Below are 72,089 nucleotides of genomic sequence, written 5' to 3'. Positions count from 1 at the left end.
ATGCTGTCGAATTTGACCCTGAACATCTGCCTGTTTATTAGACTTATGGCGAAGTTAGTTTATATTATGATATGGCATATTATAATTAATTATGTATGTTTACTTTTATTAACATGTATATATAACGGGCATACATGTATAGGTCTTGAGCGTAAAAAACTTTAACTTATACTATCAACCTCGAAAGGCGTCATGTTGATTTAGGACCTACTGTTAAGTATACGTTATTGATTTTAAGTACCAGTTAGATGGCATGAAGTTATATCTAAATGATTAAGAATGGACGGAGTGAGGGTAGCGTTAGTGTTTAATACATTCTAGTTAAAAAATATATGCCTTTGTATGTAATGCTATAACTAGTAGTCCGCGAATAATAATGTTGCCTGCCTGGAACGCCCCTTTTTAAATGAAAAGTAGTGTAGTTGTAGTACTTATATAACTTCATTAATATATTTTATAATTAATCAGTTTCATTCTATAAATATTTTTTGCAATGTTGTTCTTTATTAAATACAAAGTATCCGAACAATAATAGTAATAATAATAATAATAATAATAATAATAATAATAATAATAATAATAATAATAATAATAATGATAATGCTGATGATAATAATAATAATAATAATAATAATAATAATAATAATAATAATAATAATAATAATAATAATAAAAATAATAATATTAATAATAATAGTAATAATATAATTAATAATATAGATCCTATAACTCAAATTATCTTATATATTCTATTGTCAAATTTAGCTTTTCATATTGTATCAAATTTTATTTGATTTAATGTATGCTTCTTAATTATATTTCTGATATTTGTTTATGTACGTTTGTGTCTTGGTCATATCACTATTTATTATATTTGTTAATGGCCAAAGGCAAGATGCCGATTTGCCAATTAAACTTGTTAAAAATTTGTAAATTAAAAACAGTTAATATATCATATCTATAAACAGAGTAACCATATTTGGTCCGGAATGGAAACGAACTGCATTAGTTTAAGAGGAACACCCACTTGCTATTCCAATACCCATTGTGACCTGCATTAGTTTAAGAGGAACACCCGCTTGCTATTCCAATACCCATTGTGACCAAAGTTGATAAAGATTAAATAACAAATGCTTAAGCTAGAGCGAAATGAATTATGTGATGCCGCGGATAACAAAAACGCAAGTTAACATGATCCCTTTGTGTCTGTGAAGCTACACAGGCGACATTTTCATGATGAAAATACACTTTTAACAGAATCTCACATTAAAATGAAACAGAAGCTGCCTGGAAAACATTTATCCAGACATGAGAGATAATGTATTTAAAAAAGCTAAACAATCGTTATGTGATTTCCATCCATGAATGGTTGTTTTGAAAGTTCTGATAGTAAACAATGTACAGTCAAACCCGTTGGTTCGAACTCGCTTGGCTCGATCTCCTCGTTGGCTCGAACTGGATGTTGAGGGTAGAATTATTTATTTTTAAGGTAAGCATTCCCGCTTGACTCGTATTTCCCAAGGCTCGAGTTATTTTTCCATGTAACTGAGAGTTCAAGCCAACGGGGATCGACGGTATGTGGTTTTAACGATTTCATAACTTAATAGTTCACAAACATTTATCACCAATTCATTTTGATGTTATTAGTGTACATGTTTATAGAACGAGGTCACCTTTTATTTGATTTGTACATGTCTTATATTGACACGTTCAGTCGAAACCGATGGCTCGAACTCCCAGTGACCGGCGAGAGTACTTTTAGCCTCGGGGTGTTCGAGCAAAGCGGGTATGCCTACCTTTAGCATAAAGAACTTGGTCCTTTACATCCAGTTCGAGTCATCGAGGACATCGAGCCAAGCGAGTTTGAGCAAACGGGTTTTGACTGATTTTAGAATTTAATAATAATAATCCTTACACCAATTTACATTATAGGCATTATTTCCCTTTCCGAATGTGGATGGAAAGGTTGTTATCACCACTTTCTTTGTCCGCTGTGAAGTCCATAGTTCAAGTCATTCGGGAAAGATGAATATAATTATGTGATTCTTCAAAAGAATACCGCTAAAGTCTATTCTAGGACTCGTAATTAACATATGTATATGTATGTTGTGCCTCCAAAGGATCATACTTTTAATTATTACTGTTTTAGTGTTATGATCAGTATGGGTTTATGACACTTTAAACTTGAACAGATGTTTGATACACAAAATAAATCTAAAGCATTTATGTTAAGTAAAAATATATTGCAAGCAATTAAGATTCGATCTACTTTAGTAATGAACCTAAAAACCATAAAAAAATTGCATTAATATTTTGAATAATTAGGTCAAGTTTTAATGTTATGTAATGATATGATAAATCTAGGTTATTTATCATGTAAGTAAGTCATTTATTGAAAATGATTGTTCCAACATGTATAAACAGCATGCGAATCAAGTTTGCAAATCCGGATTTTTTGCAAACTTAATTTCTTTGTTTTTCACCCAATATTTTTTTTTTTTTGTATTATTGAAACGGGTTTGGTAATACAAATAAGAGATATTTTTTATTCCTGATATTTGATTTAGAAATATGTCTTTTTGGCATTTAAAGTCAACTTTTCCAATGGGAATCCCATTAATGAAATCAAATGATATTGTACTAACATTGACGGGTTGCAATAGAACTATTTTCAGTTCATCCTTGATATTTCAATAAAATAATTCGCTCACTGCATATCATGTTTGCAACGTTCATATATTTATATGTGAATATGACACAAAAAACCTGTAAAGTTTACGTGGAAATTAATAGTTATGTTTTGTTCTCTGTAAAACACATTAAGACATGTGTTGTGTTAACTGGTATTTAATGCAAATTATCAAAAATAGTTTTAACCATGTTTGTTACACATTGTAGAGCCGGCCAATAATGTTCATGACGTTAAAGACTCCTTGTAATGAAACAGTAAGCAGAGAAAAGTTGTTATGGACATCTGCCATGCAATGTAATCCCGTGTTTGTATAAATACAGATACCGTGAAGTCATTATCCGGGCAAATGGTTTACATATTAATTAAAACCTTCTTCATAAATACCAGCTCGTCTGTTTATCCCGCTGTTCTGATCATTTCTCATCATCTATAAGCGCATTATATTACACACAATAGTATACCGGAAAACAGCAAATAGCAACCTCGCAGTTTTCCTAGTGCTATTCTTAAAGGAAACTTTTCTCTCTCGTGAAATGAAAGCAATTATGTTCTAAATGATTCTTTATTTAATGTCACTTAAAATAGGTTCGCTTACGCCGCTATATGTACATAAACACAGCAGCTGGCGTCACAGGCGCTAGGATTATTTATGCTGTCGCGGCGTCCTACTTTTATTATTATCCTGTATTCCCAGAGAGGTCGGTTATAAGAGGCTTTTGCATATCTATTCTTCCCACTGTTACGTGGTTACGGTTATGTCAAAAGTTCGGACCCCGCAGCAAAGCAAGAGCTATTCAAGTACATTGCTCTTGTTTATTAAGTACAGCCAGTTGGGGTCAAAAGTCACTTTGTATTACGGTATCTGTCCCGTTCCATCATATGATGTTTATTTTCTAAATGAAAAAACGGATGCATTATTTAATGAGTTGTTTTTTGACAACTTCTTTTTTCTTATGTCTAATTGAGATTGTTGACGTCAAAGCTAATTGAAACAATTATGTTAAGCGTGAAGCCGTCTTGTTCACTCTTCTTAATTGTTGCATTGCAAAACCTTGCGCACGTGCATGTGTTGCAAAGGGTTCCTCGCGTCAGCATAAACATGTTTTTCGATGTTGGTTTTTCAAATTTTAAGACAATGCATTTATATTTAAATGATGTGTGCAATTCACTTGTCATATCTAGATACTGGCTCTTAACCGATCACAAACTAGATGGATGTTACTTTTTATGATTTGTCCATTATGTATTTGTGATAATTTATGCACGGAGCGCACGACGTGCTGAAACAACAAATGTGATTCATCAAACAATGCACACCCATCAATACAGCTGTTGGTAGTGAAGTTAGTTAATAATTTCTGGTCCTCCTGTGTCAGGGTATACTTTAAAATAAAATACCACTTAAACAAATGAAAGTGTAGTTAATCTATATGGTCATGTTGTTCTGTGTGAAGGCAATCTTAGAACAGAAGCACATTTAAACCGATGATAGGGTATTTAATTTATATGGTCGGGTTATTCTGTGTGAAGGAAATCTTAGAATAGAAAACCATTGTAACCGATGATAGTGTAGCTTATTTATATCATGACTTTTATCTGTGTGAAGGCAATCTTTGAACAGAAAACCATATAAAACCTATGATAGTGTAGCTTATTTATATCATGACTTTTATCTGTGTGAAGGCAATCTTTGAACAGAAAACCATATAAAACCTATGATAGTGTAGCTTATTTATATCATGACTTTTATCTGTGTGAAGGCAATCTTTGAACAGAAAACCATATAAAACCTATGATAGTGTAGCTAATTTATATGGTGTGTTTCATTTGTGTGAATGCAATCTTCGAACAGAAAAGAAAACAATTTAAAACGATGTTACAGTAGCTAATTTATATGGTGTGTTTCATTTGTGTGAAGGCAATCTTTGAACAGAAAACCATATAAAACCTATGATAGTGTAGCTAATTTATATCATGACTTTTATCTGTGTGAAGGCAATCTTTGAACAGAAAACCATATAAAACCTATGATAGTGTAGCTTATTTATATCATGACTTTTATCTGTGTGAATGCAATCTTCGAACAGAAAACAATTTAAAACGATGTTACAGTAGCTAATTTATATGGTGTGTTTCATTTGTGTGAATGCAATCTTCGAACAGAAAACAATTTAAAACGATGATAGTGTAGCTACTTTATATGGTGTGTTTTATCTGTGTGAAGGCAAGCTTAGAACAGAAAAACATTTTAAACGATGATAGTGTAGCTACTTTATATGGTGTGTTTCATCTGTGTGAAGGCAATCTTAGAACAGAAAATCATGTAAAACGATGAAAGTATAGTTAATTTATATGGTCTTTTTCATCTGTGTGAAGGCAACCTTAGAATAGAATACCATTCAAACCGATTACAGTGATATTTATTTATATGGTTTGGCCTTTCTGTGCCAATGCATAAAATCATATATCATTTCTGTAAACGAAACGACTCAACAACACCAAGACTTGTTTTTATACTTTGAATTTGGTCATTTGCTTATTATTACATTTGATCCCAAGATAAATATGAGACATCGGTGATCAATGTAAGCATATTACTAAATATCGTACCCTCATTCTCAAAGGAGGAAGAAATACAACAGAACCAATTGCTTCGGTATGCAAATGAAAATGATACATATGACCCAAAAATGGCGTGCAAATTAAATGGGCAGCCATGTTAGTCAGAAATTTGTATCAGAAACAGTTTTATTTATATCCAATTAAAATAAAAAATATGTTGCTATTAAAGAAATTTTAAAATTAGCGTTTGCAAGGACTATGGTTGCAAGGGTTATTTAGCTACTTATGTCTCTAGAATTTAAAAATCCATCAATCATTCAAAATATTTTGCAACGACAATGAAATTACAAATAAATATTCTAGCTTTATATAAGCAGTGCTATCGTGACTTCAACGATTAAATCACGCTAAGAACCGCTGGTTTGAATATTTATGTATAAGTTATCGTTCATATATTGAACATATTACATTACAAGCCAGCATAGCTAGTGCCGTGATTTGTTCCATAAATTTCAAAATATGACCGATAACAATTAAGACTTTGTACTTTTTTGTCAAAAATGCAATTGAGTTCGAACATGTAGACGGCATATTGACTTATTTTCTCCATAACAATGCATCTGGTCATTTTATAAGACATATTTGCAAAAATTGCAAACGCATTAAGCGATTTCATTTGCAAACAAAGAACAGGTAAACTGTAAAAATATGTCAATAACAAATATTACCTGGAAGTAAGCTTAACAAATCCAATACTGTAGTTGAAAGAATGACGATATAATGTCACCTTGGTTTGAAAATTGGCTTTATTGTGACGACCTTGTCCAATTATATCCTAACTGTTGTGACGAAGGCATTGTTTTGTTCCTTAGTTTATTTGTATCATGGTCTCATTTTTGTTTAAATCTAAATAAGTTATAATTTAAGGCGTAGAGAAAGGATTACGTGTGTTAATTATATATATTCCTAGACATACTGTCGAAAAAATCATTCCTTTACATGTTTACATTGTTTTCCAGCAATACTTATTAAGTGGACATATTGGCTGAACTATTTCCTCTAACATGTTAACTTTTTTCTAGCAATAATTATTTCGAGAACATATTAACTGAAATTACTTTCTCTGACATGTTTACATTGTTCTGAAGGAAGAACGAAATGTCTCAACGAAATTAGATAAACATATCACACTTAAGATGTCGTTTTTCATATTTCTTGTTATTGAAGCAATATGTTCTATACAAAACGACCTATTTGTTCTTGGTGTTATTTGTGTGGTAATAAAATGAAATATCTAGAGTGTGGTAATAAAACTGCTTGCTTTAACGACAGGAGATGATTGATTTTGGGTTATTGCAGATAAACGCAAGACGAGGGCTGATTATGTATACAATAGCGAGCCTCTGCAAGAAAGTTCACTGTATTGCGATAAGCCATGTATTGGTAAACATTGGCAATCATTTAAATAGCGTTCCTTCGTGATCATGTGATATGTCTTGATGACCTTGTACATTGATAACCGCTGAAGACATTGCTATGGAACGTTGGCTAATTTTGTATGCTTATCTCTGTTAATGAACAGTTTCAATCAAGCAAAATTCATAACACATCTTATGTCATTTCTGAACTTATGTTGATTTCCTAAAATGCTCATGGTCAATTTTAAAAAAAAGTTACTAGCTCTCTTCAACAACCATTTTTTATCAATGATATATTGTTCAAACAGCATATTTCGTTATTATATTCACCTGTTCTCAAATCCTTAGTATTTTTCAGATATTCTAGTAAGATTTCTACAATCAAATGTTTCTTTTTCCTGTTTATCTATGCAAAACAATTGGTTTAAATGTTTCCCCGGCCTAGACTCTTTTACTAGGTGGCTTGTGGAGACTGTAATAGTTTGTTTATCTGAGCTAAGCATATAGGGATCGCAATATACCTGATGTTTCCTTAGAAAACTCCCCGCGTCTCGCAAAAGAACTATATTATTGAGGTATGGATTAAAATATTTAAGCGGCATTTTGACCTTTTAACAATTTTTAAATTTGTGAATACGTAGCTATCAGTACAAATAAAAGCATTAATTTTATAAAGGCTTTTTTCAATCAGTACGTAATTCAGATGAATTGTTTGCTTATGAAGCGTATAACTGTCTTATTTATGCTGTCGAATTTGACCTGGAACATATGCCGGTTTATTAGACTTCTGGCGAAGTTCGTTGATATTATGATATGGCATATTATAATTAAGTATGTAATGTTTACTTCTATCAACATGTATATATAACGGGTATACATGTATAGGTCTTGAGCGTAAATAACTAATACAATCAACCTCGAAAGGCGTCATGTTGATTTAGGGCCTACTGCTAAGTATACGTAATTGATTCTTAAGTACCACTAATATGGCATGAAGTAATATCTAAATGATTAAGAAAGAAGTGTAGCGTTCGTGTTAAATACATACTAGTTAAACAGATATTCCTTTGTTATGCAATAATATAATTAGAAGTCCGTGAATAATAATGTTGCCTGCATTGAAAGCCCCTTTTTAAAATTAAAAATAGTGTATTAGTAGTACTAATGAAACTAGATCAATATATTTTACAACTGAGTTGGATGATGGTGATGAAATATATATGGAGATGGCCCTATAAACAATTTATTCAATTCTGGTAAGTATTGAATACAAAATGACCGAATAAAGTGAATTTAGTTAGGTGAGTTGGGTAAAATATATTTAGCATTTAAGGGCTGAAACATTTGAATAAAGAGTGAGTAAATGTTGCTTACTGATGGCTGCTCTTAATTTAACTTAAAATGAAAAAAAAAAAAATAATAATAATAATAATAATATAAATCATGTAATTCTCAAATTATTTATACTATATATTTCAATTTTAATTCTATTTCGAATAGGTGTTTATTAACGTTTGTGTCTTGGCCATATCAATATTTATTATATTTGTAAACGGCCAAAGCAAGATGCCGATTTGCCAATTAAAACTTTTAAAAATGTGTAAATTAAAAAAAGTTCATATGTCATATCTATAAACAGTGTAACCACGTTTGGTCAGGAATGGATACGAACTGCTTAGTTTAAGAGGAACACACGCGTGCTATTTCAATACCCATTGTGACCAAAGTTGGTATGGATTGGGTAACAAACGCTTAAGTTAAAAGCGAAAGTAAGTATGTGATGCCGCGGACAATGACAACGCAAGTTAACATGATCGCTTTGTGTCTATCAAGCTACACAGGCGACATTTTCATGATGGAAATACATTAATAAAAGAATCTCAAATTCAAATGAACCATAAGCTCCCTTGAAAATATTTCTCCCTACGATAGAGATAGTGTATTTAATGATTTCCATCCATGAATGGTTGTTTTGAAAGCGTTTTTGATTGTAAACAATGGACAGTCAAACTCTTTTGGCTCGAACTCGCTTGGCTCGATTTCCTCATTGGCTCGAACTTGGCCGATTGCTTCCTACTAAAGGTGAGCAATCCTGCTTAGCTCATATTTCCCTAAACTCGCGGTATTTTTGCCGGTCTGTGGAGATTCGAGCGAACGTGGTTCGGCTGTGTGTGGTTTGACGAATTCGCGACTTTATATTTCACAGACCTTTATTATCAATTCACAGGCATGTTATTAGTGTACACGTATTAAGATTGGGGTAACCTTTTATCTAGTTTCAATGTGTATTAGTTGGGTATGGCTTTTATTGACATATACAGTCGAACTCCGTTGGCTCCTACTCTCAGGGACCAGCGAACATACTTCGAGCGAAAATATTTACCTTCAGTATAAAGAAATTTGTCCTTTAATTACATTCAGTTCGAGTCAACGCGGTAATCGAGCCAAGCGAATTCGAGCCGACGAGGCTCGACTACGGTAAAACATACAATTACAATCATTCAGCCAATTTGCTTTATACTCAGTTTATAGGTGTCATTTCCCTTTACAAATGTGGAACAACAGGGATGTAACAGCCCCTTATACTTTGTCCACTATGAAGTTAAAATTCCAAGTCATTCGGGATGTGACTAGTATTATGTGATTCTTCAGAAAATACCACAAAAGGTTATAGGTTAGGGTTCACAATACTAGTAAACATATTAAACATGTGTATAATTTATGTATTTTACGCCTCCGAAGTTATTACTGTTTAAGCATTAGTATAAGAATGGACTAAGATCACTTTAACTCGTACAGCTGTTTCATACACAAAATAAATTATAAGCATTCATGTTAGGTAAGTATATATTGGAAGCTTTTAAGATTCGTAATGCTTTATAAATTAATTACTATATATAAACTCGAGTATTAAGGCAAATCGTAATAAGTTGTTTTTACGTCAACATTTAGAATATTTAAGTCATATTTTGTCGTTATGTTCAGATATTTATACATGTCCTTGTCATGTTAGTAAGTCATATATTGAAAATGATTGTTCCAACATGTATACTGAACTCAAATGATATTGTACTAACATTGATGAGTTACAATAAAACTTTTTTCAGTTCATTCTTTATATTTCAATAAAATAAGTCGCTCACTGCATATCATAGTTGCAATGTTCATATAATTATATGTAAATAAAACACAAAAAAATGTTAAGTTTACGTGTAATATAATATTTTACTTTCTGTTCTCTGTATAACACTATAAGAAATGTGTTGTGTTTTGTTAACTGGTATCTATTGCGAACTATAAAAAATAGTTTTAACCATAATTATTTTGTTACACATTCAAGACCCAACAAGAATGTTCATGACGTTATAAATTCCTTGTTATGAAACAGTAAGCAGAGAAAAGTTGTTATGGACATCTGCGCATGCAATGTAATCCCGTGTTTGTGTAAATACAGATACCGTTAAGTCATTATCCGGGCAAACGGTTTACATATTAATTAAAACCTTCATAAATACCAGCTCGTCTGTTTATCCCGCTGTTCTGATCAATTCTCATCATCTATAAGCGCATTATATTACACCCAAAAGTATACAGAAACACATCAAGAGCCACCTCGATGTGTTCCTAGTGCTATTCCTTAAGAATAAGTTTTCTTTCTCGTGGAATGAAAGCAATTATGCTCTAACTGATTCTTTATTTAATGTCACTTAAAATAGGTTCGCTTACGCCGCTATATGTACATAAACACAGCAGCTGGCGTCACAGGCGCTAGGATTATTTATGCTGTCGCGGCGTCCCACTTTTATTATTATCCTGTATTCCCAGAGAGGTCGGTTATAAGAGACATCTGCATATCTATTCTACCCTCTGTTACGTGGTTACGGTTATGCCAATAGTTCAGAGCCCGCAACATAGCAAGAGCTATTCAAGTACATTGCTCTTGTGAAATAAGTACTTCCTTTTGGGGTCAAAAGTCTTATTTTACCGTCATTGGATAAGTGACAAAAATTGAGTTTGGCATCAAAATTGGCGTACGACTCTTGACCCTGATAGTACATCATAGCGAATGTACGCTTTGTCACATATATATGTTTATCAGGGAAAAAAAGACACAAATACATTTTACGGCTTCAACTGAGATGTAATATCAGCGGAAAATGCAAATTACGTCCGGACCTGTTTGTGTCTTTTTCTAACATATATTTTGATTAAGGCCGAATCAAGGGGTTGAACTTGTAAACAACAAAGCGAAGACTTGTGTTACGGGCTAACTGGATTAGCCGGAGAGTAATCGAACAGATAGGGGAAGGACTCCAGCGGGACGCTGTCGCTTTCTGACAACAGTTAATTAATCTTGTTCATCGCTAGATAAAGACACGTCCTCTATCTTGTGTTAGGAACAGCAATTAAACATTTGCACTGGGGAACGGAGATTTCTGGTCTAGCGGACAGTGCTTATACTTCGTATTGACTTTCTGTCGAGTCCGATAATGTTAACTCTGTCTCCTAGTTTCTGATTATCTCCTGTCACAGCAAAGCAAACTGTCAGGACATATTCTTAGAGACGATGTTGAAAAATGACAGGTTGAATTTCAAGAGCTTCTAACGTATTTTACACGTTTTATCAACACGAGGGAATATCGATGTTCGCGATGAATTGAAATTTAGTGTAAAATTAACCATTTTAAATTGTACACAGAAGTAAAGTTCATCCAATATCTTTGATCATTTTCCCTTTACAGAGGAAATATGATGTTAAAGGAACGCCTACGTGTGAGCTACAGCATGCCAAATAAAGTGCTAAGCATATTCCAACATAGAATATTTGTTCAAGTGTTTCTGAAACTTCTTGTAATAATTGAAATGATGATGATGATGATTGTGGTGGTGTTGGCAGTGGTGGTAATTGAACCGATGGTGCTTTTGCTGCTGCAAATTTAATTGCTATCAGCAGCGGTAGTAGCAGCAGATGTGGTGATGATGATGATGATGATGATGATGAAGATGATGATGATGACGGCGACGACGACGACGACGACAACGACGATGACGAAGACGATGGCGATGATGATGATGATGATGATGATGATGATGGTGGTAGTGGTGGCGATGGTGTAGGTGGTGGTTATGGTGGTGGTTTTGGTGGTGGTGGTGATGATGATGATGATCATGGTGCTGCTGCTGCTGCTGCTGCTGCTGCTGCTGCTGCTGATGATGATGATGATGATGATGATGATGATGATGATGATGGTGATGATGATGATGATGATGATGACGACGATGATGATTATTATAATGATTATGATGATTACAATGATGATGAAGCTGTCAATGCTGCACGAGACAAATAAATAATAATACTGTTGATTATGCCATTTACAATAGCACACAATAATCTACCACCAGAGGTCATCTTAACCATTATAATACATCAAACTCGGTAGTCTTGCATGTGTTGTTGCCATGTAAATTCGCAGTTTTCAAGACACCGGTGACAAATTATGTATTGGTTGTTAGGATGGAACCTCACATTAGCGATTCAAGGCGAGTATGGAACATTGGACTGGCGCTCAGAACAGAGAACGCTGATCATTGGAACGCACAGGCAGGAGCGCGGGACGCTTGGGGATACCTCTTGGGAACATCGCTACAGAGCGGCAGTGAACGTTACACGGGAATACAAGGCAGGATTCTGCCATAGTGAAACTACTCGTGCATTGAACAGTCGGGAAGAATTAAATGGAATTAAACATCATCTGAGGTAAATGATTAAGTGTTTACTTTACATGCGAGCTGAGAAGAAAATAATTAAGAAAGTGGATTTTGGAATTAAATTTTCTGGAATGAGTTATAAAAATACGCTTAGCATGAAGGTTGTTTTTGTTTTAATGAAATAAAATAATACAATTTCTTGACAAGACACCTGTGCCATTCTCATGTTACCTAAGGAATTTTGCCATTGCATTAAATAACATGAGTTAATTAATTTGAGCAGAAAAGGGTTATAAATAGGTTTGATAGAGTCTTTTTAAAAACAATACGAGTAAAATATTTTTGCTGAATTTGTCGTCTGTATAACAACCCGGTAATACTTTAAATTAACTAAGATATTGCATTTTGATATTAATTTTCTGGAATAAGTAATAAAAAACGCTCTGCAAAATTAAGGTTGTCAATATTTGTAGAAAATAAAATAATACAATTTCTGGACAAGACACATGTGCCATCCTCATATAACCGTAGGCATTTTCCAATTCTAATAAATAACACGAGTTAATTAATTTCATCAGAAAAAGGTTTGAGATATGTCCATTAGAGTCTATTTTCAAAATAATACGATTAAAATGTTTCTTAACAAATAACTAAGACATTGGATTGTCGAATTAATTTTCTGGAATGAGTTATAAAACACCGCTCTGCAAAATTTAGGTTGTCATTATTTAAGGAAAATAAAATAATACAATTCCTTAACAATACGCATGTACCATTCTCATATTACCTAAGGCATTTTGCAATTGTATTAAATAACACGAGCTAATTGATTTTAGCAGAAAAGAGGGTTTTGAATAAGTATATAAGAGTCTATTTTCAAAACAATACGAGTAAAATATTTTTACTCAATTTGTCGTCTGTATCACAACTCTGTGATACCATGAAATAACTAAGACATAAATAAGACATTAGATTTTGGGATTAGTTTTCTGGAATGAGTTACAAAAAACCGCTATGCAAAAGAATATAGTAAAAAATACAATTTATTGACAAGACATATGTGCCATCCTTATATTACCTAAGGCATTTTGCAATTGTATTAAATAACACGAGTTGATTTATTTTATCAGGAACAGGTTTTAGATAAATCTTTTATAGCCTATTTTCAAAATAATACGAGTAGATTATTTTTACTCAATTTGTCGTCTGTATCACAACTCTGTGATACTATAAATTAATTTAGACATTGGATTTTGGAGTTAAATTCTGGAATGAGTCATCAAAAACCGCTCTGCATTATTAAATTGTCCTTATATTACGAATATAGAAAAAAAAATGCATTTTTGACAAGATACATGTGCCATTATCTTATTTTGAAATTGTATTATGTAAAGCGAGCTAAAATCATTTGAGCAGAAAAAGGTGGTTTTAAATAAGTATATTAGAGTTTATTGTCAAAACAATGCGAGTGAAATAGTTATACTAAATTTTTCGTCTGTATAACAACCCGGTGCTACTTTAAAACTTCAGTGGTTATTTTTTTTTTTTAAACGAACTGCATTAATAATTTACTATAGCTATTTGTTCCAAAGCTGTTACGGATGTGTTGATATTTCTTTGATGTAACATAGAAATTATTCAACCGAAGTAGCGATGGTATCTTTCGACATAAAAGAGATTTTATTTTCCAAAGCAACCCCTGAATGACAGGCGTTTGCATGAATGGCCAATCTAATTACTTAAAACTATCCTATTTCCATAATTCATGCAACTTATACTAATGATATCTACGGAATGCCGTTAGGGCCATCGCCTGTGAATGTGTTGATCTGAAACGCGATACTCGAAAGTAAGATAAGGAAACGCGAATTCACGAAACTACGATGGTGAAAATGCAATAGTACGATGATGAAAACGCGACATTACGATGATGAAAACGCGATAATACGACAGTACGATGATGATAATACGATAAACTATCGTACGTGTTTTCACCATCGTACTGTCGCGTTTCCATCACCGTAGTTTGGTGGTTTCGCGTTTTCAACATCGTAGTATCATACTTTCGTATTTTCATCATCGTACAGTCGCGTTTTTGTCATCGTACTCAGATCAACACATTCACAAGCGATGGCCATAACGGCATTCCGTAGATATCAGGTGACGTTTTATGCAATAGTTAGATGACATGAATTAAATTCTTAATGCATAAGAATGGGCTGATTGAACGTAGCGAATGAGCTCTTCTTATTCATTAAGAAATTATTTCAGGTCATCTAAATGTCTTAGAACACTACCTCATTGGCTGATACATTGACAATACAGAATCTGATGTAGGGAGTGTGTATCGGATGAGTGGCAGTAAGCGGACCTTTAAACACCCGCGAAAGGTGACATTCTTAATGATTAAGTCTAGTACTTAATGATTGCCTATTTGCAATTTCATTGGCCTAAAATGTAGGTTGTATTCTAAAGAAAATGTGGTAAATAGGACACTCCTAATAACTATCGTATCTTACAGTCACTTTATCGAACTGGTTAATCCGATTAGTTATATCATTCATTTCGAAACTAATTGTTCCATTAATTAAGAAAGACAAAGTGCGATTGAATGTGCAAGTAACAATTCCAATTTAAAAAAAAAAGATAATTTAAGACAATCCTTTACTTAAATTCTTGATTTTACGATGTTTGGTCGAAATCCGGCTGGTTTAAGAGCCCCAATTTCGCAGGAACTTTCCTTGGTCGTCTCGCGATTTCTACATAAATCACTGATTTATTCCGAAGTATGTGCGCACATCTGAATTTCAATGGTTCAACTCAGACGAGAATTAACATTCAGAATAAACAATTTTCTGCCTAGCACGGAACGTTGCTTTGACGACAATGTTATCAGAAAGGTCATGCATATTTTAATTTCTATGAATAAAGTTCAGAAGACGTTTTTGCCCAGAGTGTAATATATAGGAGCGTTTTTTCATTGTCTTTTCTGAAGGAATTTTTGGCCCAAGTTTTTCGCTTTGATGTAAGTTTTCTTGCACGTGTCGAACACATAGGGGCTATCTTATCAAAGCACGTATTGTACAATCGCTTTTTCGAGAAATTATATTATCAACTTAAAATAACGAAAATCTTAATTTAGACAAAATTTGTATGATTTTTCAACTAACATTTTTTAACAGTTGGTATTTCGTCCTTTTTTTGGCCGATATTTGGCTCAATTTTCTTCCTGAAAAAGTAAATAGGTTTCCTCTATCCAAGTAAAAAATCAACCTATTCATTTTTTTGGAGGAGCATTTATCTCTTAACATTTAGCAGTTGTAACAATATGGTGTTATTCATGAACATTACCCTAGGTTTGTTGAGCAAAAGGGTGGGAAACAAGTTGGCCATTATATAAATCATGTTAGTAGTTGTTAGTAGTATTCCCCTTTTTCTGCCAAAATAACGCTATTTCCCTTATCGAAAGACCTCGCCACCATTCCCTTTAAATTAGAAAAAAAAACTGCTTAACCAATTTTTGACAGTTAATCATTATTCAACAAAAAATCTTCATCTAACGTTATATCGTGGTACGCTCATGAAAATGTGAACTCTTTCTTACAAAATAAGATAAATACGGAAGCTAAACTTCATCGTGGTATATATGAAAACTACAGTCGAGCACATTCGATGAAATTCTGTTATGAAGCGATTATGGCATATCTTTTTCTGCTGTCAAGTGGTTTATGTAACCTAAAGTAAGCTAAAATAAAAGAATATTGTTTGGAATATCATACATACACAAGCTATAGAAAAAACACATAATGTAATGGGCGTTAACTTTAGTTTGTCTGGGTTTTAATAGTTTTAAATCCTCGAATAAAAAAATGCCGTCAAAATACCAGGAAGTTTCTTTGATCGTTTCTAGGCGTGGACAGTGTTTTGTAATTTTGTGCTTCCATTAATATTACGAAGTACTTGAAGCTAAAATAAAAAACGTATTGTTTAAAAATCGTACCTACACGGATATGCTAAACTGTAAAAAAATCCATATTTTTTGTCTCCGTAAATGTGATTTTAACTGGATTTTAGAGGTTTCTACAACGTATTTACATAATAAATTAGATATCAGGACGCCTTCTGCGCCGATTGAAGAGATTTATACATAAATGAACTATATCAATAAAATCACAGGAATGTAAAACCTATTAAGATGTGTACGGATATATGCAATGTTCCTTAACTTCTGATCTTTAGGCTTTGGAGGGATGTGTTGTTAATATGATTGATAAGACGATTTTTTTTAAATGCGTCTTCATTTGAGAGGATCAGTACATTATATTTCACCTTTCACATAATCAGAATGTCAATGGTTCAACAAGTCATAACTAAACAGGGGTGGTATTCAATAAGAAAGAATCTAAGAACGATGTAGCTAATCGCATTTCTCGATATAAATAACGGACCTATATACTTGTCAAAAGAAAGATATAACAAAACAGGGGTGGTTTTTATGCACCAGTTAATAGTAACCACGCCCCCCCAGGTCCGGGGGTCTACCGGGGATAGCCGGGGAAATTGGGCCGTATTTTTACCTTTCAGGTGGCCCCACAGTGCCTGGTGAATGCGGTGGTTTTGTTTTGGCTTTAAATATAGCGGGGAATGGGCCTAAACTAGGGTCCCTGTGATGCTGGGGCATTTGGCGGGGATTTTACCATCTGTTCGTCCCCGCAGGGCGGAGATTTTAACCGGGGTTTGCTGGACCGAAAATCAAAGTCCCCGCTATTTCCCGGACCAGGGGGGCGTGGTTACAATTGACTGGTGCATTAATACAGGACTTAATAGGATCTAAGAACGATGTAGCTAATCGGATTGCTCGATATAAATAAAGGAACTATTAACTTGTCAAAAGAAAGTTATAACACAACAGCGGTGGTATTTAATACTGGTCTTAATAAGATCTTAGAACGATGTAGCTAATCGGATTTCTCAGACCTATGCAGTTACTGAAGTGGGTGATGTATGGCGATACGATTGACTTAAGCTGCATATTAAATACCCAGATCAGACATTCTATATAGAGTTGTACAACGTTCATCGTCTACAGTTCATACACCCATTTCAGATGCTTTTCACTGAACCAGTACATTCTCGTTGACGAGGGTGCTTTCATAAAATGCTCACTATTTCGTACTTTATTCTTAAAATTTTAATATTACTAAAGGGCTCATTTTCAGGGCTCAATTTTGAACCAATTATTCAATAGTTTTGAAATATCAATTTTAACTGTGGGTCTTTATTGTTATTTCGGGTGTGGGCTGCTAGGACTGCATACTTTTATAACCGTTAATCGGAATCTACTATCGGCAGATCGACATAACATTTTAACAACTTCCGAATATATGCGCGCAAATGCGTATCAACTCCAACGCTGTTAGAACTACGGTGGTCAACGACCTTATTTACATTTACATCTAAATAACCTAGTTACCAATCTGTTGTAATAGATACGGAGCTGCGTTCTGCATATCAAGTAGCTTGTTTTTCTTACATTGTTTCCTGAAAACTACAATCGGACCAAGATGCACTGGAAAACTACCAATACTATTATTTCATCAAAATGCTGATCGATTACGGTATTTTTGTAGGGTTTCATGTTTTTAGTACTGATACATAACAAGTAACATAATGTTTTAAAAAAATACACGGTTATAAAGTTTTGCTATGAGCATAAAATTGATTTCATGTTATAGTTATTATATCTGGATTTAAAAGCGTTTCGAACAACAGATTGGGAGGTAAGGGAAGAAACTAGAATCAGAAAATAATATCTGCACGCTTTGACAAACGAACATCCAGCTTATGCAGATGGGGAGTCCCAGACTATCGTACGCAATCGCTATTGTAAAACGACCCAATGTCTGAGGGTTATGGCTTTAAGTGATATTAGTTGTACATGATATCTGCAATCGAGAACAAATTTTAAAATAAACTATGAAAAAACTGGCCAATATATGTATATTTGAAAATATATGAACCCACTTACTATTTGCCATGAAATATGCAATAACTCGCGAGTATTACGACCATAGGTAGGCATTTAAGCGATTCTTTGCATCTATGATCGATGCGAATGAATCCTCCCTCCGTTTCAAAGACAATATTGTACAGTAACATAACGCATGAAAAACACAATGAAAACAGCAGGGCCAAGCCCAGTAGTAAGATAATCAAATATAACATATGTTTTGAGGCACAGGTACGACCTAGTAACATGCAAACTCAAACGCCAGTTGACAAACGCTATGCGAAGTCTTTCCGATTGGTAAACGTATTGAAACGAATTTTAACGAATAATAGACAAAACTTTTATTCGCCACAAATTTTTCAACATGTTCAAAATTTTCCGACAAACAAGACAAATCGCAACGGACGCAAAAGCTCCCAAACGCATCCATACGAACACCATCAACGATGTACAACGTACATAAGCTAATGGGAACGAAGTAAACTCAAGTCCTATTCGCCAGCACACGCGAGTTGACGTCGGGGGGTATTCGCCTATGTGTGAGGAGGCTTTAAGTCCCCAAACGATACTGACAACTCTTGTGTATATAAAAATGACAGCAATGAACACAAGTCAAAAATCTTAACGATAGATTTGTATATATATGAACGTATATGGACGTTCTTACGATTCACTAGGCTGTATACTTCGCAAGTTATCATATGTAAGTATTAGAGTGATTTTATGTTACTTTTTCATAATTAAATACGATATATTTCTCAAATGAACCGTTATTGACTAGTCCCGTGTGATTCTTAATGATATATTTATAGTCTTTATTGCAAAAGAACATTTTTCTAATATATATTGAATAAAATTTAAATACTAATAGCGTATCTTTAATATATGTAAGCGTACGTGTGTGCGTGCGTCCGTCATGCCTGCGTGCGTGCGTGTGTATTATATCAGTGTTCTTTATTTTAGTTCAATCATATTTTAGTTTATAATCAATTTTTATACATTTTATCAATCCTCTCTTTCATGGTGTGATGTATCTTGTTAAAACAATAGTAAAGCTGCACGCTCACGAAATGACCGATTTGACAACTGTTTTCATGTTTTGTCTCAGAATCAGCTGATTTTGGCATCAATGTTTTCAAATCAGTCATATAGGATAACACACAATATAACATTTCTCAATTGTTTGGAAATCTGACGAAATACTCATTTCTCTTAAAATGTAAGTAACGCTTTTACCCATAAAACATCAATTTTCGAGCGTAAATATCAAAATTGCGATCTGATCTTTTATCAGCAGTCTTATATCACCGGTTTTCAGAAATTTGAGCAAAAAAACGGCTCATTCTAAAACAAAAAATAAAAAGTTGCCAAAACGTCAAATCTGTGAGAGTACAGCTTTAATAGCTAATCCAATTTTAAAACAGAAACATGGCTTTGGTTTTTCATACTTATATCCTATTAATGAGTTATCATTAAACTAATTCATTGTTTATGTTACTTATTTCCTCTTGGCAAACACCTCTAATAAGTATAATTTAGTTTACAGTTTGAATTGAAATCAAAAAATATTTTTAAAAGAAACAAAAAATCATAAAGAAAACATTTTTTCGAAGGATTTTATCAAATAATTGAGAAAATAATGTACCTCCAAGTTTCAATTTATCAATGTTTATAGCACAAAAACTAAAGTCAATTGCTGTCACAAATTTATTATAATTATCTTTAATTTCATAATTATATTTATTATTTCGATAAAAGTAATCATCACATCTTTCGCCAAGAATAGTTTGATATAATGTAAGATTAGGTACAAATCATCAACATATTGCCAAATGGCTTATTTTTTTATATAATATATGCTTGAAAAAAAAATCAATACATCATAACTTAATTGTATTTATTGTTTCGATAAAGGCAATTATTACATCTTTCGCCAAAAACGTTTTGATATAGTGAAAGATTAATTAAAAATCATCAACATTTTGCCAAATAGCTTATTTTTTTATAAAATATGCTTGAAAAAAAACCGAATAAACCTTAACTCAATTTGATTTATTTTTTCGATAAAGGTAATGATTACATCTACCGCCAATATTTTTTTATATAATGCAAGATTAAATAAAAATCATCAACGTATTGCCAAATAGCTTTTTTTTATAATATATATGCATGAAAAAAAAATCAATAAATCTTAACTGAGTTATATTTATTGTTTCAATAAAGGAAATCATACAATCCACCGCCAATAACTTTTTGATATAATGCAAGATTAAGTACAAATAATTAACACCTTGCCAAATAGCTTATTTTTGAAATTATATACTTTAAAAAATTCAATACATCTGAACTCACTATATATAAACTTGCTTTATCAAACTCAGGTGTTTGTGCGAAGAATTATCACTGTAGCTTTCTATCTTAATTGTGTTTTAAGGTATTTATTGCTCTTGGTTTGTATGTGCAAACGTATAAAACAAAAACACGGCTTAACATCATTTTTCGTGTTGTTGTAAAACCAGTTTTCATTGCAGTTGAAAACACTGAAAACTTATTAAAAATACCACCTATGAGCGTCGGTTAGAATCCATATGTGTGAACATATGAAAGTATGACCGAGTAGACTGCTTGGAGTATTCGAGTATTTGAAAAACAATTAGTGCTATTTCACTTCAATCGGATCTCCTCGGCCATTTTCCATGGACAACAACCTCGGGTATAAGCCACTACATCTGTAGAGATAGTTCTTTAAATTAACAATATGATGTTAATTAATTGTATTGTTTTAACGTTTAATTTAAAGGGATTTAATTGAAAAAAATGTATTTTGAAAGTTACAAAATGTTAAGTTTGAATAGTGTTTTTAAGTTTTTTCCGGTAGCATTCTCATTATGTTTTTTTAAGAAACAAAAAGATAAAATTGCTATACAATCGGAGTAAAAATTTGTCCCCTTAAAGGGACTGTCTCACAGATGAAAAAATAGCGAAAAAAATAAAATTGTCGAAAAATGACATAAACTTGGCATCGATGTGTTCAATGCATTGAAACTTAATTATTGAAGTACCACATAGTATTCAATTTATTTAAGTTAAGCAGTTATTTCGTATTTTTCCATTAAAAAAGTTACTGGATATGTCTACCGGGTAGAATTCACTCCTTATGCGTGATTGGCTAGTCGGCGTTATCACGTGATATTACCGAGGTAGATTTATAGCTTAATTATGTCAACAGTATTGTCTAAGCCGTGATAGCTCAGTAGGAAAGACGCTAGCCTTCAATTTTGGCGACGCGGGTTTGAATCCGGGCTCCGACAAAAAATTTTTTTTAACTTTTTGGTACTTTTTTTACAATTTTGACATCAAAGCGTAACACACTCTATTAGATAATTGTCCTGAGATTCGTTACAAAGAAACACTTTTTTTGGTGCCAATCTGTGAGACAGTCCCTTTAATATATCATCATAGTAGCGTCAATATTGTGTTAATAAAAATGCATCCAATGCGAAAATCACATAAAAATTCATCAATATATATTAAAGCTGCACTCTCATAGATTGTACGTTTTGACCAAAAATAATTGTTTGTCTTGTAAAAAGCCAATTTATGCTATAGTTCATGGAAATCAGTGATAACAGACTGCTGACAAAAAGTCAGATCGCAGATTTTCATAATTACGTTAAAAAATTGATGTTTTATGTATTTTCTTAAACCGTATGTAACGCTTAAAGCCATAAAACATTAATTTTCAAACGGAAATATGCACATATGTGATCTGATCTTTTGTCAGCAGTCTAATATCACTGGTTTGCAGGTATTTACGCAACTATTGGCTCATTCCAAGACAAAAAATTGAAAAAGTTGTTAAAACGGTAAATCTGTGAGAGTGCAGCTTTTAACATCATAGAAATAATCGCAATATCAATATCTTTAATCACTCACACATCTTTGTATCCTTACGATGGATGGTGTATCTTACTCATGTGACTGTGTCATTTTTGTTAGCAAAACATTACGAAAAGCACACTATGCAGAAACATACAGACACATCAAACAAAAAGAACAAATGAATTGTGCTACAAGTTTTAAAAATATTAGTTGTTTCAGACCATTCAGACTGTGTGCGTGAGAACTTTTAACACATTTCCAATACTTTAACATCGTATGAAAGAAAATAGCTGCGTTAGATAAGACTTGAACATTCTTAGTGAAATCCCATTGCGTATGTCAGTCATGGGATATTAAGTATGAATCCTTCAAAATAGCCCTCCGCCGTGACCCATTAGTAAAGATTGTAACCACTGTTGTATAAAAGTCAAAACACATTAATTGATGGTCATACCTTATGAGAACTATTAAAGATGCACTCTTACTCCCTAATAAGATTTACCACAATTAATACAATTGTTTTAAAATACCAAAAAAGATGGATAAATGTCGAAAACAAAGGTTCTTATGAGGGATTCCGAGTTTAATTCAAAAGACGGGAGAAGAAAACAGGGTATTTCTACTTTATGAGACGATGGAAGATCACAGTAAATCTTTATGCACTCACCAATCATTTAATATTTGTGCGTTTTCAGCAATTAAATACACAGTTACAATCTTGTTATCAGTTATTAATATTTTCCATAAATGCATTATTTAGTAAGTAGTTAAAGGTTTATCAATCAAAATTTAAGTTTGTTATACATGTGTATGTATTGATTTTGAATAAAAGTGTCACTTTTTTGACAACAAATCAATGAAATAGTAAAACCCGTTATGTGAACATGACATTGCCAACGGTTTAGGCGATGGTCGTTAGCGTCGTCACGTACTCTGAGAATGTAATTGAAAATTATAAAGGACTTCATTTCCCAATTTTTAGATATGTATCAAAATATTTTAAGAAACACATCAACCATTTCTTCACGTATATACCATGCCGGTCTTTGAGTCTTATACGTAAATTTTAATCCAAAAACAAATCATACACTGCCAGAGCATATTTGATATTGTTTAAGATGGAAACCTTATTTTTCTGCAAAATATTACAGTGACATCTTGGCATACTGAATGGTCATTTTCCGAAGAATTTATATTAATTATTTCAAAACAAATTGCTGTATTTGTACCGTAAGATATAGTGAGGATGGATTTACATTAAGGCAAACTAAAATCCATGATATTATGATGCCTAGCGCATGTTCTCCCAACAATGTAGGTACCGACGAAATACGTTAAAAAGACTCGCCTTGTTGGTATACAGATTACAGCCAGAAGATTCTGTTAAGATGCGAAGCGATTTTGGAAGATCTATTCTGGACTTTAACGTTACCAGAAATAAGCACAAAAACAAGCGTTTTTAGATATCACACATATAAAACAAAAATTAAACTAAAGGGAAATAGATGCTCAGGGGCGGATCTAGGATTTGACGTAAGAGGTGTGTATAAATTAATGGCGTAAGCTTTTGAATTGCGCCCTTCTTTCACTATCGAAATTTATTTTGTTAAAAGAGTTGGCAGGGCGCTTCTAGCCCACAATGTTGCATTTTAGGCATAATTAATTACTATTTTCTATTATATTGAAACAGTAAGTAAACTTGTACGCCCCCACCCCCGGAGCCGCTTGTGATGTTTTTATTATTTTGTTTGAGTTTTGAATTATTTAAACACCTTTCAACCTCAGTAAGGTATGCCATCAAGACATTAAAATGTTTTCTACAATCTTTCAAGTCATTGAAGGTGTTTGTGAGCTCTTGTTTTCACTTGTTTAACTTAAAAAGACAGATAAAAGATGGTAAAATAAAGTTGTAGCTCAAATAAAACAATTTGCTTTATTTCTTAATTGTACATACAAGGCAAAACATTTTTTCATGATCATTTTTTTAAATAGTAAAAAAACTATATTTGCAATTTTTGTAAAACCTTTCTATTGTAACAAAATATGCTTTCAAAATATCAGAACGCTTTCTTCTATGTTGCAATTTAATAATGGATGAACTATGTACATCCTCCATCGACTCAAAGAAATATAAAAGCTATTAAGATGCACCCAGAAATATTCAAGATATCATAACTTTTCATTGTTTATGCATTAGAGTGATTTATGATGTATTATGATTGATGCGACAAAGATTAAATTTAAACATTCGCCCTCAACCTAAAACAAATGTTAAACAGGCTTATTACATCATATTCCCGTTACTCAAATTAAAATGTTAATGGACAGAAGGGAGGCAAGAATTGTTATTCAGAAAATACCGCAGAATGTTTCGTTGACAACAATTCTTTAAAGTAACTCGCTCATGGTTTGTAAAATGCACTTTTTATTTACGATATAAAGTGTAGCAAATCATAAGGAGTGTTAAAACAATAATAAGAAAAGCTGGGACCCTTCAGCAAATGTTGGTATTTGGCCAAATATCGTCTTTAAAGACCACAATTTTCATTAGATTTTTATAACGCGATTGAAACGGCTGTGGTTTTGCGTGATTGGTTGACTGACATTAACACGTGATGTTATCAATGCATCATTAACATGTCAAAATATTTCCAACTTTTCTTTAAGTCCCGATTGCAATGAGGACTAGCGGGCTGTTTTCTAATTATTTCTTGATTACCGGCGGGGGCTCAAACCCAAGTAAGACCAAAGTACGTTTTATCCTATAACTGTATTTGTGTTGCAATTTCGATATCATAGAGTAAAACAATGATCAAATAAGTGTTTCAGATGAGTTACTGGGAAATCCATTTTTTGGCCCAAAAACATGAGCGAATCACTTTAAGCTATGACACAGTAGGCCGATTGTTCAGAAGTTAATAAAGGGATTGAGAGCATCGCTTTTAACGTTGAAACCTGAAATGAATGCTGATTTGCTCGCATAATTAAAGATAAACAAGAACAATAATCTTAAAAGTTGTAAGATTAAACACAGCAGATCACAACAGAATCGATTAAACTTCCAAAATAGTACTGCTGGCCCCAATATCACGAAAATACTTAAGTCAAATCTTAAACTCAATCTCAACTCATTTTACCATATAACATCAACATTTATTGAAAATAATATATGTTTTTACATATTTTTAAACCACATGCTTTCATTGAATATGTTGATTAAAAACCTTTTGACAAAATTCCAAAGGAATAATATTCTGCAGCCAAAAATGTACTTGAGTAAAATTCATTGCCTTTTAACAATAGCTCAAGTATATTATTTGCTGTAGAATAAGTTTTCTTTGAAATATAGTCAAAATCTCTCAAAAACACATTCTTTGAGACAATAAGCTTTCAAAAAGTATAAAAACATGCAAGATTTTGAATAATATTTTGCTTTTATGTGGTTAATTGAGTTGAGATTGAGATTGAGATTTGACTTAAGTATTTTCGTGATATTGGGGCCAGATTTTAAAGTAAACAACATTGACGTTAACAACGTTAACGTTGTACACTTGAACATGGCCCTTAACAATTGGCCAATTTATAAACTCAATATTTTTAACAATAAAATGCTTTCGCAGTGTTCTTTTCATGATTAAAATATTACTGTTATAAGGTTATTAGTTTTGAAATAATAATTTTAACTTTTACCTCTTAAATACATTGGTTTGCATTGATGATAAAATGAAACAAACAGCCGGGCGATTTCGTTGGAATATTGCGAGATGTTAATGTTTCATTTTTATTGTAATCGATTAAGTTATATTTTGTAGGTAATTTGTGCTTTTTAGTTATTTTACATTATAAGAATGCATGTTGTTTTTTTTTCTTTTAAATCTTTATTTTGAATGAACTAAAAAAATCTTGGAAAAAAAATAAATGTATATAGAATATGACATCAAATTAACATTTTTTTTCCTTGGTTTCAAATCATTTGTATATTAAAGCTACTAATTGGCTCCAGGAAATATGTAGAATCTTACAAGATCTTATGATCTATACTTTGTATGCATTAGAGAGATTTGTGTTGGAATTATGATTAAAGGCAGTGAACTTAATGAAGATGAAATTTGTGTGTAGGTATATTACGTGTCAATTTCCAAATCACTTTGATCACCCAGGGGGTAAATCCAGTCATTTAAACAGGGTAATATTTGTAACACCGATAGAACCCTATACCTTTCATGAATAAACAATATAGTCATTCTTACAGTTTAAAAAAGAAATTATCTGACAAAATGTTACGCCTTATATTTCAAACTACTTTAAATGTTAAAAAATTACAAGTACTTTATCGAGACAGTGTTTTCCCAAAATAAATAGATCATGTGTACCATGAAAGAAGGGTCAGAAAATGCTAACTAGATGCACCTTTGATTTCACAAAACATCTTTGCATACACTATTATCTTTCAACTCGTATTCCTTAACCAGTTTTCCTTCTAACGCCTTGTGAAATCAAAGCGCTTAAAGCGTTGAATAGCTTTCGGCCTGCAACGCTTTGTGAGTATAGTCATGCAATTGTAAAACATAATATTTAACATCTAAAGATAGTATACTCTCGCTCATAATATTCTTCGCGAAACGTTTAGAGTTTAATGTAGATTCTCACAGAGATCATGAAGTATAAGTCACTTGATATGTGGAATACGCCAAATAGTTAGTTATAAGGTATCGAGTAATTCCCACCTTATCTGGTGTTTTGTTTTCATAAACAATGTACTGCCACGGATAAAGCATTAATGAAGTTTAAGTAAAATCTACTCTTCACTTCATACTTGACTTAGGCGTATTTGATTTACTACCAGGGTATGCCAGGTAAACCAAATGCATCCCGACAAAATGCATTGGACATATCAATTAGGTTTATGTTTAAGGCTTCTTTCTACAACGCCAAATACCTCTGGATCGAATCACTCACATACCATTTATTCTCTGTATGTTTGATGTACATGTACATGTATCTTAGTAATGCCCTCAACATATGTCAATAGTGGACAATATGATCAGTTTTTTTATATGCATATGCATTATGCTACATGCTAAAGATCTTGGACTGAAATGACTGCGACAAAGTGAGAAATATTCAAATACTTTCCATTTCATTCGGCATTTCATGACCATGACACAAATTGTAGCAGGTCGATAGCCTGTCAACGCTTTGATTTGAAAAGTAAACGTGTATAATATTCTTTAGTAAGGGTTAAAAGTTTGTAAGTATGTATTTACACAAGAGAATGGTTTAATGCGACACAGATTTTACAAACACAAGTAAAAACTAACAAACTCAATAAAAAACGTCAAGTAAAAGCAGCTTTAGGCAATTTAAAACATAGAAAATATGCTTATGAATGCACTACAATCACCAAAAAATTAAATTATTTTAATTACGTTTAAAACATTATGATTTGATATTTTACGCCTAATTAGCATTTAAATGCACCATGATACGATCCATAATTTTTTCGGGTTTTCCGGGTTTTAACGACTTCTCGGAGTTTATTTCCGGGGAATAAACGTGTACGAATGCGATGACCCACATTCTATTCTTAACTACAATGTACATGTAGATATTATCGGTCCTCGGCCGAAGCAAAATCTAAACACAGGTATATAGGATTCTGCTTTTTATATTGTGTTCTGTTACTCGCCGATATGAAACTATTTGCTTTTTGTACAATTTCAATTGCGTTATATTACGCAAAACGCAGCTTATTCGAACTATATTAACCGCCTAACATAGGTTATAAACTCATAACTGCGCTATTTATAGCAAGGTTATAAATATGCAGAGCGCAGTCCGTAGCTATTAGACAAGATTGATTACAAGGTATTTTCGATGTAAATGTTAATGTAAATTAGGTCGGTGACCACCGCAGTTCTAACCGCGTTGGGGTTGATACGCCCGTGCGCGCATTAATTCGCCAAAAGTTAAAAATGTTATGTCGATCTGCCGATGCGATTTCCGAGATACGGTTATAAAAGTATGCAGGCCTAGCGGCCTATAGCCTAAAAAGACTAAAATCCAATTACAAATACCACTTAAAACCGTTGGCAAGAATTAATGTGAATTGGTGAATGTCATTTCGACATGCATTACTTGGAGTATAATTGAAAATTAAATCATTAGTAACATTACTTCACGGGACACAATGTAATCGAGGTGAAACAAAGGCATTCTCACCTAGGCAATATTGCTATCGACTAACTCTAGGTTAAGTACCTCATTGTTGTGATATTACAGCGAATTCTGTGTGCTCGACCTTTCTGTACATTTCGAGAACCGTTTACGCCAATCTTTTATAAAATACCCAATGGCGTAGCTACATATAGGCCTTGTAGGCCTAGGCCTACAACTTTTTTGAAAAATAAAAAAAAAAGTTACCCTAAAATGCAATTAAAACTAATAGCTACTCCAACTCTTCGAACATTTTTTTTTTATTTTTTAACCAAAGTAAGTTTGATGTGTATTTAAACTAAGTGCAGGGTTATTTATTTATTTATTTATTGACTTAATTGTTGTCATTGCAAATATAATTAAGTCTGTGTAATGTGCATATAAAATTTCCCTAAGCTCACATAGAACCATCGGGCCTAAGGCTTTTTATAGGCCTAGCTATGCCCCTGCTACCGACTGTACCTTGTCGGAGAGGGTTTTCTTTTGTCATCACATAAGTAAGCAGTTATACGAGAGCTCAACCATGCTATAATTATCTTGTGGTTAAAATGCGACGTTATTCACAAACACGCAAGCTAGCGAACGTTATACTTGAAAACATACAAAAGGTAACATGACCCACAATTCATTACCGTCAAGCAGAAACGCTCGTGTATAAGTTCAGAAATTCTGGTTGTGGCTGCATCAAAAACAACGTATTTTTGGCCGTTTGAAAAATGTCAATGTCTAACTCTTACTGATACTTTCGAACTGTATTATTGTGTTCTTATGCTCAAATTTGCTATTCAGTTAAGCAATACAAAACTAAACTCTTGGGAAATCTCACAGCGGAAGTCAGTCGCAAGACATTAACTATAAATTCTTCAAAATAGCTGAAGCCCTCAATGGGAAACAGTGGAACTACTCATATGTGATATTCAATATATTTATCTTCTGTGGACATTTTTTTCTCTCCTAAATACATTGTTGTGTGACACAAATATGTTTAAAAATGAACATAAATGTATGTTGTTTTATTGATATCATAGAACTAATAATGTCCACCATTCGCAGAGCAATAAAGGTACTTATCGTTCATGTTACTCCAAAATGCATTTATAACGATTCTGTAAGTTCTATATAGACCATGTCTGTTGTCTTTCGGCGTTGTGTGTCTTTCTTTAAGTGTCCTTTTGATTTCGAAACACTGTCAAAGTATTCTGTATAGAATACGTCTACTTAGGTGGTCCTAATCGGAACCCCTTGGCTATTTTTATTTTTATCGAAAACAACCTCAAATGTATTTGGACGGCTTACAATGTCAACATTCTTATCATTTAACTACGATGTAGGTAGATCATGTTGTAATTTCAATTTAACAGCAAACCTCATGTCTTCACTAATAGGTATCTTAATAATGTTTAAAATAATACATTTCACTGTTAATCAATTTGAGCTTAGACATACAAATCACACGTTCAAACACTACAGTTGATTACTTTCTTAATTGCAATTTTTACGAATTACTTCTACATATGCATCGGCATACATCCGAGTTTGTTTTCGATGTAAATTGGCCAAGGTGTTCTGATTAAGCTGTAGTTTCCATTGTAGTATTGATGTATTTCTAACTGTTTCCTCTAGAGCTTTTGAATGAGTTATTTTCAACTCATGACTTCATGTAATTTTCATTTGTGTTCAACTTAAAATAGATAGTGTCTCCTGCCAACTACTGGCGGGAGTTGTTAGAGAAAAGTATCGTCCAAGACTTTTTACAATATTCATTTGATATTTTAGTGGGCCAAAACCAGTAGACTTTCATCAGTATGCACAAATAGTGTCAAACATCCTTCTGCTTAAGAAATGGACACACAAATCGGAAAACGATGAAATATAGGTAGAGATATACTCATAGATGTTTAAAATAAATGGGAAGGTGTGTATATTGTATACAACATTTCACATGTATATCAACATCATCAGGTATGATAACCGCATCTGTTTATTAACAGTACCATGTTGTTCTATGGCACGATGTTTTCAGATAAGAGGCTATATCTTACTGTTTTCACCGTTTAGACCTTTTAACTCTAGCAAGACACTCCAGATAGGGATTAACGTCGGCCTTTAAAAACTGATTGAATTAAACCATTCAATATTGTATATCATGATACACCTCATGATAACAAAATTTCGTATAAACATGAGGCCACAAGCAAATGTTTACAATGAGCTGAAAGGCTAGTTTTGTGCGAGATAACTTGGCATTGAAAGGTAGAACACACACATTAACCTATTACTTGTGATTTAATGTTGTTGGTGTAATTGACTCATTACTTTATACAATGGTACATATTTCTCAGTTGTTACCAACTTGTCAGAAAGGTAAATAACAATAGCAAAATATTCCATTCCACCTGTGTGGGTAAATTGTAGTTTTATTATAATGTTGGTGGCTTTATTCATATGTAATAAACATGAGCAGGTTATAATTGAGTTTTGCACCTGCTGTCAGATTGATATGAATATATTCTTACTGCAATGATTTTATAACTATTTGTTCACATGTACATCAGCCTAAAACTGGTGCGTATATCTGTATCCATTTTATATTATAGAGCATAAGTAGCAATTTTTTAAATAACAAATCAATCTAATAATCTTTAATTATAATTAAGCGACTTATTGAAACATATAATCTTTTTGAATATCTATTAATATGTGGATAAATTATCGCCTGTATAGAGTTGATAGTGTCAGTCTTTTAGATATTTTTATACGGATGTGCACAATCGATTTTTAAGACAAAGCTAAAAATGTTACTGATTTAGTCAAAATAGTCTATGATAATACAAAACAGACGAATTACCTTGACTTATGATTGCTTAGGAGGGGAAGTTCCGATTTTGTTTCTGAATAATATTCTGTAAATTCCGAAGAATGTCTTTGATATTATACTCTGATATCATGACAGATAGTATTTTAATACATTTTTTAATGCAAAAAGAAATTACAGGGAGAATACCAATGCAAAGTCTTGCACAAAGTTTAACACAAACAATATAACATCAAACATGCAAAGGTAATGGGCCACGAGTTTCGCAAATATCAGTTTACGGCCCTCTTTAAAACAACAAGTATCGTAAAAATATGCGTTTAACCCGTAAAAATTTACCATTCCAATCGTACAAAGTAAATGGTGCTCATACCACTTGAATTCTGACATGTGTAAACAAATGCTGATCGAAATTTCGGAACATTTTTCAGCCAGACATAAGTGCTATTTCCCAAACAATAAACAACGCATAAGGTATGTGTTAGAGACAAAAAATAAATATTTATTTGGAAAATCAAGTTTACTTTTGTCACAATACGACATCAAATTACATCCCCCCACCTATTTTGCTTTAACATGTATTTCTTTTTTCGGTCCAAGTGGTTTTTGAACGGGGGCTTCACAGAGTCAACGTTCATAGTAAGCATATATCAGATCCTTACTACAAATCATTTTTAAACTAGGTTACTACCTGTTGAAAATAATGTAAGCAAATAACAAATATCAGGTCAGAGCTTTGGCGAGAATCCCAATGTGTTAAAAGGTGAATGTCAAATCGACATAGCACATTGCTTGGAGAATTCGAGTAATCAAAAAAATAATTGGAAATATCGCTCGCACGGTATGAGAAACAACCAGTTGCTATTTGGAGCCAATTTACTAACGATATGTCAATAACTACGGCAAACATATGATAAATGTAGGGAAATGCTTTTGAACCTTTGTTAGTTTTAAACAACTGTGTAAGAATACAAATATATTGCTAGTACAAGTGGCCCTCACTGACTATTGCTGCCCATGAGTAAATTTTGCTGTAATCAAACCAAAGGACAATTTTCTATGGATATATTGTGTGCGTCCGAATGATCGCTAGTCCAAAGGAAGTTGATCATTGAACCCTCGTAAACCGATTTTAACCCCGAGTGAATTCCTGCTTATCTGTCTCTGATCGTACAAATGCGGTTACCTTAACATTAAAGATTGGCTGTTGTCTTGCTAAATGGTATCTCATGTTTGGTGTTTGTATTAACTTGGTGTTAGTTAATTTAAACAGGAACTTGGTTAAAGTTTCTGATATTGGCATTGTCACTGTAATTGCCATTATCTTTTATCAAATCCTCAATGAACAGTATTCCCACAATGTATATCACAACTTTACTAGTGTAACGCTCCGATGTAGGCGGAAGTGCGTTAATAGTACGTTAATATACTTGGTTGGTAATATGCAAACTGGCATAAACAGTTCTCCGTGTGGAGGTTCGGGCCTGTTTATATAAGACAGTCGACCTATGCAGCGTCGAGCATGCTTTTCTCTGAAGGGATATGTTGCGACTTTGGTGGCCGCCTCGCATGCTTCACTAGAAACGACTCCTACACATTTGATAAAGTCCCATTGCGGATGCCAGTCATGATATATTAACAACGAATGCTTCATAACAGACCTACGCGTCTTGTCCATTAGGTAATAGTGTAACCACTGTTGTTTAATATTCAATTTACATAGGGAGAAGTCATCATTAGCCTAAGCTGTATTGTTATATCAAACTGAAAACTATAGGGGACAAGCCAAGTAGATAAGGGCCCAATCGCCTATGCTAGGATAATTTAAATTATAGACTGCCGAACTCAGTCTCTATAAGGCTGGGAATTATAGCAAGAGAACATATGAGTATATGGAGCGGAATTATATCGTGTCCACATGACACCCACAAAATTGCTGTGCTGTGGATACCAAATATTCAATGAAAAATACAGGGACGAGCTCAGTACTGAAACAAACACAACATAATTGTTAATATTTTCTTGGGGGACGATCCCAAAACACCCCTGCCAACTTTTAGACCAAAACATTTCGTTTCTGAGAGAGGGGTGCAAGTCAAAAGGGTACGCCCCTAAGTAACGCCCCCTACTAACGTCGAATCCTTAAACCGCCCCTGGGAACTGTTCTCAGTTGTCTTGCAACTATGACATAAATCACTAATTTCTTACTAACATTTTGCGCAAATATGATTTCCAATGTTAAACTCAGACTGAGAAGAATTGACAATTCAGAATAACAAATTGCTGCATAACAGACAACAAGAATTACATTGCAGACAACGTCATAAGAGTTCCCCCAAAAAAGTTGTTGTTTTACAAAGACGTAAACGGTTCAGAATATTTCATTGTCATAATATAATAAAAACTACAGGGACAAGCCCAGTAGTCCAACACTCAAAAATTAACAAGTCCTGCTTCTATGTCATTTATTGCTTGTTTTTTTGTTGTTGTATTTTTTTGTTTTGTGGGGGAGGGGGTTAATCTTATTTTTCATCCTTTTGTCATCAAAGTCATTTAGAACATATTTTTCTAAGTTCATTAGATAGCATGATTTTATTCTCTAAGAATCGTGAAAACTACGCTGTACACTCATAAAGGGTATTTTCTTGGTATAACTGAACATTGCAGTCTGACGACTTCGTAACTATACTGGCAAATCTTTCAATACGCGAAGCGATAAGGGAAGATATTTTCGTGATTCCGTGCCTTCATTAGTTTCTCGTTACCAGAAATAGGCTCAAATAACAAAGAAATTGTTTTTGAATACCATACATATGACGCTATGATAAAAACAACAACATGGAATACATTCATAATTAGCTTTCCTGGATTTCGATAGTTTTAAATATCTTTTTATATGAAGATAATATAATGTCAAAATATCATCTATATTCAGTTTTCTGCATTGTTTCAAGGCAGAGATGCTATTTTGGTGAGATTTCGTGCTTTCATTTCTTTTACTTGATACTCTCAAATCAAATCGTAATTTATATTTGAAAATCATGCTTACACGATTTTGCCAATTGAAAAAGGCAGGCATTTGAACATTGGGAGAAACCAAAGACTATGTCAGTTATGTACTAAGAATGTTATAAGTGGTGAATTTCACTACTTGCTTGAATGTAACCATTTTTCAATCGTACGTAAAAAACTTATTGTTCCTTATTACATTCGTCATCCAAACTCTTTTAGATTAGATGATCTTATGAATTGTAACAATAGATTTAAATTAATTAAGTTTGCATTGATCTGTAAAATCATCTTACTGAAATTCAGATGACTCACTCTTCATACTCCGATTAACCTAAGAACTGTTGATAATTACAATACCATTCCGTTGTGTCTTATTACTTCTAAATTTCACTGATGTTGTTTAGTAAAGTTTTTTTTTCTATTCTGTTTTTTTTTTTTGCGTTTGATATGTTTGTTAACTGTTTTATTTGATGTTAATAAATATATGTTTCATTGTTTTGTGATATCACAAGCATGTTATATTCTATGATGAAAATAAAACTTGAACTTGGTAAAACATTTGAATAAGCATTATAGTAACTGGATATGAAACTTTCCCAAAACCTTTTTGCATCATGAAATTAGACGTTTAGAATGCATATAAAAGCTTTTAAAATGCTTCAAAAATACGCAAAAAAAATCTCACAAATTTTATTTGTAGGCATTTGAGTGATTTATGTTGTAGTTCTGATAGACGTGAGGGACGCTTTATAAAATTGCACGCCCTACATTGAAGAAAAAATGTTTAACAGACACATACCATCAAATTTCTCGTTACTAAAACCTTGATTACCATGGATAAAGACAGACAAGAATTGTCGTTCAGAACAACAGATAAAAAATGCTTCTGCAGTATAATTTATGCGTTAAATGTAACAACTATTCAGCCGCACACGGGCGGTACCATCACTTGACGTTAGAGGGGGCGCAAATTAGGGCGCGTAGCCTTTCGACTTGCGCCCCTCCCTCAGAACCGGAATTTATTTAGCTTAACGTGTTGGCAGGGGTGTTTTGGGTACCCCCCTCCCATTTTTTATAACAATATCTAGTTCGAAATGGTGCATTTTTGCGTTTGCCTGACAAAACTTTAATAATTTTATATTTATTCAACTATAAGCATAACACTCATATATTTATATAATCTTCCCTCAACTCAACCCATATGTATTATTGCGCAAATTCATTTTTATAATGAAGTTTCCCCAAGGAATCAATGGAAGAATCATAATGCGTCTATTTCAAAGACCACCAGCTAGGATTGAAATGCCCTTCTCCTTGATTTTAGTAAAGTAAATTTTCTTAAGTGCATTCTTAAAGCTGCACTCTCACAGATTGAGCGTTTTGACAACTTTTTTTGTCTCGAAACGAGCCAAATTTTGCGAAAACCAGTTGTATAAGATTGCTGACAAAAAATAAATCGCAGATTTTTATATTAAAGTTCGAAAATTGACGCATTTTTTTAAACCGTTAGTTTAAGCATAAAACATTAATTTTCGAACGGAAATATGAACATCTGCTATCTAATCTTTTGTCAGCGGTCTTATATCATTGGTTTGCAGATATTTACGCAAACAATTGCTCTTTCCAAGACAAAAAAATAAAAAAAAGTTGTAAAAATGGTGAATCTGTGACAGTGTAGCTTTAAAATTGGGTTAAATGGTTTAACGCCTTTTTTGAAAAACAAACCTGGAACAATTACTTCAGTCTATAGAAACATGGCTTTAGTTTATCAAAATTATATTCTCTTGATGACATTACATTAATTCATATGCTATGTTTTACAATTTCTCTTGGAAATTACCCTTAAGTAGACATGACAGTTCGAACCTTAATGCACCAATAATTTAGGAGAAAATGTTTTCAGGTAATAGCCAAGAGAACGATTTTTCGGAGAACGAATAATGTAATCTGAAAATTATATTTATTAATGTCTATTGAACAAACAAAAAACAGAAACTTGCTGGCATATCAATTTATATTGGTTATGTTTTATTGATTTGATTATTGTAATTTTATCGATAAAAATATTCATAACATCTACTGCCAGAAACTACTAAATATAATTTAAGATAAAATATCATAAACATATTCCCAAATAACATTTATTGCGATGTAAAATTTGACAGAAATCAATACATCATATCTCGCTTGATATAAACTCTAGTGTCACTGTATTTTTTAGAGTCTAACTTGCTCGCTTGCTCGTTGATTCAAGCGTTCAGAAGAAAACGTGTTTTAGCAACTACGGTCAAAACTCGTTTTGTCGAAGTCTTTGGACCTCATAAAAACTTCGAGACAACATACATTCGTAATAAACGAAATACAAAACATCAATAAATACACTTTTAAAGAAGTTCGACACAGGCAGGACATTGAGATAACCGAGTCTGACATAACTATTATTTCGAGCGAAATGAAACCATTTATAAAAAAACTATGCTGTTTTGTATATAAGGGCTTTGACATGCGTCAGTTTAGATTCTCGGCACTTTACTTTTCCGCATTATAGGAAATGTGTTATAACTTTACTTTGTTTTAATTTTGCGTACATAATGATTGACTTTGAAAGTTGTTATTCCGGAAATGTTTACATTGTATATAATGTACATGTTTATATTATATGTAACTCATGGCCTGTAAACCTTAACGTTATCACATTCTTATTCTTCTAAACACGTGGCGAAGTACAGTTGACTCTTAGACACTAAGCGAAATCCCAATGCGGCTGTAACCTTAAGTCGTGAGAAATCAACTACGAATTCTTCAAAGAGCCGAACGCTCTCAGCGTATAAGGAAACTGTGTAACCACTGCTGAACTATAGTCAATACACATTAACCATATTAATCACTCCTTAGAATGGTCTTAGCTGTATCGTACAGCCTTGATCAGTGTATGTATAACCTGTGATAAATTGCGTCATAAATGACAGGTCGTTAAAGACAACATTTTGCTTCGAATGGAGACATTAAACAAAGATATTTTTTCTTTTTCTTCACCATTTTAAATGGAACAAATAGCAAACTATGTCGCTTAAGGAACCCCGCCTTCGTTTTATTACCGGAGTTTAATAATGTGGTTATATTCCTCGAACACTTCGACAAACCTGTTTCCAAAATAATGTTTTGACACAGCTCCATAAGGCGGCGGATATAAATATATATTATTAAGGCTTATACGGATGATATACATTGGCAAATATTATTTTAACAAATCTTTAACTCAATGTCGTAATTTCTAATTTCAGGACATACTGTGGAAATCTGTGTTTGTTTCGACTTTTTAAACATCATGCTTATAGCCTGATCAAGATACCTCTGTGTTTTTTTCTGTGACACTCAGGCAAAAACATGATTTCAAAAACAACATTTTCGCTGAAACATGCGAAACCCATCGGTTTAATTTAGATGCGGAAGCCGTTCCACAATCTTTCTTATCAAATGTAATAGATCGTTTCGAATCACGGACAAATGATTGGAAATTGTTACAAGATCCACTTAGGATAAAATTTCAAAAAACATTTCTACATACATTTTAAAATAATTTGCAAACTCGTCAGTTTATTTCTTACAACTCGTTTTCGTTAACCGGTTTTCGTTCTAACGACTAGGGATTGAAGGAGACCTCATTCTTATTACGAATACCACTTAAAACGTTGGCAAGAATCTCTAAGAGTGAATGGGTGAATGTCAATTCGACATACATTACTTGGAGGATAATTGAAAATTAATAATTAGTAACACTGATTCACGGCACTCGAGGTAGAACAACCGCATACCGCAAATAGGCAGTAAAGCTATCAACTAACTGCTTGTTAAGTACCTCATTAGTGTGATATTACAGCCAATTGTGTGTGCTCGACCTTCCTTTACATGTCGAGAACAGTTTAAGCCAATCGTGTTTATACTTCAGACCTTATGGTTATATTGCAACAACAATTGGTCGATTTTTCAGAACTTTGTAAAAGTTAAAAATTTGAAGTGGCATCTTTGTTAACTTTTAAAACTAAAAATCTATAAAAACAATCACTATATGACGTTTAGCTTATATATTTTTTTAATAAACAAAAACGCCCAGGTTAAATATCGTCTAAATCTGATCAGATGTGATCATATCTGTGTCAATAAGTATTCAAATGAAGTAAATTTTAAATTAAAATTGAAGTTTAGAATGATGGTGTTAACGACGTTGAAAGCTTTGAACTAAGTTCTTAACAATCCGCCAAATGTCTCAAAAAACCGACTTTGACCCTTTAAAAAACAATCCATATTTAGGAGCATTTAACAGAACTTCTGTAACTTATCTTCGCAACTCGCACAGCGGATGTCAACTATGAATTCTTCAAAGTAGCTTTCGCCCTTAGGGAAAAGAGTGCCACAACCACTATTGTGTGGAATTCAATGTTTAAGCTGATGATAATTTCTCCTCCTTATTTCACAAGGACAATTTTCTTCCCTATTGAAATATGCTGCTGTGTGACCCAAATTTGTTTTTGTTTTTTTTATAATTCATATGAATGCATATTGCTTAATTTATAAACTTTTAAAATCAACCATTTCTCAGCAATGATTTTTTGGGGGCGTGTAAGGTTAACTATCAGAAGCTAAGCACTTCATTATATAATTGTACCATGAATTTAAGTGTGTGGGCGAGTTTACTACCATGAAATTGGCATTGCTTTGGAAAAGTCAGGAACAATGTGAAAGTCTCTCCATTTTACCTGTCTGGGTTAATTATACTTTTATCATAACGGTAATGCATTTACCCAAATGTAATAAAATTAACGCATGAACAGGTGACTGTATTATTGCTTTTTGAGCTGCTTTCTTATATTGGTACGAGGATGTACAAGGACATTTATTTGAATTCGGGTAATATTATATGTTTATGGTATAAGCTATAAATAGTACCATTAATTGTTCTTGCATTTTATTTCATTATTTGCGTTTTTATGAATTATTTCTGATTTATGTATTTGATGATAAGCTTTATATCATTAAATCGAAATAAAATTCATGTTATTTTATGTTAAGCTAACTTATCAACAGAAGCTCAATGGGATATGTCCCGATATTGATAACAAACATATGTTACATAACAACACATAACAATTCATAAAATTACATTGGTGACCCAAAAGCATATAGTGTTAAATATGCTACACATGAAAAAAGATATTTACAAAAGCCGTTTATATTTATGCAGACAATTACAGAAAGTAAGATGGATTAGAGCACTGAATAACTAGTTTATCCGGCTGTGCGGTCGGTCCACACGCGTACGATTCCGCTAGACATACCCATGTTCCACAGTATAATGATAAGTTCTTTCAAGAATATGAACTAAAGATAATATAAGTATATGTTTCAGATACCAAAGATGTAAAAAATCGAATTCTGGACAAGGTAATGAATGACAGAATGGTATTGTATTTGTTTCAAAAAAATATCATTTTTTTTTTTTACTATGGCTTGCTAGAAAATTCTTTGGAAATTATTACTGAGAGAAGGTAATGAATTTATCACGTTATTTAAACTAACAATACATTTTGCTGACATGCTGACGGTAAGTTGTTCTTACTGCAATTAATTAATGACACTGTGCATCATCCTCAAACGGGTGCGTATATTTGTATTTATTTTTTATATAAAGCATTAGCAACGTAATTGCTTTATTATAAATAAATACCTCGTTTACATAGGCAATCATTTGTTGACAAGTCATTGACAATAGTTATTAATATATATAAAAAAAAAACTTATCACATTTATACAGAAGATAGTGTCAATCATTCGCAGAGGTGTAAAAATAGTAATCAATCTTCGAGACAATGCTTGATATAATAGTGACAATCATTCGCAGAGTTGTACAAAAGTATTATATAATCAATCTTCAAGGAAATGCTTGATATAATACTGTCAATCATTCGCAGATTTGTTCAAAAGTAGTATCAATCTTCAAACAAATGATTGATATAGAACTGATAGTACCAACAAAAAGTTTATAAGAAAGAAAAGACTAGACGAATTTTCCTGAATTCTTGTTGCTCTATTTGGGAAGTTCCAAATTGAGATCAAATACCGTTCCATTCTGATGTCTAAATTATCGGTGATGTTATTATTATTCCCTTTCTTCCAATTTTGCATTTGAATAATTTCCAAAGGCTGTCGTAGGAATAATGTATTGAAATCACGAGAGATGTCATAGAAGCGGGCCCTAAAAGTCATTGGAAACACTCAGAAGAAATCGATTGGATCGTAGATTTATGCTTAAACAAAGCAGGAAACCAAAATCAGCGACAACACCATTGTTATGCAGTCAAAATAAACTTCAGTTTGCCTGTGTACGCTTTTGTATCTAAGGTGGATTATGAGTAAATATATTTAAATGTACAATGTATATGCTGTCTGTGTTTATTGTACTGTGAATGGTAAATACACGTCTTAAAAAACGGTAGAAAATGTTCATTGGTTACTACTTCTGTAATTTTAAATAGCACATTTTGAAATATTTCGAAGCAACATTGACAAATATAATATTAATATAAAGTTTTGCATGTTCGAATACATTTGAAAGTCTCCTTTCCCTTCAGATTTATTCAATACGCTCGTTCTGAAATATACCACTATCACTGTAAGCCAGAATAATGATACAACGATTCGTCTTGTTCAAGCCTATAATCTAGGGAGAAAACATGTATATTTCTGGGAGAAACATGTCGCATAATGTAAAATCATGGAAATTGCTGGCTTGGGGAAACGACACACTGTATAATCTGGGGTGATCTCATGAATTCGCTGCCTCATTTGTGCTATATTGGCTGTTATTTCCGAGTTCATGTAGCTATTGGTATAAAAGTTGAGGCGAAGGACAAGAAACTCTGGTCATTAGGATGGCAGCTGAAATGTTGTGTCAAAATGAATATGTATGCACGCGAAGACATGTTTCGAATAATCGATGTCTCACATTCAGATGCTCACTGAAAGGTTTGTCTTCTGTGATATGACTTGGCAATATAATGGGGAGCACGCGCATTAACAAATTACTTGTCAATTAGTAGTGTTGGTACAATTGACTTATTACTTTGTACAATGGTAGAACTATCGCAATTACAACCAGCGTTAATTACTGAGAAAAGTAAGGTGGAAAAATTAAGAGACTCAGTCTATTCAACTTGTACGGTGGAAGATTTTCCCACATAAAATTCACGTAAGCATGAATAGGTAATTATTAATGTTTAAGCTGATTTCATATTGGTAATGAAATGTTAGATTATTCTATCTTAATATACCACTTAGCTGCCGAGTAACATTTTCGTTGTTCAAAAGTTCAACGCTGTTGTTTAAACAAATGATTCGCAAATGTAAACCGCGATTCCTGTTTATAACTAAAGATACGCTTTGTGACGTCACGCCCCCCCCCCCCCCCCCCCCCCCACACACACACACACTTTATCGTCTTTACCATTTATTTGGTTAGATCCATGAATGAGATTTTAGAAAAATATATGTGATAGCGAAAAACAATCGAAGGATGTCATAGAAATAATGCTTTGAAGTCATGAAAGTTGTCGTACAAACTTGTCACAAATACAAGAGGGTTTATCCCAAAAGGGCTACCAAGGGGCTACCATTTTAGTCTTACTAAGTAACATGGTCGTACATACAAATTGATTTGACGTCAGATGTACAAAGAATCCTGATTGATAAATTGGAATTTTTTCAGCCAGACATGAGTGTGTTTCAGTTATTATTCTTTCTCAAAAACTAACCACAATACAAAACCAAACGCAGGAGACATATGGATTAGGTATGTATACTCAAACCCCAATAAAGGAATGTTCTATAGCTTGAGCGAGGACCAGGGACATTCAAAACTAATTCACGCTGGAAAGTTTTAGTAAGAATGGGCAACGTTCACGTAAACCGATCGTTTTTCATATTTCTCATATCCGACATCGTGTGTTTACTTTTGTTACATTAGATACGGATACGGGAAAGGATAAGAAATCGATGCAAATCGATATTGTAATGGTGATTAGAATACAACCTACATTTTCAGCCAATCAAATTGAAGATAGGCAATCAGTGAATACTTGGCCCTATCATACAGAATTTTAACTTCGTGGGTTTTTATAAAGGTCCGCTTACTACCACTTATCAGATAATAACTATCTGCGTCAGATTTTACGTGTACGCTCAAACCGTCAATTCTTGATAATGAGCGTTTATAGTTATGCATTTAACTGTAGAACAATGTCCAAATATACGTAAGTTACGTTATATAAGTTACAACGTCAGTATAAATGATAATTGAAACGTCTTTATAATGTTCAGTTGTGTACCCAAGTGCTGTTTTTAATATAATTTTTTTTATCAAGGGCCGTAATTTTTACTTTAATCTGTTAAGAGTTATGAATATTTGATAATTTGTTTTGTTTTAAAAAGATGCTTAAGATATCCTGAATACCTCCCAATACTTTAACTTAAAAGGTAAAAAAGGCAACTAATTGAGTTTCGCTTATTACCAGCATTTGGAGGCAATGGTCGATATGAATAGTACATGTTTGGCGTATCAGAAGAAATAAAGCGAGCACACAAAGTCATCGATAACATAAGTAATCATAGTGAGTCTACCTAGCTTTCCCGAGACAGCAACAAATATTGTATGTAGTAATTATGAACTAGACAAATCCGATCAAACCTTTTTTCAAAACATGGTATATTCAGTGTGTTTATACCACGTGATAAATTGCGTCATAAATGCTACGTCGGAAGGCAATATATTGCATCGAATGAAGACCTTAAACAAAAATAACTTCACTATTTCTTCACCATTTTAAATGAAACTTAGCGCAGTCTATGCCGCTTACGGAGCCCCGCCTTCGATATTTTACCAAAGTTTGATTAAGAGTTTAGTTTTTTTAAATACTTCGATGAACCTTTTCATAATACTGCCGTCTGACGGAGCACTGTCAAAACATTATTTTGAAAACAGGTTTGTCGAAGTGTTTGATGAAACTACTCACCTCATCAAACTTCGGTAATGAAACAAAGGCGGGGCTCCTTAAGCGGCATAGACTGTTCGTTGTTTTATTTAAAATGGTGTAGTAAACGAAAAGTTATCTTTGATTTAAGTCATCATTTTACGCAAAATGTTGCCTTTCGACGTAGCATATATGACGTAATGTATTACGTGTATACACACACTGGACACATATTGTATGTAGTCATTATGAACTAGACATATCCGATTAAACCCTTTATCAAAATGGTCTATTGATACGGGAAAGGAAGCACGGGTTAGTTTATTGTCTATGTTGTCTGTTTTGTAGCATCGCGTCGTTGTACTCTATCTTTACGTGTCTGTATATACCACTAAACCGGGTGATCGTTAAAATGTTGGCTACTTGATAGATCCCCTATACGACTTGTTTAGGTTACAAGTTACAAAATATACATAAGTTGATTATGATATGTATTTAATATTTCACACTACACTGTATAATTGTAATTGTAATATATTTATTATGTATATAAAACACAAAAAAAAATGTATAGTTTACGTGTAATAAATTCTGTTCTGTTCTGTTCTGTTCTACAATTCAATTAAACGCGACTGTGTCTACAGTGCTGCATAATTATGATAACGTCCCCTACTCAGCCCCCTATTGGATAAAGTGTAAGTGTTGAAGCAATATATATTCATTATCTCAATACAATGTATGGGGTAAGAATCCATTTGTAATGACCTGTTCAACGTAAGCAATGACTCGGATATTGCACTTGCCTGTTTCTTTTCAATGTGCTTTGAATGAAACATTTGGCTTAACGTTGTAACTTCTTGACATATGAAGACGTGAAAATGTTTTTCCTTCCAATATTTCCTCTTGTTCTTTAATTGTGTTCGATGAAACGAAATCGTTTTGCTTTTTTTACAATTTTCTATTTCCTAACAAATCTATTTCTTACAGAAAAGGGCAATGTTTTGAGCATAAGTCAGAGAATTGCGTTTTTAAATTTATGGAAATGCGTAAATGTCTAGAAAAAAATGGTAAAGTTGATTAAAACCAAGTGGTGTGGGAAATCCAATCGTTCTATATCGGAGTTTGGGATAAAACGAAAATTTATCTTATTACGTAGATGAGGGTGAATGCGGAATTATATATTTTCAATAAAAAACATACATAATGTAGATTGCTTTACCACGCCGTATAAACCAATAAAACTGCATGAGTAAGTTGATGTAATTCCTGTTTCAATATTTACTTTCACTCAGACTAATTTTTCTAGCACACCGGATAGGCATTTCCGGTGATTTCAGCCGTGCTGGAAAACTCCATCTGGCATCCCCCCATGCCAGATGAGTCACGTGCTGTGACGTCATACTTTCAATTTCTATTATTAAACACTAAATGTAACCATAGTTATGCGATTTTAATAGATGTACATATAGATGTACAAAATAACCCTTAAAAGACGTTATAGCGAAGGAACTTATTGACGTATGCAGTGAATACAAATTACTGCGCGTCATGACGTCAGTAAACATCATCGCACGCGCTTTTTGGTGAAATGTACAAAAACGCGCTTTCTTATGTTTTTTCTTCACAAAAAAATGTTATTTAAGGTATGCTAGAAAAAAGATCTATCATGTTTGTCCGTTCCGGATAGAAAAATCCGACCCTCGGGCACGCTGTGTAGCCGGTAACTCGGCAAGCCTCGTTACCTGGTAACGCAGGTGCCCTCGGGTCGGATTTTTCTATCCGGAACGGGAACACATGACAGATATTATCAGTCTGGTTCTAAAGGATCCGAAGAATACTAGTTTTTCTCACAATCTCATGACAGTAATATTTTCACTAAATATATGGATAAACTGAGCTAGAAATGGTGGTACCCCTTATATTAATCCATGATCCATCTCTCAGAAGCTGGAAATTGTATGAACTTACGCGATGGATAAACTGAGCTAGAAATGGTGGTACCCCTTATATTAATCCATGATCCATCTCTCAGAAGCTGGAAATTGTATGAACTTACGCGATGGATAAACTGAGCTAGAAATGGTGGTACCCATTATATTAATCCATGATCCAGCTCTTAGAAGCTGGACATTGTATGAACTTACGCGATGGATAAACTGAGCTAGAAATGGTGGTACCCCTTATATTAATCCATGATCCAGCTCTTAGAAGCTGGACATTGTATGAACTTACGCGATGGATAAACTGAGCTAGAAATGGTGGTACCCCTTATATTAATCCATGATCCATCTCTCAGAAGCTGGATATTGTATGAACTTATGCGATGGATAAACTGAGCTAGAAATGGTGGTACCCCTTATATTAATCCATGATCCATCTCTCAGAAGCTGGAAATTGTATGAGCTTACGCGATGGACAAACTGAGCTAGAAAGAGTGGTAGCCCTTATATTAATCAATGATCCATCTCTCAGAAGCTGGAAATTGTGTGAGCTTAAACGATGGACAAACTGAGCTAGAAAGAGTGGTAGCCCTTATATTAATCCATGATCCATCTCTCAGAAGCTGGAAATTGTATGAGCTTACGCGATGGACAAACTGAGCAAGAAAGAGTGGTAGCCCTTATATTAATCAATGATCCATCTCTCAGAAGCTGGAAATTGTAGGAGCTTACGCGATGGACAAACTGAGCTAGAAAGGGTGGTAGCCCTTATATTAATCCATGATACAGATCCTAGAAGCTGGATATAGAATGAGCTTACGCGATGGATAAACTGAGCTAGAAATGGTGGTAGCCCTTATATTAATCCATGATCCATCTCTCAGAAGCTGGAAATTGTATGAGCTTACGCGATGGACAAACTGAGCTAGAAAGAGTGGTAGCCCTTATATTAATCCATGATCCATCTCTCAGAAGCTGGAAATTGTATGAGCTTACGCGATGGACAAACTGAGCTAGAAAGAGTTGTAGCCCTTATATTAATCAATGATCCATCTCTCAGAAGCTGGAAATTGTATGAGCTTACGCGATGGACAAACTGAGCTAGAAAGAGTGGTAGCCCTTATATTAATCCATGATCCATCTCTCAGAAGCTGGAAATTGTATGAGCTTACGCGATGGACAAACTGAGCTAGAAAGAGTGGTAGCCCTTATATTAATCAATGATCCATCTCTCAGAAGCTGGAAATTGTATGAGCTTACGCGATGGACAAACTGAGCTAGAAAGGGTGGTAGCCCTTATATTAATCCATGATCCATCTCTCAAAAGCTGGATATTGTATGAGCTTACGCGATGGACAAACTGAGCTAGAAATGGTGGTAGCCCTTATATTAATCCATGATACAGATCCTAGAAGCTGGATATAGAATGAGCTTACGCGATGGATAAACTGAGCTAGAAATGGTGGTAGCCCTTATATTAATCCAAGATCCAGCTCTTAGAAGCTGGATATAGAATGAGCTTACGCGATGGACAAACTGAGCTAGAAATGGTGGTAGCCCTTATATTAATCCATGATACAGAACCTAGAAGCTGGATATAGAATGAGCTTACGCGATGGATAAACTGAGCTAGAAATGGTGGTAGCCCTTATATTAATCCATGATACAGATCCTAGAAGCTGGATATAGAATGAGCTTACGCGATGGACAAACTGAGCTAGAAATGGTGGTAGCCCTTATATTAATCCATGATACAGATCCTAGAAGCTGGATATAGAATGAGCTTACGCGATGGATAAACTGAGCTAGAAATGGTGGTAGCCCTTATATTAATCCAAGATCCAGCTCTTAGAAGCTGGATATAGAATGAGCTTACGCGATGGACAAACTGAGCTAGAAATGGTGGTAGCCCTTATATTAATCCATGAGCCAGTTCTTAGAAGCTGGATATAGAATGAGCTCACGCGATGGATAAACTGAGCTAGAAAGGGTGGTAGCCCTTATATTAATCCATGATCCAACTCACAGAAGCTTGATATTGTATGAGTTTACGCGATGGATAAACTGAGCTAGAAAGGGTGGCAGCCCTTATATTAATACAAGATCCAGCTCTTAGAAGCTGGATATAGAATGAGCTTACGCGATGGATAAACTGAGCTGGAAATGGTAGTAGCCCTTATATATATACAAGATCCAGCTCTTAGAAGCTGGATATAGAATGAGCTTACGCGATGGACAAACTGAGCTAGAAATGGTGGTAGCTCTTATATTAATACACGATCCAGCTCTTTGAAGCTGGATATAGAATGAGCTTACGCGATGGACAAACTGAGCTAGAAATGGTGGTAGCCTTTATATTAATACACGATCCAGCTCTTAAAAGCTGGATATAGAATGAGCTTACGCGATGGATAAACTGAGCTAGAAATGGTGGTAGCCCTTATATTAATCCATGATCCAGCTCTTAGAAGCTGGATATAGAATGAGCTTACGCGATGGACAAAGTGAGCTAGAAATGGTGGTAGCCCTTATATTAATCCATGATCCAGCTCTTAGAAGCAGGATATAGAATGAGCTTACGCGATTGATAAACTGATCTAGAAATGGTGGTAGCCCTTATATTAATCCAAGATCCAGCTCTTAGAAGCTGGATATAGAATGAGCTTACGCGATGGATAAACTGAGCTAGAAATGGTGGTAGCCCTTATATCAATCCATGATCCAGCTCTTAGAAGCTGGATATAGAATGAGCTTACGCGATGGACAAACTAAGCTAGAAATGGTGGTAGCCCTTATATTAATCCATGATCCAGCTCTTAGAAGCTGGATATAGAATGAGCTTACGCGATGGACAAACTGAGCTAGAAATGGTGGTAGCCTTTATATTAATCCAAGATCCAGCTCTTAGAAGCTGGACATTGTATAAGCATAAGGAACACAAAGTCCTACTGCTAACGTTCCATTTTCAGGTAACAATATGTGAAATTTCAATATTTTGTAAATTCATAAAGAAATCATGTTATTGAAGAAAACAAGAATGCAATCCATGCAAAAGCAATATAATGGTAAATCAATTTAAATTAAACATAGAAAGTATCCCAACGTTTATTTCTGAAATGCACTTATCCACCTTTGTATCCTTATGATAAATGGCTTACCTTGATAAAAATATTTGAATGTATGTGGGTGCTGTATGTGCAGTTTGTATACCGTTATTATCTCGTTCGGTGTTTCTTTATCCTTAGCTGTGCCTTTAAGTGACTCGCCCATGTTTTTTGGACCAAAATTTAGTTATCATTATTTTACTCTATGATATCGATAACGCAGAAAAAATACACTTATAGTATAAAACAGGTTTTTCGGTTTAAGTAGTAAAGTTAAGAAAATAAGAAAACCGACGCCTTAACCGTTAGGCCAACAGAAGTTATTCAATATTCATAGATATTTTGAGATTTTAACGATAACATCACGTGATAATGTCAATCAACCAATCACGTAACAACAACGCCGTTTATTACGCTAATGAAAAATTGTGGTCTTCAAAGACGATATTTGACCAAATATCAACATTTGCTAAAGGGTCTCAGCCTTCGGTATCTAAGTTTTAAAACTCCTAATTATTTGCCACACTTTATTCGTCATACAGAAAGTGCATTTTTCAAAAATATAAGCGAGTCGCTTTTGGGAGCGTGTGGAGTACGCGAACGTTGACCAGCCTAACTGCATTTTTATCCCCGATAATGACATTAATTCCTTATATTAACACTTTATTTCGTTCAATTAATACTTCATTTCATTTGAGGAAACCTTACAGTAATTCCTTCTCACCCATTCTGTAAAAAGAACGACCGGAAACATTTTCATCAAATGACGTCACAATAACGCGGGAAAGATTAACCACTTGAAATTACTTTTAAACGTAAAATCGAAACGCTTATGGCAGCAATACATTTAACATTTCAAAAATTAACACTTTCTTAAATGTTGATTTATTTTTCGGGACCTGCTGACACGATACAGACTAAAACAAGATCAGCAATTTCCATGTATATTGTTATGAGATAGATTGCGAACCGAACATATCCGAAGATGTTGCGCTCATCGGATGATAACCGCAATTGCCGAAAGGCAGTTCATTGAAGGAATGGAAGTTGAGGTGTAAATATTTTCAGATAACCATAAAACCCACTGTTCAAACTTTATTAAGGCTTAAAAAGAATTCCATGGTTTTGTTTGATTTCAGGTTAACGTTTCAAATAAATCATACTTGTCAAATTCATGGTCTCAAACTCGATATCAACCTTTCAGACAAACACCTTTCTCTGACATGCAAATGCATCAGGTGCGGTTAATATGCGAGAAAACTTGACATTAATATGGGGAGTACGCACAAAAACGTATGTCTTTGTCAATTTGAGGTGTGAAAGAATGTATTGTTCTGTCAGATGGAAGATAGCAGTGATAACAACATTTCGGAATTGCTTCAGAAATGAGAGAATCGAGCACTAATCAGTCCATTTTCCCCTCGGTGTGGTTTTACTGTATTTTTGTTTCATAATCTTGATAAAGTTATTCACAAGCAGTAAAACCTAAAAGTGTATAACTTAATATTTAAGATTTAGTCGACATGTTTGTAATATGCATAACAATTAGATCACATCCGCTATTTTCATTCGAAAACAACCACGGTTATAATTGTGTATTGACGGAGTACAATTTCAGACTTTTCTACGTTACAAGTAGATTGCGTAGTAATTTGATCTTAAAAATATTAATGATTTATGCGATTATTAACTTCACTAATATCAATTTGAAGTTAATAAGTTAATAATTAAATGACCCATAAAACAAATCAGTTAATTATTATCATTATTATTGTTATAATTGTTATTGTTATTATTATTATTATTATTATTATTATTATTATTATTATTATTGTTCGAAGTACTTTTATAAGCGCACAGGTATATGTCCGATGCTTGTCGTATTGGGGAATTGACAGAGGTTTTTCGATTGATATATTAACTGCTCCGTTCATAATTTGAACGATGAACATGTTATAGCATCGGATACCTTCTGGTACACGACTAAACGCTGCGCCTGGTCACAGGACCTTAAAACGCTTCCGGTTCCGGTTTCCTGACCTTTGACGCCGACCCTACCGTTTTAATAGTCCTGTCAGTAGTTTGTTTCAATTTGATGACAACAATGTTCTAACATAAAGGCCAGTAAAAAACTTCATGCCCTACCTGATGTTGGACAACATGTTAACCTAGCCACTTATATTTGGTTTTTACCTAGGTTAGTTTAATGGAACGTGTACCGTTCTTGCCGACGCTTGGGGAATTAGTGCATCCCATTATTTGTTTTGTTTAGCAGATGTCATTTCTTCATCATGAACTTTTTCCCATCGATTTTGGTAATAAAACGATATAATGAAATATTATTAATGCCATGGGCGCCTTAGTTACAAGCCTTTAGTGTCCTTGGTCGATGTTAATTGTTCATTTTTGGTGTATTAGAAGAATAATAAAGAAGAAAGTGAGCGAGCAATGAAATTATTTGGTTATAAAACTGGATATATGGTCACATTCCAGCCAAGTTTAAGGGTTTATAAATCGAATTTATCTGGAATTCATGACATTAAATAGCTGTTTTGCAATATTTATAACTGCCTAGACTGCAATTAAAACACTTCCTGGACAATTTATGTGTAGTCATTACGAACCTAAAATGCAAAAGCGACGTTAAATAAAGTATTGGGTTTAACCCGCCAGCAGAAATAATTCTTAGGTAACGACTCCCAAACAGTTGAATATCTTGAAATTCAGGTTTGGGGCAATTAGAGAAAATCGTGATTAGACCATAAAACATTGGGAAATAGGATCCCCTCTCTGCATATCGGCCAAGTAATTTTGCTACAAATGTCAATCAAGCAGAGTATCATTTAAAGAGAACATTGCGTGCAATTTATTACATCTGTGTTCACTTGAGGGGCATAGTTTGCGAAAGTTATGAGACCAATATCAATATCTTAATTTTAACTTAGTTTAAACTAATTTATTAAAGCCCCAATTGTGCAGACAGCTGAAACCTTACATGAATTACTCACGTTAAACCAGTAATGACGTCCTTTGAGAGGTTTTTTGAAAGTTCCTCTGGTTGGAGTTAAATCAAAAACATCTTGGGTGTTAAACGCATATATATTCCACATGACCACTCTTACTCTTTTTGGAGCTTGTTCGACAACAATTGGGTATTCTATAAGTACATGTATATGTCAATGTATCTTCATTCGATGCCGTTTAATGCGTCCTTCGTGTCTCGGATAACCGCTCGACTTTTTTATACTCTCCGAATGAACATACATTCTTCATTAATTGTTCCCATTATTGCAGTGTAGTTTCATTAATCTTATTAATTAATATACTTTCATCTACACATTTCTCTAATTTAATGTCGGGATTAAATTGTTATTCATTATGGTCGTTCAATCCATGTCAACAAAAGATTCGTCTTACTGGACTTGGTTTGTTATGGCATAGTCCCCAAGCTTTGTCAAGGAATTATTGTTTTACTGAAGGGTGTGTTTACCACTTACATAACTGATAACATGGCTGGTACCTAAAATTTTGATATCTAGATTTGTATATAGTATGTATGCACTGTGTTGTTCCAGGTTTTTTGTTAAACTTTGTGATCTTTTTGTGTATGTTCTATGTATTTGGCATTTACCCAGTGCCATTAAAAGGGGTTTATGTTCAAACTTTTGGCTACAGAGCTTGTTTCTGTAGTTTTTCCATATCAATATTTATACGCCCATGCTCATATTTTATATATTTTATTAGTAAATTTATAAATTGGTATGTCCGAAAATGTAGTCTTTAAGAACGCCTTATTATGCAAAGTTTATCCAAGACTGTCCGATTTCACGAGGTGGTTAATACAAAATACCGATAACATCAAAAACAGACGAATTACTCTTCTTGCTTAGATCTATGTTCGGAGAAACAACTTTTGCCGCCCCATTTGTGACAAATCCACTGTTATTCCCGAGTCCAAAAATGTCTCATAATTGGGGTGGAAGACTGGGAACTTGGTCAAAGGAAGAACTATCTCATTATTCATTATAACAATTCAATGAATAATTCGTGTCAGTTATTGTGAAACTAAACGCAAATCAGCATCCCAAAAAGTATGGAGTTCAATCAGTAGGCAGTCATAATTCTTTGGTAACGACTTTTGAACTTCTGAAAGTCTCCATTTTGTTGGTAATTGGGGTAATTTTAAGGGAAATTGTGATAGTCAATAAAACAGATGAACTCAAAGAGCAGCTCCTCGCGTGGAGCTGAATTTGTTTAAAGTTTTTTTTGCTTCCAATGTCAATTGCAGAGTGTGATTTGATGAGAATGTTTCTTGCACGCTATTTCATGTAAAATATCTTTTGGAATATTAAAAAGGGCAATACCATGGAACTTATCGTCTTCTAAATAATTTTACTTTATCTCACGAATTGTTTGTAAATGACTGTGTTTTCTACGTGTCTTATTATTACAATGTCTGAAACCAGGTCGAAAACTGCCAGATATATTTATGCAATAATGGTTGTTGTTGTTTCGATTTCTGTTGTTGTTGTTTGCTGAGTCACTTCATTATTTACTTACAATTAATTTGTGTTGTAAAGACGTTTTGGTAAACATGTAATTAACCATATTCTAAATACACCAACAATATGAAAAATAAAATAATTTTGAGAGTTTTGTAATTGATTTGGGCTCTTCATTCCACGCTTTATGAAGAAAAAAGGTGAATAGAATGTTTGTGTTACTGGACTTTGCTTTAATATGCAATAGTTATTAAGATTAATTTCAAAATCATGCTTGGTTTAAATGCAACATTAGAGGTTTCAAAGCACTTTAACAAAACTGAAAACACTATTTACACGCTCTGACTCTTTTAGTTGGATTATTTCATTAGTAAATAAGTTCATGACCAAAAACGAAGCCTTTAAGAAGGCCTTCTTATGCCAAATGAATTCAAGCCTTCACCGGTTTTTACCCGGTCGTTCACATAACATTCTGTTGGAGACATATTTGGCATGCTCGGGTTAACGCTCAGAGACACAACACACCGTATAATTGTAATGAGAACATGCATCTTTGCTGCCTCATTAGTGATAATTCTACTGTTATTCCCGATTGCAAATTAACATTAAAGTTGAGGCGAAGGACAGTGATCTGGGAAAAAAGGTGTTACTTCCATATTCAGAAATTAATTAATTTATACGTAACAAATGTGTATTGTGATATTCGTTTATTGACCCGAGTACATTTTAAATCACCATTGACTTGAACAGGTTAATGCAATAGCTTTTTCTTAATGGTTCAATACATTCCAAAATTAAAAATACAAAATAAACCGATTTTTAATATTAACTTTTTTTCTTTCATGCTGTTCGATGAAATATTGAGTTTTACCGGCGAAATAACAACAATGAAAATATAAATATGATATTTTTACTGCAAAAAAGGAGCGAAAAGATCAACTTTCAAAATTACTTTTAAAAGCCATTTTAGTTACTCCCCCTTGATCGAAACAGAACACTTTACTTTGAACCAGAAAATGTTGGCAAATAAAATATTAAATTATTTTTGGTTTTCTGAATAATGATGTGATTTTGGCCGTGCCGTTGTGATAAGTTGATCAAATCACTCGACACCACTTGATTTAATTATTACAGTCGTTTGTTAATGCTGGACATATTAAAACAGGAATTGTTCCTTAATTGTGAAGATTTTTTAATTATTGCTGAAGACGACACTTCATGGTTAAGCGAATTACTATAACTGCGCATGCGCATATAAACACGCCTACTGTTTGCATATGCATAGCCGCAATTTCAGTGAAACGCTTATTTAAATGATTTTTAAATATATTTCAGTGTTAAAAGTGTTTTTTTTTTTACAGACGCGCGGCTTAATTCCAAAGTTGATACAATTTTGAAGGGGCTTACACTAAGTCAGGTAGATTTTTTTTAAAGTAATTTCGTCGTAAATAAGAAACCGCGGTCGCTTCGTCCCCTTAGAATAATAAACTCCAACGGATACTTAAACTTTTTCAGTCATACTTCAATAAATTCACCTTTTTGTAATTTGACCTGAATTTATTACACTCTCTCGGTGAATAGATAGTGTTTGTTAAAGATTCCCTTGCTCGTTTTTAACTGTTTTAGTATTTTGGTAGTTAGCCCTAAATAAAAAATGATTGTTATAATTAAACCAATAGGCACTTCTTTTATATGCATTTGGGAAAAAAATCACCATAAATATTACAGAAACTCATAAACTATTACACTAATCAGAGTTAATAAAAAAAGAAAGTGATTTACGTGACCCAACCTTGCACTATATCACACTTAACTAAGATGAATACGAGGAAATCTATTGAATGATACAACTTTGGACAAATCTTTGCGTGCGGAGTATCAATTATTCATCAATGTTTCGTTTGAAGCTACATCTTAGCTCGCAGATTAGGCAGTTTCCTTGAATGATTTATCCAAATAAAAGTCCTTTACAGTAAGACTAATTGAACTTCTCTGTTTTATTATTTGATATTGAGCTGAATTTCTATTACGAACTACATATATATGAATATGTTCATGGTAGAAAGCGTCCCGTTTACTAAGTTACAACTGGTTTCAGCAATTTTGTCATTGATACATCTAGAAGCACTGCCTAAACTAAAATATTCATGAAGAAAAAAGATTGGTGCTGTATTTAGATTCAATTTGAGCAAATTCGTACACTAGTCGACGTAATTCTAAGTTTGATGAAGTAGAAATTGATGTACGTGACCCAATCCTGTAATATATCAAATTTTACTAGGATGAATACGAGGAAAAATATTATATAATCGAATTTTGGTCGTTTCTCTGCGTGCGGGGTAATAATTGATTCTTAAACTTACTTCCTGATATTTCCTCGGCTGCCTCATCTGAGCTAACAGATACGGCAGACAAAATATGTGGGCAATTTATTACTTTGTCTACCCAAGTAGGTAATGTGTACTTTTAGAGTGTATTACATATACCAGTACATTTACTGGAAATGGAGGAAGAAAAAGTTACTAAAATTTAAGAACTCCAGGGACCGGTAGTAATATAAATAACATGCTAGATGATCTTTTCTGAAACAAAACTTGTATTCATTTATACCTAGACTCCAAGGAAATTGGATGTGCCCGCATGATTGATACACAAAATACAATATCAACGTAAATGTAAGTGTGTAAATTTGAGTTGTAACATTCCAAGTTGTAAACACTAAGCTATCACTATACCAAACAAAAAGTAAGCCAGATGGTTAAAAGTTAAAGGCGTTACTCTGTTAACTAGGTATTAAATTATATAAACGCAAATTTTGTATTCCATTAAACCATATGGTCATAAGAAATGAAGCAGCAAACCCAATACACAATGTACCTCTCTCTATCAGTTTTTCAATGATGTAGATCATTGAAGTGTAAAAACTATCCTTAATATCAATCCTGGATTCTGTTTCGACACTGTACCTTAAAAGTTACTTTTTCATGTAGAACATGTTTGAAATAATTGCCCGCTTTAGCGAAACAGATGGCTGACAAACATGTACTAATAAAAAGGACGCTATATCAAAGGTCAAATCACGTGTTTGAAACTGAAATATTTGTTTGCCTGATTCAGAGATTGAATTGGTCTAATTAAGGCCTTCTATCGCTCAATATCCATCTGTACAGGTTACTAACTTCTAATCATTTCCTGCCGGCTATTGAAGAGCATCAACTAGCCATTGATATGGATTGCCTGTTACTATCCGCCAGATAAACTTAACATCTTTAGCATGGAATAATAAATTTCATAACATGTTCTGCTCTGTGTTTGAAATAATTATTATACATTTACTGCATGGACGCAATTGGATCACTGTATTATCATGTTAGTAAGTATACGCTAATACATAGTAAGACCAAGACGTTCAATAATGGTATTGACTGAGTGTCCCTTATCAAATTAAAAATTTAACTTGAACAATCAAAGAAACTTTCCCTAAAATGAGAAATTAACGTCTTAGTTTCAAAATAAATATAATAATTGCTCAGAAATATTTGTTCGAAAAACCTATCGTACGATACATGCGTTAATAAAATACAATTGTATCAGGTACAGCGTAAAATGTGTAAGAATAAATTCAGTGTGGCTGTAAAATGTACAGTTCCATGTCCTCTGCCTCAACTTTGATTCTAAATGCGATTATAGCAGGGAATTCATCACAAATTTGACAGCGGTTTTCATGAATTCAGTAAACATTATACGGTGTGTTGTTCCTCTGAACACAGACCCGAGCCAGACGAATCGTTGCTCTGACTTGAAATATTAACGGCATTTTGTGTGACCGAAAGGGTAAACAGCGGATCAAGTCTTGAATACAATTTGCATCTTTTAACCTTTAACAAGACAACAATTTGGAACTTTATCACATTTATGAGTGATGTTTGAGACTTCCTGTATTCATTGAAAAGTGATGAAGATTTATTTAAAGATGCACTCTTATTCCCAAAAAAGATTTACCTCAATTAATACAATTATTTTAATATTCCCAAAAAGATGAATACATGATGAACACAATGGTTCTCATAAAGGATATTTTTACCTTATGAGACTATAGTTGATCACAGTAAATCGTTTAGCATTCACCATAATTTAATATTTTTGCGCTTGCTGCTATTTAATACACAGTAACAATCTTCTTATCAGTAACTAATATTTTCCATAAATGCATTATTTAGTAAGCAGTTAAAGGTTTATCCGTCATAATTGATGTTTGTTATACATGTGTATGTATTGATTTTGAATAAGAGTGCATCTTTAAGGTTCATTCTTTTTTACACTTCATATTTAACTATGGGTATGAACATTCATCTTATGAAAACTTGGTATTGTGATGATGCATCCAGAATTTGATGCTTTTCTTAATCGCATCAAACGATAAAAAAGACTTACGGGCGGCTTTAAAACAAATGAATACCTTATTTTTGAGCTAAATAAGCCATCGGACTTTAGAGAGAGTTATAAACTTTACCATGGGGTAATTTATTTGTACCAACGGCTTTTAAAACGCTTCAAAAGTTGACATTGGTAGAATGTATCATTAGTTCATGGTCGGTTTAAAGCACTTCCATAATTTATTTAAATATTTTCGACAACTCGCTCAAATGCAAATAGCGTTTGAACACAAATATACATAACCTTCAATATTGCCCCTGGCAGTCGAGCAGGATCAATTTGCAGCCTTAGGTCTATAAGGGATATACTCATTATTTTCTATTTACAGTTTTGTTCCTTGACCTTCTAATTTTATAACGAATAAAGCAAAAAACGTGTATGAATGAAATTCACAAGGACACGCTTTTTAATCCACATGTATAATGAGAAACAAACAATTTATAACATCGTTTCAATTTTAGATTGAATATCACTCATTAAGGTTTCTGAAAACATTAAATATTATATTAAAATCTATTGCAGTTTGTTGTTTTGTAAACGAAAGGTATCGGATTGTTTGCACCATCCAAATTCATTGAAATAAAGCTGACGGTCATGGACATGTATTTTTACAATTGTACATTCCTATGATATCCATTATATGGCATTTTATTACGTTTATACGATATTTTTATGACCGAGTGAACGGGATGTTTTATCTTTGCTACACCATAATGTTCAATCTCCACTAATCTAAAATTAAAAGAAATAAAACACCATGAGGAAAAACCTGATATGCTATCATAAATCTCTTCAAAATGTTATCACAACCAGGTCAAGAACCTTCACTGCTAGAAGAAATAAAGCACGTAGAGGAGCACAATTTAGCAGCTGCTTTGATCGGATTCTTCGACCCATTGCGGATTTGACATGAATTGAAACAACTAATTGCGTATTGTATTTTCAATTGTTTACACACAAATGTGGCTTAAATCATAATGTAATGTTTTAAAATTGTCTTGTTAAACAGTCCTAAAATAATACTTAGAAATTAAAAATCAATAGAATTCGAAACATTGTTAGATCATTTTAGGGATCCGTCGTATTTTTCTTTTTTTCGCAAAACTTTTCAAATGCAAGTAATATTTTAACACAATCATACATGTTTACACAGAAGGAAAATCAATATACTTTTTTATTTACAGATTAAATTAGCACCTTAATCATCTAGGTTATATACGAAATCAACAAAATGAATGCGTGGATCATATACAGCGCTATCTATCAGTCAAACAGAGAGAAACAAATCAAGTATCACATCGCATAATTCTTATTGCCGATACATCTTATTGATTTAACGTTCAACCTTTAGCCGCAACAAATGATGCACAGATGACTGAAATCTAAACCCGTTATGGAAATCAGAAACGTAAACCATTCCCATACTATATGATCTAAGCAAAACAAGACCATGCCGTAAAACAGAAGACTTAAGAGAGAATCAATCGGTTTATTTTAGGATTGGAAATCCCTAAATGTCGCGATTTCTGCTTACTGCCTACTATAAAATTCCTAATGAATATTAGGCTTTCGCCGCCGAAACGAAGAACAAACTTTATCAAATATTATACATTCCAAATTCTATGGAAACCTCAACTTATCATGCGACAGCGATATTGTATTTAAGAAGGAACATATGTAACCATGACCCTTGACATGACATACATTTTGTGCAAGTAAATTAGTTTGTAAATGAATGACATAAATTCACAAGAGCATGCAGTAAAACACTCATTCAGATGGAATTGGAGGTAATAAAATGAAAATAAAGCAAAATTACGTCGGTACATTTTATGATTGCATTACACTAAATGCTTGTTTTTGACCTCTATGAAATGTCTATACAACTTCAACTTTTCGACGCCAAAGCTTAGAACGGACAATTAGAAGTACGTACGCAATTAATGTTACTGAAATATTTACACCTCAACTTCCATTCCTTAAATGAACTGCCTTTCGGCAATTGCGTTCATCAATCGATGAACGCAACATCTTCGGATATGTTCGGATCGTAATTCATTGCATAACAATATACATGAAAGCTATTGATCTTGTTATTGGTTGTATTGTGTCTGCAGGTCCCGTAAAATATAGATCAGCATTTTTAAAAGTGTTAGTTTATTATATTTTAAATATATTGGTACCAGAAGTGTTTCAATTTTACGTTTTAAAGTGATTTCAAGTGGTTGATCTTTTCCCGCGTTATTGTGACGTCATTTGAAAAAAATGTTTCCGGTTATAGTTGGGTCGTTCTATTTACAGAATGGGTAAGAACGGATTACTGAAAGGTTTTCTTAAATGAAATGAAGTATTTTTTTAACAATTCTTGAATGAAATAATGAACTATTGGTGTAAATAAAAGGAATGAATTGCGGGGTTGATGTCATTATCGGGGATATAAACGCAATTGGATTGGTCAAAGTACGCGTGGAGTCCTTCGGACTCCACACACATTTACTATCCTAATTGCGTTCATACCCCGATAATGACATCAACTCCGCAATTCATTCCTTAAATAAACTTATCAAGTTATTAAGTGACGAGTTATTACAAACAAACCTAAACTTGTAAATAAAACTGATGTTATGAAAAATTCTTACTGCCGAAATTAGGAATCATCAAATGGAAATCTAGCTTCCGGGCTTTGTTTAATGCATCACTCTCTATATCAAGATATTGCATGATAATTTGAATATATCAAACACTTGATGTTTTGAAAAAAGTATATGGAATAAATGTTCGCTAGACAGGATCTGATCCGTTGTACAATTTCCATTATTAACTTCCTAATGGGCTGTTTTTTAACGTTTTGCGAGCAAGATCACAAAAGAAGACAATTTCTTCTTTGCATAAATGTTCCATATATTCTTAGGAACAAGAGTCGTCGCATGTTATATGCAAATGATATGCATCAATAAGTGGAATGTCGCAAAAGTCTGAAAAATGGAGATCAGGTGCAAAACACGACTTTGTCAAGATGAAAAACAACACCAGCACGAGATTGAACTGTGCATTTCAAGTTGATGGTAAATCATATATATACAGAGTCTTTTAAGATCAAATTTGCTATTCCGAATTTACTATAATTACAGTTTGGTTAGTTCTGTCGATCGACTACACAGCGGTACTGCATTTAAAGTTCGGATTATTTAAAGACCCTTATCATACACGAGCAATTTACTACGAATGACTACGAAACTATTAAAGGACATTTCTGTAATTAAACGGACAACAATACCACTTTGGCTACTATACCAATTACTTGTTATAATATAAACCCTATGTTTTTGCATTGAGTGGTGCCATTTCTTGAATTCGGCAAAACGTCTGAGGTTTGATTTTAAAAGCATAAAATAAAATTCATTTAATAAAGAAAAACAATGCAAAATGCTTGAGATTCGATAGCCGTTTGTCCTAATATTGCTGTGTTTCTATTTCAGTAGCATTAATTTCATCAGGAAATGTATAAAACAGATGTGATGAATGACATTTCTTCGACCCGTTTACAATTTAAAACATGTTTTAAATTTCTCATGAGAAATCTTAACCATTACAACAAGTCATAAAACTAAGAATCATTCTTGTCTTTTTCCCAATGAGGCTATAAATATCCATTTATGAATGAGCCGGAATGTATATAAATGTATAAAATAGAATGTTACTCCACAATTATATAGGTATTGTAAAAAAAAATCAGACTCATGACCCGTCACCTTCTCCATTTTGAAGTACCTCCATTAAGCAACAGAGTTCCACCCAAGCATTATAATGAATCGTCGAAGAGCAATTAAGTTGCGTAAAAGTCTTGCAGAGAGAGAGAACGAATTGAAAGAGAATCATACAATTGACGACAAATGAGATGTGTTCCCTCGGCAAATCGATTGCCATCATTTAGAATGACAAGTAATTGAACTATTTATGTTAAAACGTCCCTTCTACATATTGACTATCGTTAACAACTGATGGACAATTGTTCTGTGGAAATATTTAACCCTGTTATTGGAAAAGTTGATGAATGGCATTGTATCTTTAAAAGCTTATCGCCGTACTAATGTCGTGCTCTGATACTGTTTATTTGATGTCATAAGATTGATGCATTGTTTTTCCTCTATCGTTTCAGAGAGTTCTAACAGAAAGATGGGATTGTCGTGATTACTGTAAACAGTTCAGATGATGGCGTCAGTGTTACAACACGTGAAAATATGGAGTTACTAATATCATGAGGACAGAAAATCCGTTCTTTTACGCCTTGTGTCATGTGTAAGAAACATCCGCAACTAGTTTAATGACGTTTCCTGTCAGGAAATTCAATAAGGAAGGCCAAACAATTTGAATAAGAAATCAACAGTAAAGCACTGGAATAAAATGCATTAGGTTTATACGTGGCGACGACAAGAAAAATCCAAATGGCGTGGGCGAACGTTAGCAATATCACCGTCGGACCAGCGGATACCCACAATGCACCTAAGTACATCGACAGTGTAAGCTTTGAACGTCTACAGACGTTGAAGGAACGATATGCTGACATTCATGGCTACGTTAGTACGACCGTTTGTGTGGTAGGGGTGTTACTGAATATCGCAAACATAGTCGTTCTGAATAAGAAGCATATGCGCACCTCAACTAATATCATATTGATGTGGTTGGCGGTTGCGGACCTTTGCACGATGGTGGAATATGTGCCGTTTGCTCTCAAGTTTTATGTGTTCAAGGACGAAGGGTTACCCTCCCTTTGGCATGTTCGATCTTACAGTTGGATGTGTTACCTTTTGTTTCATGCCAACTTCAGTACGACTATGCACGCCGTGTCGATATGGCTGACAATCATGTTAGCAACATTTAGGTTCATTTATATATTCTTCTTAGATAAAGCCAGTAAATATTGCAGTATTCACCATGCCAAAATGGTTATCTTAGTTGTTTATATGTCTGCTGTGGTTGTGTGTATACCAAACTACATCTCGAATTACTGGGAGCTGACAAACCAGACAGCCAATAATGAGACTGTACATACATTCTCCCAGCGAAGAAATGGAAACTATATCTACATATTCGATATGAACTATTGGGTACAGTCTATTCTAATTAAGCTATTTCCATGCGTGTTACTTACATTGTTGACGATCATGTTGATAACAGCACTCCACCGAGCGCATCGCAACCACGTTCATTTGAAGTCGCAGGGAATGCGGAGGGACGATATGGAGAAACATAACGAACATTTTCGGACAACGGCAATGCTTCTTGCGGTTGTAATACTGTTCCTTGTAACAGAGCTACCGCAGGGAATCATGACATTGCTCATGATTTTTATGGAGGAACTTCATAATGAGCTATATAGTCCGTTGGGAGATATATTGGACATCGCTGCACTGCTCAACAATGCAATAAACTTCGTCCTATATTGCACAATGTCGCAGCAATTCCGTGACACGTTTATACAGACGTTTTGTAGCCGTTGTTGCGTTGACGAAGGACAAAACATTCGGAAGTACCCGAACAATTCAATTATTAGGGCCAATAACCGCAAACAGTCAAAAATGGGAGACATGGTCTAGGATCTATGGTCATAGTTGTAATATTAGAGATCATGTATAAATTCAAATGTGATAATTGTCACAGAACAAGGGAACTAAAATGTTCTGAAATGTATGCATGTTATTAGTGGTATATTGTATATTATTTCATCACAAATGTATATTCGCATGTACGAATGTCCTACATTGAAGGATCAGAAATGTTGTAATTTTATGACATGATATCGTCATGTTAATACTAGTTCCATTGAGAGGGGCATTCAAAATGTAGTTTGATTTGGAAATGTATTTAACTGTTGTAAAGCGATTTGCCAAAGTTTCTATGAAACTTGTCTTCTTTAAGTTAACATGCATTGTACCTGTCAGAATGAATTGATTTGATAAAATGTTCGCTAAACCAATCATAATTTCATATTATTTAAATAAAGATTTCACTAGAAAATCAGTAACCGACATTGTTTTTCAAAGCTTTACTATATTTTTGCCTTTTACAAATACTTGTTGACTACAAGCAATCGGTTGTATAATATCTTGTTGTTTTTGTAAGTTACATATAATAACTAACCGCAGTTTGTAATGAACAAACACTCTCACAAAATAGTGTTTCGAATATAAGGAATTTAAGACAAAGGGATGACTGCGGTTTGATAATCCACACAAATACCATAGTCTACTACATCGTTTTTTCCGCATTAAAAACTTCTGAATGAATGGAAATACCACAATGTAAACAATATGTGTCAGAACATCCGTCATATACGTAACACTTGTTGAAAGGCACATGGCCAACAGATATCTAGCGATAGACACATAATGATATCCATAACGATTGGTTAAAAACATCTGATGTTAACGATAATAAGACAATAACTAACAATTACAATTACATTTAAAAACGACCGTTTTTCATATTTTATGACAATACGAAATGGGTGTATGCGTTTGAAGATAATAAAAGGAATATACTAAAGAATGCAGAAGGTTTATTATTGATTTAACTCTTTATTGCTGAGACAGAGCGCATGATATATAATGGGATCCAATGTAAATGATTTGTTAATAAATATTATATAATGCTACCAATATTCGTAAATTGTATACCCTTTAGAAACTTGTTTTTAATTAGTAATCAAATCTGAATAAAAACGATTGAGAAATAGGATTCTTTATTGAAGTAATTGATTTTATCAAGCAATGTACTAAAATGTTAAGCGGACAGATGAGGACAATTTCTGTGACATACGTAAGAATTAACTTAACTGAAAAGTCTTATACAGCGGAGTCTACGTAAAGTGTATTTTGTTATTGGCCCTCGTACACGTACTCGTATAATATAGTCAAATCTGCTATTTCACTATCGTTAATACCTTGGGAAAACATTGAGATAACGAACATTCTATATAACCGATTGTTTTTATCTGAACTGATTTCATTCGAATAAAGTTCAACATAACCAGAACATCGAGGTAAAAGAGTTCGACATAGCTATTTCGACTGTATATGAATGTTTAACTCGTATATTCAGTCCAATATATAATTATTGTGAATGCCCCTCGTGAATGCAACTGCCGGAGTTCAATCATCCTGTTAATTTACAAAAGTATGCCATTATCGAACTATCAACAAGGCTAAAGGAAATTCTCTCTGCTGATAGCATGTGGTCGATTTATTTCTCGGTAAAATTAAATGATCTTATCAAGCACGATGGATGAGTATTGTGTACGTAAACATAATTGACAAACAACATGTTGCCTATAAATCGTTTTCATATTAAAGGACTAATAGTTCCGATAGCAGATGAATTGGCAATTTCACAAACTAATTTCAAAAATAGAGATGTAGTGGTAGGAAATGGTAATACGATTCGTATGAAGGGGCACAAATGTCTTTTGAAAGCAATAAATGTGAAAGCAAATTAATTGATGTTTATTTATCGTCGACGAAAACAAAATGATACGACATCACACAATGCCAATTATTCATTAACACACCATATGTGATGGTGATTACAGCAACATAATTCAAAAAAGTGAGGACGGTATATATCTGAAACATTACTAGACGAAGTGGTTATTGTTTTTTCCAAAAGAAGAACTTCTGTATTGTTATTGTATAACTCAAATCGAATAATAATCATGCTAATGCATCTGAAAACACTTATATTATAATTGTTTTACTCTTTGATACCGAAATTGCAGAAAATGTACAATTTAGTTATAAAACAACCTGGTTCTAGAGGAGAACGACCGACGTCGGTACAGTCAAGAAAAAGAACTGAGAAAAACGATATGTTATCCATTGACCATCATGAACTCATTTTAAGCTGACGGATATTTAAACGTTTTTGACAACATTGCTAGCATCACGTGACACTGTCAATCAGCGAATCACGCTACAACATTTGTTTTATAACCTTAGTAACGAATTTGAAAATGGTTAAATTAAAGACAATATTTGAGAATATATCAACATTTGTTCAAGGGTTCAAGCCGTCAGAATCTTAGTTTTTAACAATTATAATGATTGCCACCCTTGATATCTTTTATTATATCGTATAAACAAAAGAAAGGGTAAAAATGGCACTCAAACCATAAACGAGTCCCTTTTAAATAAACCAAACGTTAGGTTACAAACGAAAGAACATTCTAAATAAACAAATTGGCTTTTTGTGGCTCTATTCAGTTCTTTCTTAGTTTTACTGTAAAATGAAAGTTTCACATGTGATGTCATAAGATTCCGTTTGAGTCATTAGGGTCAAGGTCGAAGTCGCTTTTACTAAACAAAATAATTTCCCTGTAAGAAATTTAAATATAAATGATCGATTGTAATGCACATTGATTCATGTGAAGCTTATTTGAAGACTTAGTCAAAAGGGGCAGAGTCACTATATCTGAAAATAGAACAAAAGTTTCAGTTCAAATAACTTTAGATATTTTCTTTGTAAATTAGTGAACGTCGTTGTGTATGTAGCTTATACAAAGATGTAAACTGGGATTGTTTTAGGTTGCTGGGGTTTAAGGTCACAGTAGTGGCTATTGAAACTTAAGTTAGGAATACCTGATAGTGAAACTTTGTTTATATATAGTCTCAATGAAAACAATGTCACTGTAACTGTGATACTTAAAATAGACAAAAGGTTTCCGCTTAATAAGCCTAGATAAAAATAGAAAGTGCTGAAATTAGTGAAGGAAACTCAACTGAATTGCTTTTGATGTCAGTAGAGCCAGGGCCCGGGTCACTGTTACTGAAAGTATTTTACAAGATTTAGCTAAATAACTTTGATTGATTGTGATAGTAATAAATCATAAGAATCAAAAACTTATTACTAAACAAAGTAAAACTGTTGAAAGCTTGTTTTAGAAAAAAACACATAAGATATGTGCATCTCATTTGATAAAATTATTAACGTCTGGTCAAGGTCACTCTTACTGAAACAGAAAATTCCTCGATGACTTAGTACGACGTTTCATAAGTAAGTGTTTTATTTAGCAAGCTTATGAGGAGACATATGAGGAGGTCATATAAGGGGTCGCTGGGGTCAAGGTCGCTGTTGATAAAATGTAGTAACTCAGCTTCAGCTCAATTGATTTAGTTGAGAAAGATGTATTTTAATGGAACTAGGTGTATAGGTATACCTCGGGAGTTCACTATGCGTTTACTTGGTCAAGACCATTGTTATAACATAAAGCAAACTCAATCAATTAATGATTGGGATTGTTAGAGCAGGATGAAGGATACTGCTTGTTATTGATGACCAAAACTTAAATTTGTCAAAGAAAATATTTTAAAATACATTCCGGTTTTGCAACATTGCGTAATTTGTAGTTTATTCTCAACTTACAAACACATAAAAAAATCAGTTTTACCTTATCCAATTTTTATTCGAGGCTTAATGAGATGTAAAATTAAGCAAGACAGCTGTTGATAATAATAACCCCTGTTCAAACTTCTTTAGTATATAGTTATCATTGAGCATGGCATAGCAATAACAAACCTAAAATAAATTAAACGGAGGCTGAAGTCTGCAAGCTTCGATTTCAGAGGTCGATTTTGTTGTCTTCTCTCTCTATATATAAATCGTTCTTCCATGAAGGCAGGAAGAAGGGACGGTATTTAATATTAAAATGACGTTAATAAACCATTTAACTTGCTGTTAACGTTTCAAATTAATGTCTTTCCTAATTTCTTTTTTTTCTCAAGCGTCTGTAAGATATTTCAAATGACGCTGAAAAGCCTTGCTTATTACGATATAAAAAGAATAAAAATAGTATTTTATTACTTTTCTTTTGGTGTAAATATTTTGAAAATCCTTTCATTTAAACATGATAGGCATTCGGATAGTTAAAGCATAATCGTAAGGAATTTACTTTTTATCAGTTAAAGTTAAGGCAGAATCAGGAAGAATCTTAAAACCAATTGTTATTTGAACGAGCATGTGGTAATCTACTAGAGTTCGGATTAATGTTGAATTGAACGTGTTTAATTTGAAATAACATCGTTAAAACCTTCCTCTTGTTGCTTGCAAATTGTTAATTCGGTACAAGGAATTACCATTCGACCAAATTATTTAAAATAAAAGTAAGTTTGCCGATTTTAACGATGAAAATTCTCGGAAGAAAAGTGATTTGGACATAAAAACATTCTCAAAGTCAGTTTGGCAAATCTGTTGATATACACGAAGCAGAAACACTTCTTGAACTGATGAAGTTGTTTATCGAGAGGTTCAGGCATTTAAATTGAAACCTGTTTTATTAGTATCTCTTGAAACTAGTAATTGTAAAATATACCAGAAATGCGTAGGATTTACGACTGTAAAATTCACCCAAAACTCCTCTATAAAATTTAGGGAGAAAAGAATGATAATTATACAGAATGTAAATGTTTAACCATCATAAAAGGCATTTAGAGCCTAATTTAATATTTTTCTCAATATAACAGCTGCTGCAGAGAATAGCTACGGTTGATGTGCTTTCATCCTACAATTTATTGGTGAACATTGGCGATGAAAAGGTGAGATGTTAAAATTGGCAAGCAATTAACCATTTAACTGTCACTCACTTGAGGCCTCGCTCGTGCGCTCGATCCATTGCAAATTTTTACTCGACTACTGAAACATTTACACGATCACGTATCTTTGTTTGAGTTGAAGATGATGGTTTATTGAAGTTTAAACAGAGGGAAACGTTTTCGAAGGTCATATTACAGGTTTTTGATGTTTTCTTCGTTTACCAGATTTCAATGTAAACATGAATGAATGTTCATTTTATGCCCTTTTGTCGTTGAATATCTAAATGTAAATCTTTTGAACTTCTCATAACTTCCTGCAGGTTATTAAGGTGAACTGAAGAGCTGTTGAAATGGAATGCTGTATACTCGTCCTTGTGAATTTTTGGTTGCCAAATAGTAATTTAATTAATTACACTCTCTGTATTTGAAATGATACAGTTAGATCAAAGTATGTGCGGACGTTTATTCATGTTAATAAAGTTTATATAAATTCAGGAAGTAATTTTGTACCACCGGATGTCGTTGTACTATCGATATTGCTTTATCGTAAGGTTTTAAAATTGTATCATTATTTTAGAGGATTTATTTGTAAACAGGTAGAGAATTGGTATGAGTCATTTAGTTATTGAAATCTGATCATGAACTACCTATTTCATTTCCGTAGAACACTTATAAATAAAGGAATGCCCAGTTCCCTGTCCTCCGCCTCAACTTTGATGTCAATGTAGACTCAGAAACAGCACAGGATTATTTATCAATAAGGCAGCGAATTTCATGAGCTCAGTACACATTATACGGTGAGAGGGTTTCTTAATACAGACTCGAAGAAGTTGAACTGTTGCTCTTACAATGTAAACGCCATTTTCTGTGACTGACTGGGTAAAAAGCGGATCAACACCAGAATTCGATTTGCATCTATAAACGTTCCTAAAGACAACAATTTTGAACTTGATTACCTTTATCAAGGAGAGTTGAGCCTTCGAACGTTTAATGACAACATTCATTGAAAAGTGAAGAAGAACAGCCCATTATGTTACGATATAAAAAGTACTTTAAGTATGCATTTCTGGTCGAAATTAAAAAATAAAATAATTATGCATACAACAAAAATACAAATTATCCTAAACTTCAAGTATGCATTGTGGTCATAATGCAGCTAATGACAGCCGACAGCATATAAACAACAGTTTCAAAACTTTACTTTTGATTAGATAAGCTAAGTAACAGAGACTGGTTAAGCCGCAATGCAACGATAATCCGGATTATTTAACAAATGCAACAAAAATCTGGCCCCCTAAGTACTATTAGTTTCTTAAATGAATTTCGTACAAATAACACTGAATTAGGATTGGTACCAAGCTGAATTACAGAGGTGGGATGTTATATTCGAACCTTCAATGTTTTATGGTCAAATCATCTTCAATCATCATACACAATCCTCAAGTGCGAAATACTTAGGTCTAATGCACAGATCAAATGCCGTAACCCTTCGAATTATAACTACTGATTGAATGTACTATAATTTTATTAAAGCCTCGTCTTAGACAATAAGCATAAATTCAAGATCCGTTTGACTATTAAAACCCTAAACTCGACTGGAATGTGACAATACGTTCAGTTTTATGGCCAATGAGTTTCAGCGCCTGTTTTTAGGTTACGATTATCCTGAAGCGCAGAAACAAAAATGCTCATACCGACCTTGAATTGTAATAACTGATATTAAACGACACTCTGGCAAAAATGTATTTTATTTCATCACATTACATCTTTAAGAGGTGAGAATGGTCTAGGGAACATTATTTTCAATCTCAAAGAGGATGCTAGTACTGGTTTCACTCAGGAAACTGCGTGGAGAATGAATTGATTTACAAAAAAACGCAATAGACCTGAATAAATTGTGTTACTTCTAATTAAATCAGACATAACAAAATCAACCTTTTATAACTAACCAAAGGTGGTCGATGCAGCAGGCAGTGCTCATTTGATATATCGGTTAAATGTTACAAACAAAGGTTACAAACAAAAATAGCTATACATGGACACCACCGTCGACAACACAGCCTGGTTGTGATACTTTCAAAACCAAAACTTGCAAACAATCACTTATATGTTTGAAAGTTACCAAGCTTTTGGAACCTTGACGTCATTACTTTGGATCCTTTAGGATCTGTCCATGCTTTAAAGCGAAAATTATTTGCAGGCCTTATTCGAATTTTCCCATTTAAGAGGGACTCATACACCAATCTCATGTCTGCAACGTTTTCATTTTTTTAACTGTGGAAATTTATGTAATTACGTAACTTATTTTTATGATCCTCATCAAACAGCATTTGGGAGATACTCATATGAAGTGAATATTGTAAATCTAAACTTAAAATAGTACAATTTTGAATAGCGTCACTAACTCTTTCCGCCAACTTCAGTACGGTTATGCACGCCGTGTCCATATGGCTGACAATCATGTTAGCAACATTTAGGTTCATTTATATATTCTTCTTAGATAAAGCCAGTAAATATTGCAGTATTCACCATGCCAAAATGGTTATCTTAGTTGTTTATATGTCTGCTGTGCTTGTGTGTATACCAAACTACATCTCGAATTACTGGGAGCTGACAAACCAGACAGCCAATAATGAAACTGTATATACATTTTCCCAGCGCAGAGTGATGGAAACTATATATACGTATTCACGTATTCGATATGAACTATTGGGTACAGTCTTATTCTAATTTCCATGCGTGTTACTTACATTGTTGACGATCATGTTGATAACAGCGCTCCACCGAGCGCATCGCAACCACGTTCATTTGAAGTCGCAGGGAATGCGGAGGGACGATATGGAGAAACATAACGAACACTTTCGGACAACGGCAATGCTTCTTGCAGTTGTAATACTGTTCCTTGTAACAGAGCTACCGCAGGGAATCATGACATTGCTCATGATTTTCATGGAGGAACTTCATAATGAGCTATATAGTCCGTTGGGAGATATATTGGACATCGCTGCACTGCTCAACAATGCAATAAACTTCGTCCTATATTGCACAATGTCGCAACAGTTCCGTGACACGTTTATACAGACGTTTTGTAGCCGTTGTTGCATTGACGAAGGACAAAACATTCGGAAGTACCCGAACAATTCGATTATCAGGGCCAATAACCGCAAACAGTCAAAACTGGGAGACATGGTCTAGGATATTTGGTTATAGTTGTAATATTAGAGATTAAGTATAAATTCAAATGTGATAATTGTCACAGAACAAGGGAACTGAAAATGTTCTGAAATGTATGCATGTTATTAGTGGTATATTGTATAGTATTTCATCACAAATGTATATTCGCATGTACGCATGTCCTACATTGAAGGATCAGAAATGTTGTAATTTTATGACATGATATCGTCATGTTAATACTAGTTCCATTGAGAGGGGCATTCAAAATGTAGTTTGATTTGGAAATGTATTTAACTGTTGTAAAGCGATTTGCCAAAGTTTCTATGAAACTTGTCTTCTTTAAGTTAACATGCATTGTACCTGTCAGAATGAATTGATTTGATAAAATGTTCGCTAAACTAATCATAATTTCATATTATTTAAATAAAGATTTACACTAGAAAATCAGTAACCGACATTGTTTTTCAAAGCTTTACTATATTTTTGCCTTTTACAAATACTTGTTGACTACAAGCAATCGGTTGTATAATATCTTGTTGTTTTTGCAAGTTACATATAATAACTAACCGCAGTTTGTAATGAACAAACACTCTCACAAAATAGTGTTTCGAATATAAGGAATTTAAGACAAAGGGATGACTGCGGTTTGATAATCCACACAAATACCATAGTCTACTACATCGTTTTTTCCGCATTAAAAACTTCTGAATGAATGGAAATACCACAATGTAAACAATATGTGTAAGAACATCCGTCATATACGTAACACTTGTTGAAAGGCACATGGCCAACAGATACCTAGCGATAGACACATAATGATATCCATAACGATTGGTTAAAAACATCTGATGTTAACGATAATAAGACAATAACTAACAATTACAATTACATTTAAAAACGACCGTTTTTCATATTTTATGACAATACGAAATGGGTGTATGCGTTTGAAGATAATAAAAGGAATATACTAAAGAATGCAGAAGGTTTATTATTGATTTAACTCTTTA

The 72,089-nt window shown here is 33.5% G+C and overlaps 1 protein-coding gene and 1 pseudogene across 1 annotated transcript; both read left to right on the top strand.

Moving 5' to 3' along the window:
• Positions 1 to 12,273: 12,273 nt before the first annotated feature.
• On the top strand, positions 12,274 to 63,344 carry LOC128212139 (G-protein coupled receptor dmsr-1-like). The gene is made up of 2 exons (XM_052917429.1): positions 12,274 to 12,433; positions 61,485 to 63,344. Exon 2 carries the CDS (start codon positions 61,771 to 61,773, stop codon positions 62,920 to 62,922), a length of 1,152 nt encoding a protein of 383 aa, XP_052773389.1. The 5' UTR covers positions 12,274 to 12,433; positions 61,485 to 61,770; the 3' UTR covers positions 62,923 to 63,344.
• Positions 63,345 to 68,337: 4,993 nt separating this feature from the next.
• LOC128210702 (G-protein coupled receptor dmsr-1-like) lies at positions 68,338 to 71,103 on the top strand (annotated as a pseudogene).
• Positions 71,104 to 72,089: the final 986 nt, after the last annotated feature.

Source organism: Mya arenaria, chromosome 12 (genome assembly GCF_026914265.1).
Source record: "Mya arenaria isolate MELC-2E11 chromosome 12, ASM2691426v1".
Classification (NCBI taxonomy): domain Eukaryota; kingdom Metazoa; phylum Mollusca; class Bivalvia; order Myida; family Myidae; genus Mya; species Mya arenaria.
This window is presented reverse-complemented; position numbering and strand designations above follow the sequence as displayed.

Excerpts from the sequence above, each read along its gene's own strand:
- LOC128212139 (XM_052917429.1), top strand. The coding sequence starts at position 61,771 with ATGGCGTGGGCGAACGTTAGCAATATCACCGTCGGACCAGCGGATACC.